The 72,089-nt window shown below is 44.1% G+C and overlaps 4 protein-coding genes across 4 annotated transcripts; 2 read left to right on the top strand and 2 right to left on the bottom strand.

The window, feature by feature from the left end:
* Window positions 1-24,572: 24,572 nt before the first annotated feature.
* Window positions 24,573-25,956, bottom strand: ppp1r3da (protein phosphatase 1, regulatory subunit 3Da; the record flags this gene model as incomplete). The annotated part of the gene is made up of 1 exon (XM_083641611.1): window positions 24,573-25,956. One exon carries the CDS (start codon window positions 25,954-25,956, stop codon window positions 25,039-25,041), a length of 918 nt encoding a protein of 305 aa, XP_083497737.1. The 3' UTR covers window positions 24,573-25,038.
* A 1,049-nt stretch (window positions 25,957-27,005) lies between these two features.
* fam217ba (family with sequence similarity 217 member Ba) lies at window positions 27,006-29,270 on the top strand (the record flags this gene model as incomplete). Its single annotated transcript, XM_083641241.1, has 4 exons — window positions 27,006-27,289; window positions 27,384-27,483; window positions 27,638-27,702; window positions 27,794-29,270. Exons 1-4 carry the CDS (start codon window positions 27,183-27,185, stop codon window positions 29,268-29,270), a joined length of 1,749 nt encoding a protein of 582 aa, XP_083497367.1. The 5' UTR covers window positions 27,006-27,182.
* Window positions 29,271-31,615: 2,345 nt separating this feature from the next.
* On the bottom strand, window positions 31,616-40,395 carry ttll9 (tubulin tyrosine ligase-like family, member 9; the record flags this gene model as incomplete). Its single annotated transcript, XM_083641240.1, has 14 exons — window positions 31,616-31,740; window positions 31,985-32,109; window positions 34,610-34,723; window positions 35,942-36,138; window positions 36,288-36,346; window positions 37,414-37,501; window positions 37,617-37,657; window positions 37,877-37,970; window positions 38,231-38,299; window positions 38,449-38,634; window positions 38,758-38,869; window positions 39,005-39,097; window positions 39,865-39,911; window positions 40,381-40,395. The coding sequence occupies 14 exons, from the start codon at window positions 40,393-40,395 to the stop codon at window positions 31,616-31,618; spliced, it is 1,365 nt and encodes a 454-aa protein (XP_083497366.1).
* A 1,556-nt stretch (window positions 40,396-41,951) lies between these two features.
* Window positions 41,952-71,321, top strand: LOC310780730 (endothelin-3-like; the record flags this gene model as incomplete). Its single annotated transcript, XM_083641239.1, has 4 exons — window positions 41,952-42,003; window positions 58,954-59,161; window positions 68,297-68,455; window positions 71,186-71,321. 4 exons carry the CDS (start codon window positions 41,952-41,954, stop codon window positions 71,232-71,234), a joined length of 468 nt encoding a protein of 155 aa, XP_083497365.1. The 3' UTR covers window positions 71,235-71,321.
* Window positions 71,322-72,089: the final 768 nt, after the last annotated feature.

Raw genomic sequence — 72,089 nt, 5'->3', positions numbered from 1 at the left:
GACATTTTCCACAATGCATTAAGAGGGACAGATGGAGAGTTGCAACGCCATTTTCTGCTCTGCCTGGTGTTAAATATGTCACTTCAATCAAGCTACTTAATCTTCCCTAACATAATGTGTAATTTCAACATCATATGCATAATTGTATAATGCATTTATCCCGGGAAAGTCAAATGAGCACACTTGTTCTTTTTGATCAATGCTCACTTCACATGCATACACTTACACACATCCACACCTGGGAGCTGCCCAGTACAAGTCTTCTACTATTACCCCTAGCTACTACTGTTAGCAGCTGAGGGTTAAGTGCCTTGCTCAAAGGCTTCCGTTATTGTTAGGGGAGGGGAGAGCATTACTTATGAACTCTCCCCAACCCAAACACACATTCTTTTCCCATTTGGCCTGGGGATTTTAACCTCTGGTCCCATGTTTGCTTCTCTAACTTCTAGGCTACTGCGCCATTATATAATGGGAAGGTGAATCAAAGAGGGCATGTTATTTAATTTTCAATATATATCTCTGACCTTTCAGGCTAAAAATGATCCCTGACCCCAAATACATACGCTAACCGAGGCCACACGACATAAATATGGTGACAGTATGGTGCTATTTTACCTCAGGCACGGGTCTCTTGACAGCCAAGGGTGCAGGGCTTTGACCTATGGGGGTCAAGATGGGAGGGAGTGGACGGAAATGGGAGGAAGTGGAGGGAAAGGGGAGCAAGTGGAGGGAAATGTTCTTGGATGCGCTGCCCTTCGTCTCTGCAATGGGCGAGAGGGTGTCCAGGCAGTGGGAGATGTGTAAGACGGGGAGAGGCGATCCCGGCGGGCTGAAGCGAGGAGAGTTTTGGGCCGACCTCTCATTATCTGTGAGGGGCCAAAATAAGCACAGATGTTCAGCCAGCTGGCCTCAGGAGGTGGAGATAGAGGTCAATATATATACATACATGCTTTTCTTCATATCAGTTTACAGTAAAGAGGGTGGAGCGTAATCAGGCCGTTTATATAACAATTTTAAAAAAGTGTTTACTGTGAGAAGGTGACTAGAGAAATCTTTCAGAAATAGGGTAAAAATGCATTTATAAAATGGATAGTTCCGGTCCTTGATTGTGATTGGCTGAGCCGAGTTCGAAGCCATTGTAAAACACTCTATAAACACACAGGTGACCACATCACAGTATCACTGCGCCATGTTTGGTTTACAGGTAGTGGGCCACTGCCTTGGTCTGGTTATGTTTTCTTTTGTTGCTTTGAGTTAATTGTTGTTGTACACTGTACTGCCACCCTATATTGCCAACCAACCTGTATTGCTATGGGGCTGAGAGCTGTTTTAATCAACAAAACTATATTTTTTTCTTGAATAATAAAGACTATTTTTAATATTAAGCTGCTTTATGGTATGGACATGTGGTCTGTGGTATCTACTAAGCCCACTGCCTGTAAGAACGTTCATCAGCCACAAAACGCCACTGAGTGACCAAAACATTAGCTTGTTAACCATTTTGAGTCACTCTTCCTATTTGGAAGGCATCAGCTTTAAAATCTGTCGACTGGGTGTTGATATCTCAGCAATAATGCAACTATCCTTGCAGCTAAGCTGAGGAGGAAATCATTTTTACGGCATAACTTGCACTGTTTTTCCAGGCGTATATATGTATATATATATATTTAGAACACGGCTCTCTTGAATACTCGATTCTGATTGGTCAATCAACAAGATTCACCGGTCATTATTTCTCGACAACCGACCGCTGCTCTGCCACACCTGGATTAATCAGTTGATAAGAGCCTTTTGTCAGCAAGACACTACTAATTAGGCCAACCAGTTGCAGCTGTGGTGTCTTGTGTGCCAATTATGAATGAAACCGCTTTGTCGTTGAAAACGCTATTAAAAAATCTATTTGAATAATTATTTTTGTCAGATTATTGAATGATTTAGTTGAAGGCCATGTTCTAAGCGGGATAATGGATAGAGAGCCGGTGATTACTGGAAATAATGACCTTCAGGTGAATGATTAAGCCCTCCGCTGTGCGTCGGGCTCAATATCACCTGTCGGTCATTATTTCGCCAGTAATCACCGGCTCACTATCCATTATCCCTTACATATAAGATGGAGGTGTCTTGATTCTTCTGTATGTTTTTTTGCTATGTCAGCATGTGCACGTCACAATGGTATGCCACATCAAATGTTTTTTTCTAATAAAACCTCATGTAGTTTACTGCAATCCAAGTGATGGAAATTCATTTTAGTGGAGGGAAACTTAGATGCCCGCTTTTTGGATACGAGTGTGACAAGGGCTATTCAGTTATATCTTTTCCTATACAACAAAGTGTGACAAGGGCTATTCAGTTATATCTTTTCCTATACAACAAAGTGTCACAAGGGCTATTCAGTTATAACCAACCACGATTTGGCGAGCAGACAGTAAACTGGACATAGCTGACATAAACGGGGTCAAATGACTATGATCTAACTCTGACGTTGGTATGTGTGTTTTTACATCTTGTCAGCTCGATGCGAGGAGAGGAGGAAACGGAACAGAAAGAGCTTATGTAGGCAGCGCGGATTTTCTTCTGTCCCAACGTCTTTCCTTCGGCATGGGTGAAGTCTTTCTTATTTGACTTAGTAGTTTCTTGACGACTGTTGCCAGGGTTTTGCTGCTTGACAACCTAAGAATAGAAATACAAACATATTCACTTCATAATAATGCTTAAAGATTAAATGTAGTATGGCAGTCTTTCCTTGGTAAGGTCAATCATTGCACAGGGTTCATACAGACATTAAAAAATTAAGAATATACAGTATGCATACCCAGTGTTTCCCCTACCATTCTACAGGCCAACGACGCCCCCGCCAGGCCAGAAAAAAAAAGATCCCCTCCCCCCCTGCTCTCCCCAAAATTTCAATAAACCTTTATGGCATATTATTACAATACAACAATACTGGTGTTGACAGTAATAGAAGATGCCAAATCATTCAAAACAATAAGCATTTTGCTTTTAGGAGCATCGTGCCAGCATGCGGCGCTGTTCCAAAATGTGTCAACGTGTGTCGTTGCCTGGGAAACGCACATCCCATAATACAACTGTTTGCATCGCATCCCATAATAGTATGATGATACTTGGGATGCCATTGCGAACATAGATGCGAACAGGTTAGCTAAAAGTTTAGCGTCGCCAGTGAGGGCCCACACCGTTGCGGTCGGGGTAAGTTTCGAAATCCCTCAAGGCCTGACATTTTTTCTAGGGGAAACACTGATACATGATAGTGTAATTGACACTATCACGTATGCATATATTCTTCCAGCTGTATCGTTGATCATGTGAACACTGAACAGCTACTTATGTAATGCTGCACATTTGCTCTTGTGCTGTAAATCTGTAAACTGCAAATGTCAGCTGTCAAGATAAGGAGAATTCTTGCCAACCCATTTGACTTCTGTATTAGTTTGATTGTTCTTCTTATGTATTCTCCTCGAGTCATTTCTCTGCAGACCCAATAGCCCACTTTTCCCACAGGAACCATTAAAGTTGATACATCATCATCAGTCTACGATCTATCTATCATCACGAGTGCTTCGTTCACACAGCCTCATCCTTTCTAAAAGGTAACATGGGATGACATGAGAGTAGGGCTAGGTGGCCCTATTCTGCTCCAATTCTGATTGGTTGTCGCTGTCCATCTCCCTATAGGTCTCAGTGAATTGCTTGGAGGAACTGTTTTTTATCTTCACCTCAGCAGCCTCCTGACAAGTGTTCTCACTCTTCCTCTGCTGGCCCACGAAACGTTTCTGTAAGGGGACAAACAAAAGAGACATTATGGGACATATGTAAAGACATTATGGGACCTTGTGTAAAGACAGTATGGGACATTATGAGCTGCAACAGTTGCCTATCAACACGTGTAAAAGCCTCCCCCCAAAAAAGCATGTGCAAAAATGACCCTTACCGTGCATTCACACTGCGAGCAACACAATCAGCTAGGCAGCAGGGGCCGGTTGCACCAACTGGTCTTAACTATGCCTGGTCGTAACTCCTACGTCGGTCTTAGTTAAGACCAGTCTTTAGAGTGGATTTACGCCTGTTGCACCAACACGGCTTACGTCTGGTCTTAACTACGCCGGTCGTAGCAATGCGCGGCCATGTGAATTGCCAGGGAATGCACCCTGATTGGATGATGTGTGCCTCGCGACCTGCTTGGAGCGCACTGTGCCACTACGCTCTCTCAGCCACTACTGTAAGTGCATCACTACACTACACTCCTCCCACCCTCCCTCGCTCCGGGCGAAAAATGCCGGCGATTGAGCCAGACAGACAGTCTGAATGAAATTGAATGTAACGTTCCCAATTCTATGTATTAAATTCTAAAAAAATTAACGACAACATTTGGGAAGGCTAAGCCACACAACTAGTTCGTTGTAATCTAACATCATGCTTCAAAAGACGGAGAACTGGCTGTGTTACGACGATGACGGTAAGGACTCAAAAAGGTCTCCGCGGAGACAGGCAGGCTCTACGCCTCCTCCTGACCAGGCGTAAGAGTTACGCCTGGTCGTAGTGAAAAGAAGGCTTAAGCCGTCTTGGTGCAACCGGCGTAGCTGTTAGGTCGTAAAGTTACGACCAACTTAGCTTAAGACCAGTGTAAGACCAGTTGGTGCAACTGGCCCCAGAGGTTTATTGACCTCCTATGGAGCTCAGTGACCAGGGAGACTTGGCACATACAGTACATGGACAGTCATCACGCTTTTCAGTGAAGAAAAGTTGACCATGGCTACATTTTTCACGGCCACCAACAGCGAGCCAGATTTCTGCAACTCGTTTCTCTACTAATGTGATTTTGTTTGATGAACAATAGTTCTTTCTGGCAAGTGCCAATTGGATGAGAAGTTGATTACAGCCATTCGAAGCTTCCCAGTTTTCTACAACTTCTATTTGAAAGATTACACGATTCTTGGAAAGCGGTTGTATCCATCGTTGGCATTGATGCTAAGTTGCTAAACAAAGTAATTATAACAACTTTTTTCTGTTTATTTTTGATGAATGCAACCTAATTAACACTGGCTGGCTTGCTATATTAACTCATTAAAAGTATGCAACATTATGATAGGCAATAACAACTGAAAGCATGATCCAAAATGTTGTCCATCGACCAAATGGCTAGTGAATGTTCACATTTTACCAACCACTCAATAGATTACCATCGTTTTTTTGGCTGGTAAGTGAAACAAATCTACCAGCCACTTGCATATTTTACCAGCATTTGGCTGCTGCTAATTGCTAATTTTGGACCCTGAAGAACTAAAGGTAACGTCAACAAAAAATACATGATTTGCCTGTTCAAAAATGTATAGCTCGACGACATCACTACATACTGTAGATGCAGTGACCCTCTCACTGCCCACAGTCAGTCACAACAGAACGACCCATAAACCAAGTCGCTCGCAATGAAAACACACGGTGACATATTTTTCTTATGTAGTCACAAATGCAGATGTATGTCAACTAATAATCACTTCATCAGGATAGTATTAGATATCAGCTCAATCTAACAGTTTAATGCTTCTCAAAAGCTTCAAGTAGATGGCATGAGGAAGGTGGAGGACTTCTACCGTGGGAGCAGGCAGCTGCTCTGTCTCTGATTGGCTGCTATGGCTGTCGCTCTCTGATTGGCTGTCACTTCCTTGCTTCCTAAAGCTTTTGGTGGGTTGCTTGTTGGGGGAAGTCTTTTTCTTCATGTGAGCAGCATCATGACAGGTTCTCTCAGTCTTCTGCAGCTGATTGATAGGGCAATACTTCTATTTGAGGAAAACGAAAATGTGTCTGTTGTAGCATTGGCATTAGCTGTCGTTACAATACTACTAACTAATCCCGCCGACAACGTCCGAACTTGAGGCTCACGTCGAAGCATGTTTCTCACTTTACGTTACAAAGCATGGTGTAACAGTAAAAAAAAAATCAACTAAACATCTGATTGGTACTCAGTACTTCATAACTCGGATCAGTATTGGAGACACACACAAAAAGATCAGGACATTCCTAATCTCAACTGCTCTGTCTCCCTTGCAAATTACCAACTGTCTAAACAAAGAACACTCAACTTTAACATGCATGCGTTTATCAACGAGTAACTATGTTATTAGGGTACTTGAGTTTTGTTTGACAAGATGGCAAGGAATTCATGTACTTTTGAAAAGATATATATGTAGGTGAAAGTTCTTGCCTTGGGAGCAGGAGGCTGGTCCGAGTCTGGGTGGCTGTCGTCAGTGTCGGGATCCCTGTAGCTTTTGATCATGCTGGCTGCAGCTCTTCGGGGCCTCCTGCCTGCTGGTCTGTTGGGGGCTGCTGCCGGCTTCACTGTCTTCTCTGGCTGCTCCACTGCCTCCTTTACACAGGGTCGCTTCTGATAAAACAATGACACCTTGTGGCTGACTAGAATAGTGCTTCTCAGGCTTGTGGGACATGATGTACACATAATGACAATAATACACAACATTACAGAACTACACTGCCTTACTTGATTGGGTTTGGTCTTCTCCTTTACTGGTTTTGGAGGAGCAGGGGCCAAATCCGGGGATTCAGCTGCAATGAATCAAAGCAAATTCTCTTTATGGAAACTGTCATTTGTCTAAATACTGATTATATCAATATTCAGTCTCAGTCTGCATAAAGCATACATGTAGTATCAGGAGCAACAGGCTGTGGTTTTGCAGGCGCCTGCTTGGGGTAGGTCGTAATTTTGGGTTTGGGCTTCCTGCTGGACTCTCTTAACCAGCTGACTTCTGTAGCATTGTCTGTCTCTGTGGTGTCACTGCTGAACAGGTGCTTGTGCACATATCGCTTCCCCTGCTGCACACAAGGGACAGAATGAGAGAAAAGCATGCAGGACGCAGTGTGAGCATCTCCACTTGTATACATGGATTTTCTATAACTAACCCCAACCTTCAACAGTATGTTTAACATACAAACTTCAAGGTAGCGACGAGTAGCGACTACGAATGACAAACCAAAGTGCAAAATGCTAACGCACATTTATCCGCTGTGGTAGAGTGTAACCAGTATGCCTCACAAGCACTGGGAGCACTGCAATGTGCAACTTGTATTTGAAAGCTGTCCAACTGCCATGTGCAACATAGTATGCTTTGGTTAGGTTTTCTATGGCAACATAGCAACAGTTGCTAAGTAGTCTACTGGCGATCACCTAAAACCTCACATTGGAAGATTTTGTACATGAGAATTACAGGAGCATAATGCACACATGGACATACTCACACACACAAACATGCACGCGCGCGCACACACGTTTTTTTTAACCTTTTCAATATATTTTAGGGCCTCACCGCCACTTTTGTGACATCAGTAATAGGGGTGTAAATCACAAGTTTCATTATGATACGATATTATATAGATGATGTGGACAATGATACAATATATTTGCTGATATCACAAAGTCTGCCACAATATGTTTTTGATTCAAATCAGGGGTCTGCGATCGATATGAGATGATATCAGATGCCCATTTAACGCAATCAGCACAATAGCTAGTGCTACAACATTTAATACCTCTCAAAAGGTGATTAAGACTTTTTAAGGGCCTGAATTTTCCCTAAATTGATTGATCAACTTTTATACTTTTCAAGACCCCACGGATATGCTACACACACACACACACACACACGCGCACACAAGACAAACATAGTCTCAGCCTTCTAATTATGAGACCACTATAGTAAAAGTATACTTTTGTCACAGGTTGTCCTTTCTTGGTCGCGCTGAAGTGTGTCCAGGAGTCATGGTTGCCACTGTTAAACAATATATAGCCAATATTAAATTAAACCGTTTTTTAATACCACACCATGGATCTGTTTCAACACTGTAAGCCCACCATGGGCCAGTCTCAACTATTAGACCTACCTGCTTGATGTCACTGAGGATTCAGTCTTTTTGCCTTTTCCCTAAAGAGCAAGAAAACAGACCTCATACTCCACTGGAATGGCATGCCAATTAATTAAGCATTATATTAGCCTTGTAAAAAAAAACAGTGACATTAGCATTATTTACCCCAATACTCAACGGTGCTTCACCGCCGGTGAATGCAAAAACATCTTCTCTGTACCGCAAAAAGAACAGAAAACTCATGAGATAAACCCTAAGATGCACTGAGCGCAACTGAAACGTCCAATTTCCTCAAATCGTTTTGCAGAATTATATTATGGTACCTCTGCTCCAAAGACACTTGTGTTGGTTTGATGTGGGATTTTGTTAGGTTTGCAGCTCCAGATAGCTTTTTCTACAACAGATAAAAACATCCTCAGTAAATCGAGCAACTTCAACTTACTGTATTCCCCAGCATGAGTCAACTTATGATCACTTACTTTATCAGATGACACCCAGTTCCAATCAAACACTGACCTATTACAAACAAGCAAGGGAAGGAATTATATTACTAGGTGTACAGTATATATATCAAGCAAGCTGATCATTCTGACCAAGAATACACACTGAGTCGTCAGTCACTTACTACAGCATCTTACTACAGTGTAACATTATGTGAGCCTTGGATCGTCAAAGTATTTACTTGTTAACAGCTGGAGGGTTCCAGAATGAAGGGAAGCTGACTGCTTTGGGTTTAGCTGTGGAGTAGGTTTTATCCTCATAATGGCTAGAGATTAACTTCACCATGCTGCCTGCAACCTCTGTATCTCTCTGGGTAAAGACAGTAGAGACAGAAGAAACACATTATAGATACTCATACAACATTAAGAACCTGCATGTCACGTGGATATTAAGCAGGTCACTTTTCTCCTAAACACTTATACGACTCATACCTTCTCTTTGCTGGAGAGGGCCCCGGTAGCTTTCATCTTGAGGTTGGGTGTTATTCCCTCCTGCAGGACTTGAGCTGGGGCAACTTTGACTGGAGCAGCATCTGCCTCCAGAGACTTCTGATCTTTGCTCTTCCCTTTGGCGCGGGCCTTTCTGCCTGCCTGCTGCTGCGGCGGCGGCGGCTCTTTGGAAGCACACCATGTGGAGTCACATGGGACCTCGTCCAGGTGCTCGGTCAGCTTTGTGTGGGGCTGCTTGCGAGTCACTGGGCCTGAACCTGGAAGTGAAGCTCTCTGGCCTGTGGAGAACGGACCCTCCTGCTGTTGCTCCAAAAACTAGAGACAAAATAGACACATTATAGATGCTCCTGCAACATTAAGAACCTGCATGTCACGTGGATATTAAGCAGGTCACTTTTCTCCTAAACACTTATACAACTCATACCTTCTCTTTGCTGGAGAGGGCCCCGGTAGCTTTCATCTTGAGGTTGGGTGTTATTCCTTCTTGCAGGACTTGAGCTGGGGCAACTTTGACCGGAGCAGCATCTGCCTCCAGAGACTTCTGATCTTTGCTCTTCCCTTTGGCGCGGACCTTTCTGCCTGCCTGCTGCTGCGGCGGCACTTTGGAAGGACGCCATGTGGAGTCACATTGGTCTGCAGAGCTTCTGCCTTCAGAATCCTCTCTGACCTCCAACATGTTTCCCTGGTGTTCGCCTGGCTCCTGCGCCCCAGGAGATTGTCTCATCTCGGGGAGGAGCTTCTGCAGGCACTGGGCCTTCTCTGTGTGGCGCTGCTTGTGAGTTATTGGGCCTGAACCTGGAACTGAAACTCTCTGGGCAGAGGAGGACGGACGCTCCTGCTGTTGCTCAAAACTTGGGCGGGGTTCTACAAATCAAATCAAATCAAATCAGGGGGAAAATATTTATTCACTATAATATAACTCCATATTAAAAAGTACCTGGCCGCTAGGACAAATAGCATTTATTGTGAATAGACCAATATAATGTTGTATGAATGTGTTATCAGTGTCAAGTCCAATATTGGAATGAGTCCTTTCCTTACCGGGTGTGGGCAGCATTAGCACGTCAGCCACTGACGTTTTTCTCAAGCGAGAATATCTAGTGTAAAGATACAAGAACATATGGACACACACAGACACACAACATCACCATTCGGAACACTGTGATACCTTTTTTAAACACAGGTCACCAGCATGTGGTAAACGCCATTGACATCTTCACATCGCCTCCCAACACATTCCACGTTCCCTTGGAGCAGGCGGATTAACTCACAGTGGCTGCAGCGGCAGCCTGCAGGCCACCTGGACACTAAACTAGTAGTTTGACATGACATTGTCTCCCATACATAAACTGTGGTAGCGCCACAATATGGTCACGGCTGGATAAACAGTCATCAATGTATGGATGGACATTTAAACTAATGTTACCTTTCTGAAACACATCATGACAGTAATCTTTGGGTTGAGTCAAGACAGCGACTGCTAGCCAGAATAACAACAGAAATACCGCAATTTACTTTCAGGATAAAGGATTTCAAATTCTCACCTTTCGAGGGAAAAAAGGTATTTCAAATAATGAAACAGAAACCTTGTATCAAAATGCTCGTAATGTTAAGATTACATATGGAGTGAAACTGTGGCTGGAAAGCATTACTCAAAGTTAATATTAAAGCTAACATTCCAATACAGATTTTATTTTGAAAACCCTAAAGAGGAAGACCTACTTTTGTCATTTTTTCTACAAATGCTAATCTATTCCTAAAAAAAAAAGTCTTAGCTGACATGTTGCACGGTTAAATGACATAATGTAATGTATATTTTGGCTGACTTGATGCCTGATGCCTGTGCACTAAATGTTGGAAACTCGTCTCACCCTAGGATTAATGATTTTTTCCCTTTTTCCTGTCATTTGTGTTTTAGACGGAAGACCGTAGCTTGTGGATATTACGGGGTTTCTGGGCCACTCTAAAAGGGGCTTAAAAGGGGTTTACTGTGATGGCAGTAGATGTGTGGGAACAGTGTGGAGCCAAAGTGCTTACAAGCTTCTCTCAGTAGGTTGGGAGTCAGGCACAATCCAATGCTCTGCAAGTAAAAAGATGGTCAGTGATTGGTTCAGAAGTCATAGCTGGGTCAATAACACCATGGCAATTTTTCTGTACTGGGTTACAGTCAAAGGCATATATATATCTTTCAAATTTCGTCGCAGTGGTGGTGCTGGGCAATTAGCGCCGGGCGTTGGGAGTCCAATTGGAGGCGTGCCCAAGTCAGCTGCTATCCTCCGTGGTTCGCAAAATGCCTTTAGCACGCCACGCAAAGGTGAAATAGGTTTATGTAGCAAGATTATTCAGAGGTGTGTTGCGGGCATAACATGAACTCAATCAATCAGAGTGTCATCTCTTATACCCTTTAAGAGCGACTGCGCTTGGAATTTGACGTATTGCTATTTTAACGGCGGATTTCAGCTTTTGTCTGGACTAATTGCCAAGCAAAGAGCAGACCACATCAATTTAATATAGGCTACGGTAGCCTATATGGGGGGGGGGGGGGGGGGGACACAGACCACCTCAAAACGTAATCTTTGGGAGGGAGGGAGGGGGAGGGAGAGAGAGAGAGGAGGGGGGGTAAAAAACTATAGCAGCATGTTTGTGGCACTTACATGTAATACAAGTTTTTCAATTAATAATAATAATTAAATGAATGGTTTTAGATCATCTAAGCGCACTTGTTTGCACCCCTGCATAAGATAGCATGATAAGATTGAAGGTGGCCATGCCTGATTGTAGCTGGCCACACCCAAATCTGCACCACGAGTGCAGTCTGGAGCACAATCCTGATTGACATCTTGCTGCATGGGCGCACAGCCTCAAATCGGCAGGTGCGTGGGTTACAAGACGGCAGATGACTGCCCGCGCAGTCGCAAACGCTGTTTTGTGCAGGTTGGCAAAGGCGTACGATAGGGCCCATAGTCAGTCTAGTGAAACAGTACCCAGAGGCTGCTGTTCTTTTCCCTGTCCAGCAACAACCATCTCCACTGCTTTTTCCACTGGGATGTTCTGTAGGACAGAAAGTGCAGAAACAACAGATAAATAAAACTGGCATTAAAATAGTCAGGCTATCCACATGAGAGGTTTATTGGGCCAATTTACACCAGATTCTCTGACAACTGGAACGCTAATCCTGGTTGAAGGCTTGGCTAGGACCAATGGTCAGCAAAGACGATCTGGGAGAATGGGTTAGGGGTACAAATTATGATCATTTTGTGATTATACCTGTTTGTATTTTTCATTCATTTTTCTGGTGGCCTGTTTGGAAGCTCCGCTCTGCAGAGAAGAATCAGTCTGAGACAGAGAAAGTGGAATGAAGATATTTAGAGGGACCAGTGATGTTAATGAATCCAACAGAGTAGAGTGCGAGCAGCCATTAAGAACCAAATAGGGTGTGGGTGTGTGCGTGTGTGTGTGTTAACATTTGTTCATGGTATGTAGTATGTGCATCGTTTGTGTGTCCTCCTACCTGCTCTATCATGCCACCCACCTTTGTGCTGCTAGGAGGACCTGTGCCATAACCAGCAGGCGTCCAAAGCGCCACCGGGAATGGACCACCTGAATGGACCATGTGCAGAGCTGGCTTCCCTTTGCTCCTGCTTGGAGTATCTGACAGGGAGAACAGAACAAAGTGATCGTATACAGTATGTACTTTTAAACCGTAGCTCTTTGCTATAAAGCTTAGATTTTGTTTAGTTGCACAAACAGATGGCAAAGAGAGAAAAAAATACGAATAGTCCAGTTGAGACAAAAATAAAAATCTCCAATCTATCTGGTATATAAAATTGAGTATGTGGGCTCTGTCCACTGTTTGTTTCAAGTTCTGTGTTCGGCCACAGCTATGCCGTTTTACGTGCGGCCGGGCTGAAACCTTCAGGGTGTGTAAAGGACGGAGCCGGATTTTTTAATTAGGTGATTGCCCTAATTACCGATGTCACGGGTGATGTCATCAGTGACACACACATGAGAGAGGGAGAGGGGGAGAGAGACTGACGTCTCGTGCACACCATGAAACGCTCGGCGGCATGCCTCCTGTGAAAGCCTCTTTGACACTGCATCTTGATAGGCTGTCTTGCTCTATTTCCGCGTCTGATTGGTCCATTTCAACCTCGCGCCCCCTGCCGCAGGAACCACCCAGCGTTTCGCTGTCGCAGACTAGAGGCGGCTCGTCTCTGAGCGGCTTAACGCTCGAAGGGCGGGACTAGGGCGGCCGCGGGACCTTTTGTTAAGCTACCCAATGACAGCTCTTCCTACACATTTCCTCTCCCCACCCTTCTGTGTACATCTACCTGAAAACGTTTCTACAGCTCCAAGCTGGAAGCTGGTTTCCACGCCCACAAAACGCTGCGACACAGCGGAAAAGCGATTTTGCCATTGTAGGTGTGCACGAGCCGTGAGGGAGAGAGAGGAGAGGGAGAGAGACTGAGGGAGAGGGAGAGAGAGACGGGGAAAGAGACTGAGGGAGAGAGAGAGGGAGACATAAAGAGGTTGACATTGCAGGAGACATTGCAGGGAAGGCGAGGCCACTCAGCAGCTGAGCTGCGGGCCCAGCTCGGCGAGCTGCAGGGCGGGCGACCCTAGGAATCGAGTGCGCGTAGCGCGCGAGATGCCTAGTCTAAGAGGGTTGGGCACCATGGAGTGCATGACACCTAAATCAATCAATCAATCATATCCATCTATATATATATATATACATATATATACATATATATACATATACTGTGTGTGTGTGTGTGTGTGTGTGTGTCTGTAAACCCATGAGGGTTGGGCACCATGGAGTGCATGACATCTAAATCAATCAATCAATCATATTTATATATATATATATATATATATTTATATATATATATATATATATATATATATATATACATATATATACACACATACACATTTTATGGACCTGCAGATATCCTGAGCATAAGACATGATGACGAGACCCGATTCTGCAGCACTCTCTCCAAGGCAGTTTAGTGTCACCTACTTGATGGCACAACAGCAGAGAAGGGTGTGGCACGACACATGCTTCTTCCTGCACTGCTGGTGACGAAGGTGGTGGACTCTGAGATCTTCTTTGCTGGAGTCACCATCTGGATGGAGAAACACAGTGTGTAAATGTATTTGTAGGGTACAAAGCTGACCAGGCGCGGCGCTGCCGCCCAGCGTGGCTGGGCTTTGTGTTTCTACAACAGGGCTTCCCTGCTTGAAGGTGTGTCTTTAACTGGTGACGCGCTTGTCTCGAGCCGCAAAGCAGCTGGAAATGTTTTCATCAGCTCAGCTAAAGCAGATATCTCAAAGTAAGAGCTGGACACACAAAGGCTTTTAAAACATCTTCCTGCTGTGTAGCACAGACGAGACAGGAAGACGTCACTGCAGGCCGGTCCCGCGCACTTTAGCCGCACTCCAGAGAAGGTCCATCTCGAGCGCAGCACGGCACAGCAAGTTCAAATTCGCATGGGAAAGAAAAGTCAGCGCGGCATGGCACGGCCAAAGGTGCCAGTGGAAAAGGCCTATTATTACTGTGATACTTTATTGATCTCCATAAGGAAATCCTCTCATTGCTTCTTGCCCCCTCCACAGAGAGGTACAGCGCAGGCTACAGAAGAGCACAGAGCCAATGCAGCCAATGCAGATTTTGTTTCTTGCACAAATACTCTTTAGCGGGACAGATATTGTTTGGCACACAGATTGAAACCCAAGATGATTTGTCTCTCTACTTCCTTTGAGAGATGATGGCAGTGACAGAGACACCATTAGTGATTTCCATCACAACAGCTGGCAAAAACATTTAACTGCATGTTTTGGTTTGACAAACGGCTGTAGCTCAGGAGGTAGAGCGGGTTGTCCACTAATCGCTTTGGATGAAAGAGGTTGGTGGTTTGATTCCCGCCTCCTCCACTCTGCATGTCGAAGTGTCCTTGGGCAAGATACTGAACCCCTGATTGCTCCTGATGGTGTGCAGGCACCCTGCTTGGTAGCCTGTGGCCATCGGTGTATGAATGGGTGAATGTACCTACTGATTGTAAAGCGCTTTGGATAAAAGAGCTTTACAATTATATAAATGCAGGCCATTTACCATTTTACCATTTACAAACACAGGGCGACAACTCAGCCAGATGTGTCTCACACTGTGTGCAACTCATAAGATTGTCTTGTCTTTATTGTCACCAAGAGATAAAAGTAAAGAGTTATTTCATTGATGTGTACTTTGCAGCAACAGTCCAGGCCACATTCCAGGTAACAATTGACCCTTCGATATAAGCCCCTCCCTCACTAGAACGGCCACTGTCCAATCCTATGTTAGCAACCGTAGCTAGGTGCAGGACGCCTGACAAGCTTTCTCAGAACAAGGGAAAAAGGAAGCGGTGTGCACATGGGAGCTGCAAGTCCGACAACAGGGGGGTGTCGTATTTTTCTAAGGTCATTGTAATACAGTATTGTGAATTCTGTTCTAGGATGAAATAACCCCCCCCCCCCCCCCCCCCCCCGCAGAACAACCACAGCGGTGACTGAAATAACACCATTCAGTTTATGCTGAATACACACAGGCAATATGCTAGAACGATTACAGCATTGTCCAATATTTGGTGTGAAATAGCAAAACTCTTCCACCTGTAAAGGTGCAGTTGGACGAGGTAAACAGTAGGGGGCGCCATTTGCCTCATTTCCATTGAGAGGCTGAGATGGCTGAGACTGGGTTTCTGGAACAACAGGCTGTATGGAGACAGTGGCATGCAGTAACATAGTTCATACAAACTACTATACTTGCAATACTGTGTTGCACTTCCAGAGCTTTTACAAATTCTAAAAGCATTTCTGATACGGTACTACAATCACAGTCAATGTTAACCTCGTTCCTAACTGAGGTTGCCTGGGTCTAGACCTTTGAATCTGCACAGGCTGTCCTAAATCGATTAAAAGTACCAATGGCTTTGAAACCTGAATAGTACAGGAAAATCTAATAACGTCTGGGGATGCAGTGAAGGCAACGTCAGACTGAAGAAGGAAATGGAGCGTAAGGAGTTGACAATTCAGTCTGATATCAGGCTATAACTGAAGCCAATTTGAGACGTTTTGTCTGTAATCTGTAATGACCACTCTTCTCTCTGGAGAATCATCGTCTTGAGAGCCATTATATACAGCAGAGGTTTTCAAAGTGGGAGGCAGGCCTCCCCAGGGGGGCTCCAAGCAGTTTCAGGGGAGGCTCAGTGAATGGATTGGACGTGAAAAAATATGACATTAGTTATTAAAGGGAGATCTCATACAATAGCCTAAATGTGTGTGATCTGGTTCAAGAGATAGACAGTTTTTCCCACTTTCAAACAACATAATCATGATCGCTATAGGCATCCAGGAACTGTGCGAGGGAGGCTCCTTTTTCCAAGCTTTGACTTGGGGGAGGCCCACAGTCTCAGACTTTGAAAACCCCTGATATACAGTAAATGGTTGCTTGGTGCCATAGTTTACCTGGGAGACGCCGTCATCGACTACGATCATGACTGTGGTCTTCACGACACTACTTTTAAAGCTCTAACAGGGAGAGAAACATGTTAAGATCATCAATCATTTTGTTTTTCACATTTAATAAGAAAAGCTGCATTGTGTCAGAAGAAAACACAACAAATATTCTTCAGCATTGTGGTCAGGTCAATTAGCATGGAGTGAGTAAGAGTGGATTACTTTGTTCTTGCTGTGTCCGTAGACACTGCGAGCGGCCCGCTGGATGTCCAGGGAGGAGTGGAAGTGGATGGTGACGTTGGACCCGTTCACCTCACCAACACTTGCCGGCTCTGAAAGCTCCAGCCTCAACACATGCCTCCTGGCCTCCTCTGTAGCAAAACAATGCTCCGTTAAAGCCTTGACATACTTCTACGTCAAACCCCTTCGCCGAATGCACCGAGGGGTGCGCCGCAGTCGGGGAGCCTGCCAGTGCAGCCTGCGTGCAGCTCCTAGAAAATGTGACGTGACGCAGCTGACGCGAATATCGCGAGTATAATATAATATAGATGGGGAGATAATAGGAGAGTGAAAGCTATTACCAAGTATATGCACTACATTCTTTCCTTGGGCTAACTTCTAGTCATTGAAATTAGGGATGCACCGATCCACATTTTTTCACTTCCGATCCGATTCCGATACCTGCATTTGGATATCTGCCGATACCGATATTATCCCGATATTTTTCTTGAATATACAGTATAGGCAAAAATTTGGCCAATTAACTTTTTTTTTTTAAATATACCTTGCAAAAAGCAGACAAAATTAAGAAAATATACAAGGATACTATTATACATGGGCAAATGGGCGAATTGCAAAAAATAATAATAATAATAATAATCCCCCCCCCCCCCCGATTCCGATCGGATTCGTGAATTAGTGCCAATATCGGCACCCAATACCGATATTGGATCGGTCCCATCCCCAATTTAAATCCTAGTGAAATCACACAATTTACTCATTTTGCTGGGGTCTCCCCTGCGACCCCTGGTCAAGCTGACCTTTCGAGTATATAATGTAGGACCAGCTGTCGCCGGCAAGGCTCCAAGTCGAGGCAGACGCAGAAGTATATTCCAGCCTTTAGACTTAGACTCGCACGGGCATGAGCAAACACACACAGGCACACAAGGACAGTCACATATGAGTCACAAAGGGACATTGTCTTGTCAAGACTAAATTGCCTGTTTTGTTTTTTATCTGTTAAAGATGAAGTCAAAAATGTGTTTTTCTTCTTGTTCCTTTAGTTGGATATTTGAGCGTCACTGTGCAGAATGATGTCTGTGCAGAGTTTGACACTATAAGGCTGTTTTCACAATCGTCTGCTGAACGTGGAAAGTTTCTCTGAGCTCACGGAAAAGGCGGTTTTCAACAAGCAGGATTCGTGACATTACGAATCCTGGAGCCAATCACTGTCCAGTATTCAACAGTTAAAGCCCCAACACATTCTCAATTGGCTAGTTAGGTTCTAGATCACCCCGATTGGTTGCGTTGGATTTTTAAATTGGGGAGAAGGAGGGGAAGTCATCTTAAGGATTTTAACAGGATAATTTAACTTTTTTTTTATGGGGAAAACCATCAGACACACTTATTCAAAGTAGAGTATTTTATATACTGTACATCTTGAAACATTACTTTAGGGGGTCTTTAAGTCGTTTTCCTCAAGGCCTTAAAAGTCACATAAAACTAGAAGTTTCATTCATACATGTACAACTTGTGGTTTAACAGTCAGGTCCTACTTTTCTATGCCTGTTGGAAAGCTATTGGAAGGTACAATATAAAATGGCATTGCCTGATTGTGAGCTAACTGCAGCAAAAGGGCAGGCTGAAAGAGAAAGTAAATACTAGTCTAGTGATCATTATGCATTGATTACCTGTAACAGTGTAACTGTGGACTTCATTCTCATTTATGCATATTGTCTCCCATTCAGCCTCCTACGTAAAAAGAAAAAACACACACAACGTTGTCTATAGAACTTTAAAGTCTTCATCAGACATGCCAGCCATTTATTATTTCAATGTGTGCTGTTGATCATGTAAATCACCTGAATATTGATTTCCTACCTGTGCACTGTCATTATCCAGACAGCAGTAGAAGGAGATGCTCTCGCTGCCGAGGTTGAAGTCGATCCAGTATTCCTCCAGCTTTTCATCAGAGGGCATCGGCAGCTGACAACAAACACACTCCTTTCAATACACCTGCTGAAACACTTTAGAGTACATTGTGAATTCCACTTGCATATTGGCAAATCCACGTTTGTGTCTTTTCCTTGACTAATCTTGGCCAGGTTAGGGTAAGTGTAACCAGATGCAATCAGATCACTCCTATGACATCTCACTCTACATGCAAGCTAGCCTTTTCCTCAGCACAGTGCCATGGACTCCTCTATACTCGGCTGCTATCAAACTTCATCACCAAGTGGTAAAACTCAACTCACTACAAATCAATTCTGTTCTATATGCAAAAACAGATACAAATCCATTCTTAATATGAATAAGCAACACCTGTTTGATACTCCCTGGAGTGGGGGGAAAAAGTGATTCATGTGAAAAGTATTAGGTGAAAATGCTTTAATTCTTTAGTTCTAATTCATTGTGTCGCGACATGTATGTAATTAATCATCACCTCAAATGGGGCTGTACAAAATGTGTACTAGTTCCTATCTAGGCTTTATCATGTCAATTTCTTTCTACACAAGAAAAAAACACCACCACATCTTTCAAATCCCATGATGTTTTTCCATTTTTGTAACTAGGGTATGTCATTCCTGCTGATACTGACCTTATGTTTGTCCAGAAAAACCTCTATGCAAGGGTAGGAATAGACTCTGAAAGCAGAAGGAACATGTTATTCACTAATGCACATCTGTCATGAGCACCAGCACAGCAAACAGGGGGTGCAGCGCTGTCGCCTGGGAATCGGAAGGTTCCCGGTTTGAGGCTGGCTCCTCCCGGTAGTGTGTCGAAGTGTCCTTGAGCAAGACACTGAACCCCTAACTGCTTCCAACGAGCACTTAGCACCTTGCATGGCTGCAGATGCCACCGGTGTGCGAATGTGAGGTATTCATGTAAAAGCGCTTTGGGGAGTCGAGAAGACTATCCATCCACCTTATTTTTGAATGCCCTGCTGTCAAATAATTATGGGTACAAGGTCCGGTCTGCACGTGACTGATTGTCACAGCTTGCCTTTTCCTCGTCAAAACTCCGACGCTGGGGGGAAAAAAGTTGCTTGTCACTCGTTTGACGACTTATTTGCGGGAATGTAATAATTGTATCTGTCACATCCGCTATTTCTGTTGCTCTTTCAACAACTCGGGATATTTATCGACGAGAGTTTTGCCAAGCTGGACGTGATTTGCTCCGTTCGCCTGCAGCTGTCGTTTACAGACGGACACTTGCTATGTTGTGTCTGTGTCAGGCTGTCAGCAACGTAACGGGGGGCGGGCACAGGAAGAAGCACCCACATAAGGCAATGGCAGCTAGAAATAAGGTGGATATAAAATGAGCTCTATACATTTTTACCAAACAAAGTGTTCTTGAGTCAGTTATGGCATGGCTTCCCAAAATGTTTCAAGGACCCCCAATAGATATTATGCATTAAATCCCGACTCCCCCCCCCTTCCCGGGAGACTCATATGAGAATAAACTGAAGCAAATTTTTACTTTAGCAAAGTTAATGTTGTTAGATATGATTTTGCATAGAACGATAGTTCTATGCATAGTATATTTTGTAGGTGGATATCAGTGGGGAGCGAGGGAAAGCTATGATCAAAAGTCATTTTTAATCAATTTTCTCATTGTGCTAGAGTCTACTGAGTGGAAAAATGCTGAAATTGAAGTATTCCTCATTTTGCTCAGAACCCTCTGGACCCCTGGAGTTCCCCAAACCCTATTTTGGGACGCACTGCATTGTGCACGATAGTAGTGGTTTTCAAAGTGGGGTCCAGGGACCCCAGGGGTCCTTGAGGGGGTGCCAAAGGATCCCCAGCAAAAAGGGGAATAATTTAATTTAAATATAATTCCATCCATAAGTAAAACAATAACAGTATGACTATTTTGGTCATGGGTTTCATACACTTTCTGTAATAAAACATCCAAGAGCAAAAATATCATCAGATGGGAGACCCTGGGACAAAAGCTAATTAGATGGGGGACCGTGGTCTAATTTGTGTCAATTTAGGGGTCCTTGATGGGAAAACTTTTGAGAACCACTGCATTATAGTATCTGTGTACCTTCTCCTCTGTCCCTGCATCTGATTCACGAAGTTCAGAAACTTGCGGGAATCCTGAAATCACACACTTTCATATTAAATTCTGTGTTATTGAACTATTGTTGGATTTTTTTGATATTTTTTTACAATGCCATTGTAGCTTAAGAAAATGCAAATGCTGGTGTTCAAAGGCAAAGGTGATGCTCTTGGCTGAACTGCATTATTATTATTTGTACCGTCTCAAACTGAGAATCAAGGATGTTGGCAAAGGCGCTGGCCACAGACTCCTGGCTGAACCAGCGGTCTGCCAGTTTCTGCCTCTGGTCAAAAGCGGCCATTCTGCACAACACCTCCGTCAGGGTTACCTGTAATTCGTAATCTGCCACAAAGAGACTGGGTTTGTATGTGTTTTTGTTTAAGTATGGTTCAGGTTACAGAGAGATAGTGTTCAGAAAAACTTACCACCACCATCCAATATCTGGCCAGCCAGCTTGAGCCTGTGGAGATATGACAAACGAGCAGGGAAATGAGGGGAATTCAGAGAATGTGTGGCTGTTGTAAAACATGACAGTGCAGTTCATCACAATCATAGAGGGAATAAAATATGTATCCTTTTAAAAAGATTGTCTCTATGATGAAGCAATTCCCACAACATACATGACACTTGAGGCCTCCTGATAGGATAGGATCTTCTTCACTTTCTTGAGCATGGCAGGGATTTTGTCCACAATGATGTTGAATTTCTTAACAACCTATGAGGAGGTGATTCGCATTTTAATCTCAGAGGAAAACCTGACCCATCGTACTTAATGCCACTGCAACAAAATGCTCATTCAATCCGCTCCACACCTCTTTTCGGATCAGGATGTAGATTCTGGGGTCCACAGCCAACTGGCCAATGGGATACAGAAGGGATTCAGTGATGTTGTAGGTTCCTGTGAAAGACATGTGTCAACACTCCACTCTGCACAGAGGTATGTCATGTTATACAGTCTGTGATGGGCTCATGCGTCAGATATAAACTGTGAAGAACACAACACCTTCTTTGGCAGTGCCCTCAAACAAAATCCAAAGGTGGCACGTAGAAGTGAAAGACATGTGAAAACATGTTGTGTCAACAGTGTGCACCAGAGGCAAAGTTCTCTGTTGAATGTTGACATTTATCATGGCAGTGATGAAAGTCAAACTTTGAGATTGTTGTAGGAAACTTGTCTTGTCTGATAAATGAAGCATTCTCACACACTGTTCCTACGATTATACAGTCTGTGAAGGGCACATCCATCACATATAAACGGTGAAGAACACAACACCCTGTTTGGCAGTGCCCTCTCCAACAGAATCCAAAGGTGGCACGTAGACTCAAGTCAAATCAGGGGTATCCGAGTCATCAATTTGGGAGAGAAGTGAGCCCTCTCCCCATCTCTCACAGCACTATCTGCAAGATTCTTGTGAGACTTTTTGGGGTTTACATAATGTTAGATAAATAATGCAAGGAAGTTTAAATTGTGAATTTATGTTTCTATAACATTCAAAAATTTAAAATGGAATGGGTGCATGTTCATTTTAGCATCCAATTAGTTCTTACAAATAGTTAGTCAACAAACCAGAAACCAGAAAGAAGTGAATAAAAAAAAAAAAATTCAAATGAGTGCAAACATACCCTCTTCGCATGCTTCATGAACAACCTATAAGGGGCAACAATACAATGTTACACATCTCAGACACTAACAAGGCTGGTGAAGCAAATTTCTACAGTGTTTCATTATAAACAAGTGCACTTTAGTGTTGTAGATTATCTCACCATTAATGACTCAAAGAAGACTTCACAAAGGTTCAGCAACATCTCATCCCTATGTGGGCCGCGCTGGAGCCACAGGTGCCTGCATTTCTCAAACCAATATACCATGTGCACACAACACGTTTCTATCAACAACTTGCCAAGTACTAAAGTGCTCATGCATTGTGTGCCTTAAAGTAATAGGTGTGTGTGTGGGGCTGTTGATTGTGTTTAAATACTTATCTTTTTGATGAGGCCCTGAGCTATGAGTCCTGGTAGCCCTTGATGGTGACCTCCAGATAGCAATAGATTTCCCCCACACTTGTAGAGGATACTGAGACTCACGCAGGCGGATTGGGTATCATTTTGATCTAGACTCTATAAATAGTAATGACACTGGTTCTTTCCATTTCCAAACAATACAATGGTGATTAGTGTGAATGGGTGTGCTTTGGCAGATCTTACCCTGTTCACAAGGTTGTCCAATTTGTTGAGGAACTGTTTGGAACATTTTAAGGTGGTCCCTTCTTCAATGTCATTTTGCAAAAATGCAGCCAATGCTTGGACATTGCTGCTTTCCAGTGCCTCATCAACAAGTTTCTCCAACTGCACGTGAAAATGGTGAATCAAAATCTGCTTCGTTCGCACCAGTAAGACCAACGTGAATTCATTTAACAACCAATGTAGTTGTGATCTCAAATACAGTGTGGCTGGATTACATTTAATCATTGAATGTTATCTGCTAGCTAGGTAAGAGTATGGTGGCGGTGTCAGTAGCCTAGCTAGCGTTACATTACAAGCGATTTTCACGTTTGTAGCGGTGCTTTAACGTTATTCTCACCTGTGGTGGGCCCGGGCGAGGTGCCATTCTTCCAACTGAGAACCGTCTCTCTTCTTACCTCCCGTCAAGCTAACATTGACGTAACTGTAAAAATAAAAGAACAAATAATGTTACCACCGGTACATTTACTGACATAGGCAACTAAACGCCATGCCAGTGGTATTCAGCTAACGTTAGCCTGTTGTCTTTTATGCCTCAAAGATGCTAGCTTACGTCTGGTGGTATCTCTATCTCCAAATATTAACATTAAAACCTGGAACAAGTACAATCACGGAGTAAAATATGTTGAAGCGTCGGAATCTAATAACAGAATTACTGTGAAATTAAATAAAGGTGTAAGGCAAGACATTAAAAAGTCGAAATAAAAAAGCTACCCGAATAGATGTCCTTCTTCTGTCAAGTGGGGGACGCGCGCGGCGCGAAATTGTCACATTAAATACGCACGCGCGCATGAACAACACTATCAAATAACTTACATTGATAAGAAGTGACGTTGCATCGTTCCATCCATTGCAATATCAGCGCACAGCAAATCCACCATTTTGGCCTAGAGGTGACTACCGGTACAAAAGCAAGAGGATTCATAGACATTTGCCCACATAGACATTTGCCCAGCTAATTTGTACGACAAATGCCACTTCCTGACTAATTTTTGTCCCCTATCTATCTAATGTAAAAGCACATTGTTGTATCTGAGCAATTGGGATGTATTAAAAATAGCCAATAAGGATGCTTTGATAAATGAGGCTCATATTTCTTATTTTACTGTCCTGTTTATAACGTTAGAAATGTATTCTTTAGTATAAGAAACACATCATTTTATGGTGATTTATTAGAATGAGATGATCATGAGAAAATTGAATTGTGCTTTAAGGGAGCTTTTGTAGATGTATGGGGCCTGGGAAAGACAGAATATACAGTATTGTTTGGAGATGTAGGTTGATGTTTTTCTTGTGGTATAATTGTGTTGAAATATTTAGACAACTGCAACACAAATTGTGTGTCTCATGTGGGTTGGGCACTTTTGGTGGATCATGAGTGACACGAAAATAAAGAATCAATCAATCAATCAACTAACCAATTAAACAATCAATCAAACTATATGATTAACACCAGTAATAATAACAATAGCCTAATAATGACAATAATAATTAAACCCGAAAGAACTTGAATCGCACCAGCAACTTCATAAAAAGCAAATCAATAAAACAAGAAGACACTGAAACACAAAGAATATTATTTTTAAATGTGATTTAATCTTAAAATACGCAGTGCATTCATTTCTCAGTTAATATACTATATTACAAGTATATCTATTGCATAGTTTGGATACTTGGCTTCATCAAGATTGCCTCAGAAATAAACTGTATTGAACTGTACAGAAATATTGGCTTGTAAGACAAAGAGTTCAGTAGGCCCATGATATGCCTAAATAGTAGGCTTATTTAAAAAAAAATAAACAGGTGGAAACAGAAAGGACTGTATTGATTTCAATACACTATATTTAACAATTTTCACTGGTGTCAGTTCCATTAGATGTCCCTACAATAAAGTGCAATTTTATCAAAAATCAGAAAAAAGTAAAAAGCATGGCACCAAAGTTACAGCACACTGGTGGTGTGGTACTTTGACTTTGGCTAACTCAGTCCACAGTTATCAATTTACCCTGACTCTACAAGAATTTGATTCAATGAAGTCATCTGTGTCAGCTCTAGCATGTAGAAATGAACAAACATAATACAGTTTATTTCAATGTAATTATAAACCATCAATAGCTGACAGCAGTCATAAAGTGCTCTAAAAATGTGTTTCTGTACTTCCTCCAGCATCCTAAATGAAGTGCACCATGCTATCCTCACATTCCCTGGGCACTGTAAGTTTGTAGTTATGGCACACTAACTTGTAGTTCTGCCCATCATTGTTGTCCCAGTATTCATCCCCACACACTTTGTATTGTATAGCAAACTCTAACACTGCCCCAGGCAACAGAAACGGTGGAACAGGCAGGTGGAAACGGAAAGTATCACAACTCAGCTGGCCTCCATTCCAGGGCTTGGTGGCTGTGCTTACCCAGGAGGCCTTTGTTTCTGTGCTGCTCTTCCACTCTGTGAAGGAATAGCGAGCTCTGACTTCTTTCTCAAAGTTCAAATTCAGGACCTGTGTGATTCCAATGATACCCAGGTCAAAACACAAGACTCTCTCCAAGCACACTTTCTGCCAGTGGAGGCGATCCAGGAACTCTGGCTGGTCGCCAGGCTGCTGGCTAAAAACGGGCTTCAGATATGGCAAGGAGATCTCCAAGTGCTTTCCATCTGCCAACTCTGCACCCATCAATAATTTAAACGTGACATGTTGTGGTACAAACGGATCATCTCCAGTTTTGAAGAGCTTGACGTCTTCCAGGTCGAGCCCCAGAGAGTCTATAAAACGCACCCCGATGTTTCTGGAGCGCTTCTTCTTCTCTGTGGCGGAGGGGAGAGAGTGTGAGCGTGTTCGGATGATGGGTTTGGGCATGGGCTCACAGGAGAGACTCCGGTGCGACTCTTGCTCCCTGGGCCGAGACACTCTGGGGCTTGGGGGCCGGATTGGAACTGGCTTCTTCTCTGTATCAGGTGTGTTGTTGGCCCTGAGCATTTCAGTCAGGTTGATACTAGTCATGCAGGGCCTGGAGACACTGCTGTAGGTGCTAGACTTCTGCTCAGATTTCCTGGGGGAAATCCTCTCCTGTCCAATATACCACCCATCCATGTTGTGGGATAGCTGGTGCCCTGCTCACCTAGGAAGAAAGTGAATTTGCAAAAATCATTAGTAACATAACACAAAAGATCACGAATGTATGTAATTAACAGCCTGTGTGTTGCTGTTTTCACACTGATTATACCATTAAGTGTCAAGTGCTGGTCAAGTTCCAACAACTGTCACTTTCAGTACTAGAGAAAGAGAGTGGGCGTGTGCAGGGCTGGTGCAGGGAAGCTATATTGCGCTACTTCCGTATACATTGATGGTACATCTGACATTACTGGCTTTATTATTGTGCAATATCAGCTAACACCGCGTCACCTCACCTAGATGATATGAAGCGATTGTCAAACCTATTTTGCAGGTTGAAGCCGAAGAGCTGGTCCTCCATTGACAGTGCTATTTCATGACAGCTGCGCATTTCCGCGCGTCATGAAGTCTCCGCCAGCAGCATCCACGCACAGCTGATTTCTAATGGGCAACATCGCTGAAACCTATCCAACACAGGCATGTTTTCAGCATGGTGTCGATGGAGATCAGCAAACGTGCGCGCAGTTCCTGTGGCAACGACTGGACCAGAATATCAATGAGGTTGCTTGGGAAATTGAGTCATAAGATGTAACGGTTGCTTTTGTTTCCATTATTCCAGTTCTTAAAAGCACGCCGGTTGCCCCTGTGCCTTTTGAATGTGTTATTTGTTGATAAACGGTTAACAATTTCATCAAAAATGTGTCTGTATTATTTCGTTTGTAATTTCGTATTGGCTTGCTTGCACTACAACTCCCATAATGCCCCCGTGATCTACTCTAGAGACGCAAGCAGGCTGAGGCACTCGAGCGAACCAGTCAGCAGCAGGTAAACAAACCTACTGTATCTGACAGTCAGGCACGACGAGCCAAACAAAGCGTATGCGCTGTTTGACCGCTGTGCCTTTTTAATGCCGACGAGGATGTCAGTCGAAACACGGGGACGTTTGCACTTAGCATTTCATTAAAAGTGTTGCATTGCGACTGAACAGAGAGAAGAGGTAGAGAAGTAGGCTACCGTTTATCCGTGGAATCGACTGTCGACATCTGCGCATGATGCACTGCAGCACTTTTGAGAAAATGGACGTATTTAGCCTCATTCTAAGAATAGAGTCTCTGATTCGAGATGTAGGCTGGGTTCTATAGCTAATACAGTGTTATTAATATTTGTACTGGACTCGAAACAACATCGCTCCTGCGATCCTCAACATGGGACCCATCATGCAGGAGCGTACAGCATCCACGACACTGAAACGCGTCGTCTCAAAAGAGAAGATACGGGTTAAAAACGCTGAAAATACTGGACCAGTAACCAGGTAGGCCTAACTCCACACAATAAGATTGTCGTTAAGATGAAGACAGGATTAGCCTTTTATTTTAACAGTTGACGAACCACTGTCCTGTTTCCAGTACAAAGAAAGGTAACAAGATGAAGAAGGCAGGGAGCCAAGTGAAACACGGCCTCCCAGTGCCAGGTCAGGATAAGGACACAGTGCCAGTAGTCCAGAAGGTGAGTGACTGCCTTTACTGGAAGGTGAATTATTATAGGAAGACGGTATTGCAGCACCAATGTCCTCTGCGTTATACATTTCATAAAATTCAGCGACAGAGATATATCACCCAATTTCCCTCATGATGATGATGTCGATTATTATTTTTTACAGAGTTCCCAGTCAAGAGGGGGCAGGGTCAAATCTGGCACCGCACGAAATACAAGCAAACTATCCAGGTATGTGTGGAGAATGGTTTGGATTTTTTTTTTTACTCTTTGCTATTGTTAAATCCCCTATCATTTTCCCCTCACTCTTCTCAACCTACAGCCCTGAGGAGGATGGAGTTTTGAGACCTCAACTCCGCAAACACTCCTCCATACAGAGGAAGGAAGAAAAGCGAGAAAGTCAACGGATTTCGCAATGCTGCAACGAGCTCGACCAGAATCGCGGGGCAAATCGGCGAGCCCTCTCCCTGCCCCTCTCCCCGATTGCAGGGCTGCGCCAGATGCCAGCGCACCTCCAAAGCCAGTCCCCAGCCCCCAGCCTGGAGCTACTACAACAGCACTACAACCAGAGGGAAGACGACACTGACAGTGCCAGTGATCTATCAGACTCTGAGAGGCTGCCTATACTGCCTTCGCCGTGCACGCCGTGCACCCCTCCTCACCTCAACCTCCGGGCCGAGGTCATCAACAGTAACGACTTCCCGCCAGACTTCCCGGGACCCCGTGGGGCCATGGGCGACGGGGACGAAAGTGAGAAACCCATCTACAGCTACCCGGACTTCCTGCCTCCTCCCTTCAACAGCTGGAGCCTGCGACAGCTGGCGGTGTTCCTCCACACCGAGGGCCGCGGCGCCCCTCGTCCCAAACCCGTCGGGCCCCTGGAGAAGTACCTGGAGAGGCTGCTGAAGCTGGAGTGGCTCCAGATCCAGACGGCGCAAGCAGAGAGCAGCCGCCCGCCTGGGAGCCGCACGAAACCACAAGGCTTCCCCTCTGCCACCACCGCCCACCCGCCCAGGCCTCACACCGCTCCCCCCACCCGACTCAACTCCCCGAAAGGGCTGCGGCCCAGCCCGCGAGTCTTCCCCTTCGCTCCGGTCAACAACCCCCCGTCCCCCGCCTCCACCCAGCAGCAGCAGCAGCAGCAGCAGCTCTCCCGCCTCCCGGTCTGTCCTCACTGTCACATCCGCTACCCGCTGTGCAACGGGAGCTGCTCGGCCTACGCCTACCAGCGCCACTCGCGGCTCAGCCCGCTGCTCGAGCGCAGGGCCAGGCCCGGAGCGCCGGCCAAGAGGAGCAGCAGCGAGAGCCGGGCCACCTCCTCAGAAGGAAGAGGCACAGGAGGAGGAGGAGGGGGGCAAGGAGGAGGTGGAGGAGGAGGAGGAGGGGGGCAAGGAGGAGGTGGAGGAGGAGGAGCCCAGACCCCAGTTAGCCCCTCGGCGGGAAAGAGTCATCTCAAACACATGCAGGCAGTGGGCAACGTCCGCAAGCACCCCCAGGAACCAGGAAGCAACCCTAATGTTAAAGGTCAGGTGAGGAAGGGCCGTGTCAGAGCGAACTCCGAGACCGATGTGAAGAAGGAGCCAGTTGCCGCTAAAGCAGCCGGCGCTGCGGAGAAACGTGCTGTCGTCTCTGCAAGTAAGCGAGAGGTCAACACCTCCAAGCAGAGGACAGAGGCAGGAGGTCAGGCCACTAAAACCACCATGAAAAGAGCCGCTAAAGAGCCACAGTCTCTCTCCAAAGCACCACTGGGTAGTAAGCAGAACGGCAAAGCGAAAAATGTGCACTTTGTTGCAAAGTAGCGCCTAATGATAAACACATAGCGCTTTACTTAGCGGTTGCTCGGCAGAGGGGCTTGAGCCTAGGCTTGCTTTCTGTCTAAGCAGTGTATTACTAACATGTTTCTAACTGTCCCACAGCAGTCTAAATCAGTCAGTTTGTTTGCAGCCTTCAAAAGGTCAAGTAGTGATTAAACAGCTATGATAGTGGTAAAACAGCTCTGATTTTAAAGTGTAATAATAACACTCTTTCATGGAACAGATACACGTACTGTATCTGATCCAGAATGTACAATACTTGTAGAACCATGAAGTTGCACTGTAACAAATCCATTTGGGAAGAGTAGTCCCATCATGGCCCTTGACACAGTACTAGTAGGATCCTCAAAGATCCTCAAAGTAGTAGGATCCTCTTGCACTGCAGTCATCCTTGTCCGTCAGTATACACGATTAATGTTGCAATAGATATATAACATAATCATCTACCGTTTCGACAGGTTTCAACTGTAGAGATCTAAGTAAGCCTTAGTGAAGTTCAACATCATCATCGTCACATTCTTGTCATTGAGTAAGACCATCGCCATTACCAGTGGATTGTTTTTGATGTTGGAATGTATTTGTTCTCAAATGCTCTTTACTTTTTTCTTGACGTTGCTTTCTGTCTCTTCTTTGGTGCTTGTTTTAAGATGTGTCTAATTCGATCATCATTTGCTGAAAAGAAAGCGGTACAATAAATGTTAGTAGATGAAGTCATGTAATTTCTTTCAGACATACCTGTGCAACGGTTTTGAAATTTCCGTTACAAGGCCTTATGTTTGAATAGGCTTGAATTGTAGTCTGACATTGACAATATATTTTGCCTAGAGCTGAGCTCTTTCTGTTGTTTGAGAGAGACAATGTAATGTTTGCTACGAATGTAAATGCATATTTTTCCAAATTTTGTAATACCATAGTTCTATTTATGAAAGGTGTTGTGTTGGACTTGTACTCGTCATTGTCATTGCCATGTACAAAAGGAAAAGTATTTCGTGAAACAGCTGAATGTATCTTTTTGCGTATGTCTGCTGTGCCGTTACCATTGGTCAATCCTGGGATTGAGTGGGATTTCAAATGCGCTCCACATCATAGCAGTTGGGCTGTAACATGGAACATGTCTTCATATCACCTTAGTATTCCACTGCATACTTGAAAAGAGGTTAGAATACCGGCGTGTTTACATTAGTGTCTTTATCAGTTTCTTGTGATTTACCATGTGCACCACTTGATTCACCGGAACAACCACATCAATGTCAATGTTGTCACTTAATATTCATGTATGAAGTTATCAAAGCCATAGATCAGGGGACAGGAGTGGCGATCTTATTATAAATGTGTACAATATGTCGACACGCACGCGGGAAAAATTTGTTGTGTGTATTTTCTCAATGTTGAATGCAAGTATTTGTAAGGCATAGAAATAAATATGTTTTGCACTCAACTGGAATTGGTCCACTTGTCATTATTTTCTTCTTTTTTTAATACACAAACAAGAAAAACATACAGAAAAGAGAAGGGAAAAAAAACATACATTACAAAATAGTGTTACCAGTCGCATATTGGGTGCTTGTGCTTGTAAAAGATATTGCGCATGGGATCCCACGCAAGGGGTCCATGAAAGACCAGACGGGCGAGCCCTCCGTCACCTCTAACCTCAGTCACTTGTCATTCTTAACCTCATCAAAGTAGGCCAAGAACGGGTCCCAGATAGTTGAGAACCTTCTAAGCGGTCCACTTGTCATTCTTAATTGGGATTTCATGAAAATGAAACAGATATTGTAAATAAAATCTATTTGGCATACAGAACTTACACACATTTGACAACTATTTGATTACTTTTCTAATGAGGCACTATGCCTAATGTCCCACCAAAATCATGATATATTAAGTATAACGCAGTAATGCTGATCAAGTCAACATATAGTACTTGTCTTCACATAACACTATTTATTCATTTGTATGTTAATAATGTAGCAAACTCTAAAATAATTAAGGAGTTCATTTCCCCCCCCCTTTTTCATCTCAATATGCAAATGTTTGCAGCAAGGTGCTCCAAAATCTAATCAGATCATATTGTAACACTGTGTGTGTGTGTGTGTGTGTGTGTGTGTGTGTGTGTGTGCGTGCGTGCGTGCGTGCGTGCGTGCGTGCGTGCGTGCGTGCGTGCGTGCGTGCGTGTGGACCCAGATGTAGAGAGGCAGGGGTACGTTTAAAGTGTCTTTACTGGTCGCTACTGACTCCGCAACGAGAGACTGAAACCCACACAGCTAATTAGTCCATCACATAGGTGCAGATAGATTGGTCCAGGTAGATTGGAGAGAGTCTCCCTAGTCCTACTGGCCGCTGTCTGGGGGTCCCCGAGTCGCACCTCGGCCAGTGACCGCGTCACATATCCTCTTCTGGCCTGGAAATGGTTTGAGCAGCTGGCGGAGCTGTTTCTCCCTGTCATTCACACACCCTGGAGCAGAGAACAATCACACATCGGCGTAGATGTAAGTATTTTCTAGTACAATAGAACCACACAGACTCTTCCACAAGTTTCCAAACGGTCACAGAACACAGTCATCGAATAATGAGTATACTTTTGCACATTTACAACCACAAGTCGAGGGCCTGACAACAGGCACTGAGTGAATGATGTTTCTCCCAAACATTTTCAAACGGGGACACTTCCTGTTTCAACGTGGCAACAGTCAGGTTACCTAAGTGTGTGTTGGCAGTGAAACATGAGCTGCCCAGTGTTTCCAGGTTGACGTCCTCTCTATAGACGGGCCCGTCGTTCCACATGAGGTCAAAGCCGCCCACTCTCTTCTCCCTGCCAGTCAGCCTATATGAGACGAACCACAGCTGATTAGGATGCAGTTCCAGCATTGGCCACAAGAGGTCAACTGACTAATCCTCTGTTTTCACCGAGGGAAATTATGTTAGCAAGTTATTTATTGTTGCTGTCACAGCCAGAGGGTCCCGGGTTCGAACCCCGGTCCGTCCCAGGTCCTCCATGTGTGGAGTTTGTATGTTCTCCCCGTGTTCGTGTGGGTTTCCTCCCACCATCAAAAGACATGTATGTTAGGGTTAATACTCTTGTCAGTGTGTGTGAGAGGCACTGGCAATTCTAACTGGAGTTCCAAAGGACATCAGTTGAAAATTAGCCATCTGGCTAACACTGGCACAGTCTCCAGCTATATCTCTTTTTGTGAAGACATGCTGATCCCCCGGAAAACTTGCACTATTTTCCCAAACAATAAACCCTGGATTAGCAAATCACTTAAACATGCCCTTAATCATAAAAAGCTGTCTCAGTATGCAGGAAACAACATTGAAAAGAGGGAGGCTCATAAACTTGTAAAGAGAGAGATCAAGTTAGCCAAAACCAAGTATAAAAGGAAAGTGGAGGATGAGCTGAATAATGGGCAATCAAGGTCGGCTTGGAAAGGCATCAAGTCCATGGTAGGGATGCAGAACAAGGACAGGAGAGTACTCTACCCTGATAAAACTGATGCAGAATTAGCTGGAGAACTAAACACATTCTACTCTAGGTTTGATATTCATGATTTTAACGATGAGCTTTCTCAATTCAGGAATGTGCCTGGAGGCTGCAAAATTACAATTGATGAGACAACTGTGTGTAAAGCCCTAGGTCGCACTAAAGTGAAGAAGAGCCCAGGTCCTGATGGCATTGGGGGGAAACTACTGAAGTGCTGTTCCCGGCAATTGAGCGGTATCTTCACATACATTTTCCAGTCCTCCCTGGAACAACATAAAGTTCCTAATATGTGGAAGGAATCTATTGTAGTGCCAGTGTCAAAGGTTAAGGCCCCTAAAGTACTAAACGATTATCGCCCTGTGGCACTCACGTCCCTTGTTATGAAATCTTTTGAACAGATTGTCAAATCCGAAATTTTGCACAATGTGCACGACCTGTTGGACCCATTACAGTTTGCCTATAGGGCTAAGAGGGGAGTGGAGGATGCCACTATTACCCTGTCAAATCTCCTTCTGAAGCACATGGAGGGAGATAAGAATCATGCACGCTTGCTTTTTATTGATTTTTCTTCTGCTTTTAACTGTATCCAGCCACATGTTCTTGCTCACAGGCTTTTATCTCATTTTAATATGGATTTTAGTCTAGTATGTTGGCTAGTTGATTTTCTAACCAACAGATCTCAGAGGGTCCGGGTTAATGGAACCCTGTCCGGTAAACTTTCATCCTCCACCGGATCTCCTCAGGGCTGCGTGCTTTCAGCACTTTTATTTATTTTGTATACTAACCTGTGCCAGAGCATTCATGCACTTAGATTTGTCCTTAAGTATGCTGACGATTCTGTGATCGTGAGCCTGCTGCATGGTGCAGAACAAGATCATGGCCCAGTCCTGGATGACTTTGTTGAATGGTGCAACCAGTCCTTCCTTGAAATAAATGTGGCTAAGACCAAGGAAATGTTCATTGATTTTCGGAGAATTGTTCCTAATCATGCTCCTGCTCCCTGTGTGATCATGGGTGAGCCAGTAGCAGCAGTGCAGCAATATAAATATTTGGGCACTGTCTTTGATGACAAACTCAATTTCGATGCAAACACAGATGCCATCTGCAAAAAGGCAAATCAACGACTGTTCTTTTTAAGGAAGTTGAGAAGTTTTAATGTGGACAGGACACTGATGAAAATGTTTTACTCTGCTTTTATTGAATCTGTCATTTCCTTTAGCATGATCTGCTGGTTTGGTAATCTCAGTCTTAAAAACAAGAACAGACTGGGAAAAATTGTCAAACTTTGCTGTAAGATTTCCGGAGCCACCCTCAATGACATTCAGTGCCTATATGAAAGGAGGGTCACATCAAAGGCACAATTTGTGGTTTCGGACCCTCAGCACCCCTTACATGCTGAGTTCCAGATGCTTCCATCTGGTCGGCGGTTTAGTCACCCAAAGACTAAGACCAACAGATTCAGGCTGTCCTTCGTTCCCTCTGCCATTAGGTTTTTAAACAACCGATAGTCGTAGATGTCATCGTGTCTCTTGCAGGTAGAGAGGCTTTTCTTTCCATGATTTATGACGACAGTGCAGGTGATTTAGATCTATTCTGTGCTGTGTTACTGTATGTATGACGTATGTATGATGTATTAATTTGTTGCCTATGTGTCGTGTCTACTGTCTGCAAAGCGAATTGCCCCTCGGGGACATTAAAGTTTTTGAACCTTGAACCTTTACTATGATTAATGTGCATTGTCCCTCAAATAAACAAATAAATAAAAAATGTATGAAAGAGTTAACATTCCTCGTTCCGTGACCTAAATACAGGCAAAGACATGACTGCAGAAAGAGGACCTTACCTTCCCTCCATATCCACAATATGTAGTGTGTCTTCCAGCAGATGGCGCTTCATCTCATAATCCTCTTGACTACTGGCTGTGAGCGATGGAGAGGCATTCACCTCAATTAACCACCTACAAAGACATACAGTATACAGTAAAGTGGAGGAGGATGACATTCACCGAACACCTAGCCTTTTGACCAAGCATTAGCCCAATCCATAAGAAATAGCAGCCATTAAATGGCTACTATTTCTGATGGATGATTGTGAGGTAGCACAAATAAGTGAAGTAATATTTTATTATTTGCATGCATAGATTGAGGTGACATGGTTAATTAATGACATGTTAGTTATTATTTACAACAGGATCATTGCGTACCTGCCAGTTTTTCCTAGCCTGATATCAGATTGAATTGTCAATTCATTACACACAATCTGCCAGTGCTGGACTCCAGAATGTACTAACTACACTACAGTATCACTAGCTAGATACATCTCTGCACAGTGCATTGGAAAAACCTTGTCTGGGTCCAGAGTCAACTCTGTGGAGTGGCTGGATTTGAAAGCTCAGACCCAGGCAAGGTTTTTCCAATTATACACTGTGCAGATTTATGTACCGTAGTTAGTGATAGTGTATGGCAGAAGGTTTCAAAGTGGGAGGTGGGCCTCGCCGGGGGGGGGCTCCAAACAGTTTCAGGGGAGGCTCTGTGAATGGAAGTGAAAAATATACTGTATATATTCGTACATTAGTTATCAAAAGGAGAATCATATAGAATAGCCTAAATGCATGTGATTTGGTTAAAGAGATAGTTCAGAGATGGTCGTTTTGGGGCATTTTACTGTTGGTGTAGTTTGAAGTATATCAAACAGCAACATTCAGGATTGAATAGCCATAGTGAGGAATCATATTCCAAACGAGGAATTTGACTTAGTGCAGTATGCAGTGCAGCCATCACGTCAATAGAAGATAAAGCAAACAGAAAAACAGAAAACAATCGCAAAATGATAAATTATAAACATCAGGCTATGTTGGCTCAATTGTTGAGCTAAGCAAGTAAACTAAGGGGGTGGGTGGCTCTTTCTGAGGGGAGGCCCACAGTCTCAGACTTTGAAAACCCCCTGGTGTATGGTAAATTCTGGAGCCCAGCACTGGCAGTTTTACTATGTTGTTTTGTTCCATCCAAGTTGGAAATTGAGGCTGATTGCGTGCGTGCGTGCATGCGCGCGTGTGTGTGTGTGTGTGTGTGTGTGTGCGTGTGTGTGCGACGTGCGTGCTTGTGTGCATGTGTGCATTTGCGTGCAGGTGACAGGCGTGTGTGTACAGCACATCTTGTTTGTTACGAGCTCTTACGGTTTAAGGTTCTGATCCAGTAGAATGTCGTAGCCATAGAGCTCAAAGCAGTGTTTGTCATTTATAATGACCTTTTGCACGCTCTGCAGGCTGCGCACAAAAATGTTATCCATTTCCTTAAACAGGGTTTCTACCGTCTCGGCGCCGTGTTTGGCAGTCAGGTATCTACGAAGCTGCTGCACCTGCCACTTACAACCCTACTTGGAGACCGATGAAGGAATGGAGAAATAAAGAGGAGACAGAATTTGTTAGAGGACAGACATTTGAAGGGGGGGGGGGGGGGGATCCCCAAACCTGGAAGAAATAGGACATGTACGTAACACTTGTGCTTTAGTGAATTACACACCTTTTCAGGGTCATAGTCAGGCGCTGTTTTCTGCACAGCTACATTGGTGAGGTGCACATCTGAACAGAGGCAGTCAGGGGAATTTGTGAACATTCACAATGCAATCATTATCATCATCATCATCATAATCATCAACTTTGATTTAATCAGGCAAGTTAATTAAGATCATTATTTTCAATAACGGCCTGGTGGGAGGCAAGCCTTCTCATCCAATCAAGCCTTCCATGGAGGATGTGGATGAACGAGACACTATTTTGCACAATGGCCTCAGTAATTGGGTCAAACCAGGCTATTAAAAAAAACTGACTTGAATATTTCATGAGATAACTCTGACTTGTTATGCGAATGAGTGGCACACTACTGCTACTTAAAACTGTATCCAAGGGCTAAAATGACACCATGAGAAGCATACATTGGTATCTTCTCTTCTGTCTCGCAACTGTGTGACACAGGTGTCAGGTGACAGAGGGCACATTATCTCATGCCTTCTGGTTTTGCCCTTCACTTATGGGATTCTGGGCCAAAATATTTGATTTGGTACTCTAAGGCCTACAAAATAACCCTCCAGCCGGAGGCAGAACTCGGCATCTGCGGCTGCTCCTCTCTTGAGTCCTCTCTGAACTTCCCTAGAGCTGTGCAACAATCTCTGACACTGGGGACAACTGTCGCCAAAAGACTCATTCTGAAGGAATGGAAGTCGTCCTCTTCACCTTCTTTTCAGGTGTGGGTGCCATGATGGACATGATCTCTGTTGTGCAGATGGAGAAACTCAGGTCCCTGAGAACTAACTCGCTTGGAAGGTTCTCAACTATCTGGGACCCGTTTCCATGGCCTACTTCAACGAGGTTAAGAATGACCAGTGACTGAGGTTAGGGGATACGGATGGCTCGCCCAGCTGGTATCTCATGGACACACCTGCATGGGATCCCGTGCATATTGTCTTTTACATACACATAAGCACCTTATGCGGCCGATAGCACCACATTGCAATGTCGAATGTTGATTTCTGTTTTTTTTTTCTTTCTGTTTTTCATTTTCTTTCTTTTCCTATGTCTGAGCCTGTTTGTCTTGTTCGTATATTGTTCTATAAAAATTGAAAATAAAACAACAACAAAAAGAAGGATACATTGGTCATCAATACTGCTGAGGGAGAATCGGGTGCTGGAGAAGCGGGCAAAGCCATCTCGATATAACCAAGCCTTCAAAGGAATATACTGAAAGGCAAAAGCGAGAGACACACACACACACACACACACACACACACAGTTAGTTTGCCAAAAGGATAACAGAACAGTCATATGATCACGATTTATAAAGTTCAATACTTACTGATGCTACGAGCACATAAACTCTCAAATCAAATTTCCTGCCTGTGGAGAGGAAAAGCACATAAAGTAACATACTGAAGGACGGGCAGCCAAATTAATAAATCCATGTCAAAACAGTGTGCTGCCATTAATTATTATGTTTTATTTAGATTAACAAAAGCAAAGAGCAGAGATGATGTCATAGGCACTGACATCATCAGGCTTGAACCCCTGGTATTGCCGCTTGCGGCTATATTTATTATCATGATTATCATTAGTTACCGCTAATGAGGTAGGGGTTCTCTATATAGCGCTGAGCCACATAGCTTTCCACTTGAGCTGCTGCATCCTTCTGTTCCTCTGTGCGGGTGCCATCCTGTGTAAGCACAGTGATTTACTATTAGTTTGAGTGTGTGTGTGTGTGTGTGTGTGTGTGCGTGTGTGTGTGTGTGTGTGTGTGTGTGTGTGTGTGTGTGTGTGTGTGTGTGTGTGTGGTGGGGGGGGGGGGGGGGGCGGTTAAGTGAGAGACAGAGACTCTCTTTCAATGTTTTTACTATTTTCTGAAGAGGAAGAAAAAACATGACATTTATGAAATCAACATCAGTGCTTTGACCAATAAGATGTAGCACACATTACCTTTTTCCAATCCATGATGTCTTTCAGTTTCCTGAACAGGAAAATACCCTTCCCTTGAGATTTGGCCACCTGAACAAACACACCTGTTAAATCTCATGATTTCAGTGGAGCTTGGTAGCTTTCCTCTAGTTTATAAAATGTGCTTGTGTGTTCCTTCCTCTTATCTCCCTGAGGTAACAGTATTATCATGTGTTAAAGACCCTGGGGTCCACGCTAACCGGTTTCATGATCCATGTGCTGCCAGAACTTCTTTTGAACTCCTCCACAAAGAGATGATACTCGCTGGGCAGTGCAAAGGTGCAGGGGAAAAAGTCACATTTGGCTGCCTCCATGCGTCCAGCTTCCCTTTCAAGGGTTTTGCGATACCTTTTAAGGTTTTTCACCATGAGGTTTTTGCGTGTCAGCTGCAGCATAAAAGACAAGAAACAAAAGGCACTCCATGACATTTTAATGTCCCTTAGTTGTGCTATACAGCACAATCTCCTGGTTAACGTTTCATAACACGTGCATGGATGACACTGCCTCACCTCGTAATGGTTGCGAAAGTGGCATATCCTTACATGTTCCTCCATGTAGGAGTGATCAAAGTTCTCCCTCAGCCAGCCCACATCACACCAGTTGAAGTCCCACTCTCCATCACTGTTAAGAAAACAAAGGATACACATGTGGATTAAAATACGTTTATGTTGTATTTTCCAGTGTAAATAAACTATTCACAACCAGCCAAGTCAAGAGAGCTGTTTTGACGAGGCACTTTTTACACACAGCACTCACTCCTTGACTTCAACCCAGCCTGGTCTCTGGCGCAGGACGTCCTGAATGGTGTTGAAAAGGCCACATCTGTAGCGCACACCGCTTCTTCCTTCCCTGGAGAGGGATTTGGACACACACCTAAGAGCCCTGTTCGAAACTGGTCCGTATTACAGGAATAGTGGACTATATAGGACGAATCAGCGTGACGTCATTTGCCACCCAAAAATGTGTAACCCCGCGGCAGTTAACTAGTATGAGTTGTGCCAAACAAGCATTAATATCTCAAAAAGTATACATCACATCGCTTATATTTTGACGTTCTGAGTGAGAGCAGAATTAGCTCAAGAGTTTGATGTATAATACTGTATATGCATGTCGTGTTAAAGTTGGGTGAACTGTCGCAGTTTTTAAATTGTAAACACGGTCAGCCGGCTAGAGTCAGATGCTCAAACTCAGGCTCCATAGGGTTCCATTGCCGTTGCCACCCAGTGACGCGATTTGTTTACCAAAATGCTGCTCGGCTGATCCCTCGTATAGTGTATTGGCCATTTTGTACTAGTGTCAGAATTCTCAACTGTTAATTTGATTCACTATATAGTCCACTATAAAATACCCACAATGCACTGCAATTTCTAGTGAACAGAGAATGTACCCTACATTTTCTCCCATATACCACAATGCAATGCTGTCATGTTTACCAAAGGAGAAGAAGAGTGTCCGAAACTTGTTTGCTCATTCCCCAAATAGTTCACTATATGATGACCACTACATAGGGAATAGTGAGTGAGTGAGTGAGTGAATGAGTGAACCATTCCGAACACGGCTCTTATTTGTAACCAACTAATGTTAAATTACATCCCAATTAAGCACACCAGACTCACCTCTCCCCTCTCTTCTGATAATCATGTGGACCTTTGTATCCAGGTGTCTGCAAAGGTGAAGAAAGCAATACAAGAACTAATTCACAATGGTCTCAACACAAATTAATAAGTGGTCTGACGGTGTTTCTTGCTTTTTTTAATGTAATGTAATGTAATGTAAAAAGTGTCAATGCTGATATTATAAATGTTATTATAGGCCATGGGGGTCTCTGCTCTGTTTCTCTATCAACCAAGGGGTCCTTGGGCTGAAAAAGGTTGAAGACCCCTGCACTACTAGACAACTCTTCTGACCCATCAAGCAGAGGCGAGTATTATAGGGCGAGTGATGCCAAGAAATGTCATGTTGCAATGGAACAATCCTAGTTCTTATCAACAATGTTCATTTCTTTTCTATTTTATTTAGGCCTACTACAAGGAGTTAGAGTGAACGCTATAACCAAATTATTTTAACTATTAGCAAGCTTGTCAACAAATATGGACCCGACAAAAAAGAACAGTGAACACCATATTATTTACCTTATTCTTTGACATAGTTGGTCACACCTTGGTTATAACAACAATGAATATATAACGTTGCATTTAGGCATGGAACATGGAACGCAACAGCAGCCTGCTGGGTTAGCGAGCGAGAGCATTAGTTTGACAACAGCTGTTGTCATGGTAACCACAGACAGAGAGAATGGCATATGTCGCTTTCCGTAGCATCTGAGCATACGACACGTGTGGTCTGTTTGAGGGTCTGAAACGTCGATAAAACCACCGAAAATGGTCGGTGTTATTTAATATTACGAGAACCTGTAACCATTAACAAAGCGGAGATGAAAAGGTAAGTAAGAAAAAGTAAAGAAAGATCCGTGAGACCCTTCTACTTTTGGCATAGCTACATGTAGGCCTAGCAATCACAATAAAACAGTAGCCTACTTGCCTTAAAACACAAGGTTGTTGTCCGTCGAATCGGGCTATTCGTGTTATTAAATAAATTGTAAATGGCATTGTGTTTAAGATGACACTCAGACCAGGATCCTCTTTGGAGATAACCTCCGTGTATTCTGGTAAGACATAGTTGTCTGTTTAGTTCTGCACAGTCAGCTCTCATCAACACAGCAATGTGTACATTGAGACCACATTTGAGACGAAGCAGACTGAAGGCACACGGGGTGGGGAGCCGAGCCATCAATGCGACGTTCAAGTACCCCCAAGAAAATGAGATCAGTTCAACTACTCTCATGAAAATAGGACTCCATGGTAATTTACAAAACAATTAAAGCAGCAAAGTAAAACAGTAAATAGCACAATATCAACACAAGCAAGTGACAAATAATAAAGTAAATTCAGTACATATTAAATTGAAACAAATATGGCTAGTAATGGCAAGTGGAATCATTAACTCCGTTACACCAGGGCAGAGCCTGTCTCGGCCTGTCTTTTCCATTAAAATAGCCGTTGTTCTTCCCAGCGGGGAACCAGCGCCCTCTCTGCTGTGGCTATGGGTGGAACCATCGGTGGAACCCATTGACTGAACAATTGAAAAAGTAGGGCCTTGTTGAACGGAGGCTACATTCAACAAGCACAGACACAGACGGATAACGTGTAGCCTAATAAAAAAGGAAGCAGAACTTAGACAAGTAGGCCTATGTGCAAATATTTTTTAACCATCCCTTTGGCCAAGGACCAATGTGCTTGCTTTATCCACCCAGACCCAGGATCGCTACACTACCTCCACCTGTGGGAAGCGCAGCCTCTCGCTTCAACGTCTCCACGCTCCCGGGGCTACGCCTCCGATGACTGCGCGGCATATCCCAACATCCCACTTCTGACACCAATGTAACGGCACAGGCGAGGCTGGTTTCGAACCCGAGGTCTCCAACTTACAAGCCCAACACGTTAATCATCCGACCAAAGGGGCAATCCCTTTGGCCAAGGACCAACGTGCTCGCTTTATCCACCCAGACGCCAGACCCAGGATCGCTACAATACCAAAGAGGTTCTATAACATGTTAGACAATTATTGATAATAGCCTATACTCAGGTGACTTACATAATACTTCATAATAATCATCATCTTTCTTTATTACAGTAGCCTTGGAATGAACCCAAACGCAGAACACAAGACACAAGAGGCGGTGGTCAAAGTCAAAGGTAACTTATTACAGAGCTGGATGATTGATTTTATTTTGTATTTATTAGGATCTCTTCTAGCTCTTTTAACTGACCGGGCAGCTGAATCTAGGAACTGGTGATGAGTGGATGGCCAACCAAGGTAGACAATGATGAGCAGCCTGTAGCCAGACTCCTGCACACCTGAGGCACACAGGGAAACTGCAGGAGAGAGATAGCCTGCTGTCTGATAGAGTTCAAAGTGGAGGGCATGACAATTTTGTTGTTTTGACTGCAGAATGTGCAGATGTGTCTCGCCCAGTGTCTAACCCTAACCCCCTTTTTTATTTTTGGCTTTTGCTCCAAGTGATATGATTTATTGTCACTCACGATTCAGTACACTGCTGGTTGGCTTCGCTCCAGCCTTAAAACGTGTTACAGTATATACGAATTTTTCTAAATGTCTATCTATGGAGAAAATGAATGGGGAATTCTCTTCCGGACCAGGAGACGTCACGGAACGTCACGTGACTCTTGAGCTCTATACATAGGGCATATTTAACTCTCAAGCTTGCCATGAGAATCACCACTTACTTGGTGGCACAAAAACGCATCTGAGTAGAATGATGGTGGCTCTTATGAATGATGCTGGTATTGGGAAACAATCTTGGCGGAGAGAGATAGAGTGTACTTGACCTGTGACATTTTGCTGTGAGCCTTAAGAGAGACTCTCTTATAATGCTTATTGAAAACAATATTTTGCTCTGCCTATAGTCTTCATCTTGACCTCTCACCACCTCACAGGTCAACCAGTGAATAATGCATTGCATCTACAGTCGACTGCATGTGTTACCAGAGACATCAGTTCCTTCCCCTTCCAACATAAGATGGATGATGGCTTTAAAACATCTCAATGACCCTTTACAATACAATCTATATTCTCTCACGATTTCTCAGACACTGCCGATCGGACTTTACGATCACCGGTGTATATATGTATATATATATTATAAATATTAATGCTTTCATGAACTGAGTGTATATTATACACTCAGTTCATGAAAGCATTAATATTTACTGTTCTAAAGGTGCTCTGGCACAAGGAAGCGACGATGGGTTTTATGTTTCTGGCAACAGCAACAGCAGTTTGTTTGGACTAAACAGAACAAGAACTAGATACTCAGCTTGAGCAGCGTCAGCCACCACGGCTGAACAGACAAAAAAAAGGCCGGTACAGTACCTAGAAACCATAGGAACTTTATCAACAGAATATTCAACGAAAAAGATGTTGCAGTAACAGACCACACTGTTTGAGTGCAAAGTGCAGTGAGAAAACCTGGTGAAATCAGAAGATATCACCAAAATAAAACAAGATATGGAATTCATAGATGACCACTTTAATAACTGGATTCCTCTCTGTGTGGCAACATATTCTGCTGACACGCCAGATCTTCTTCTCCCTCTACAGTACATTACTGTTGAATGGCATGGCTAAAGCCTTTATAGCCCTGCATGTGGTGCATTCAACATCTTGTCTTCCTACATCAACACACTCTGTAGACATTAGGGCATTATTATTGTAATTACTTTGTGAAATGCGTTAATGATGAGATAACACAGAAGTCGGATGCCTGTGCAAAGCTAAATAAATGGCTGGACTACCAGCTCCTGAGATGTTTGCTGTAGTAGCCCCCTCTCTGTCTCAGCCACCCACCACTAGTCAAACATCCAGCCATACTTTAGACTCGGACATAAATAACTGCAACAGGGAAGAGTTAAGAGGGCTTAAACCTGACTTTTGTTGTATGATTTGGCGAGCTACCAAAGAGATTGTGTGCATAGCTAACTTGCTCAGTGTTACAGGCGTGGTCTCATCTGGGGAAACAGGGGTGGTCTACTACCTTCCCGCCATGCAGATCCAGTGATACTCAACTTGCGGCCCGGGGGCCAGATGTGGCCCGCGATAGGGTGCAGAGGGGCCCTCCGACCATTTTCTAATTCACAATGAAAACTAACGTGAAATAAAGTTTGACTGAGCTCCAGCTAAATTGTCAAAAACCGCCGTCTGCTCGCCACCCTGGCCCTTACATGTACTTAACTAGTCTCGGCTCCCAGACGTTTGGTGAGCTGCGCCACCAAATGTCTGGGAAGACAGTCAGAAACTGTCTGTCAGAGCCCCGGCGAGAACGGCCGGCAGCAGACACGCCTACATTTATTATTAGAATTTTATTTGGTAGCGGCAATGCCATTTATCATAGTTCCAATATAGAGCAAGACACCGATGTGCTGCAAAGAGAGTTTATACCTGTTGTTGATTTTACAATAATTTTTCCTACCCGGAAGTGGTCCACTTGCTACTGTGAGTCATCAGCAGGCTCTGTAACGTTAGCCTCGGGAGTCGGGCTTATCGCTGGGGAAAAGACCTCTAGCCGCCGGGGCCGGATGAAACACGCCCTATTAACAGGTTATGTTTGTTTCTAAGTGATTAATATGTTTCTCCGCAAACGCGCCCACAACACTCATGATTGGTTCTCCGATGCAAGGCTTCCAACAGCGCCACCTAACGTTATGCAAAGATTTAAATAGTAATATTCTCAGTCTTACAGGAGTGAAACGGATTAAGACTGAGGGCTGAGTCTAGTACTTAACTAACTTAACCCAATTAATTTAACTTAACCTAACTAACTGAACGCAACCTAACTAACTATCCATGTGCACAAAATTGTCAGACTAAACTCCGGCTCACACCACAAAAACCTACAATCCGCTACAGATAAATGTATATTCATGTTTCTTTATTAACTGGTCCCTGGCCTCCTATCATTTTACAAAAGTGGCCCCCAGGCAAAGCAAGCTGAGTATCCTTGAGATAAGCTATAGAATCAAATATTTGCAGTTGTAAGTAATTTTCTGGAAATTAGAGCTACATACTTGTTTAAACAAATGGTTTGATAGTTTGGGTTTATTGTAGCGCGCAAGATACCTAGGCTTGATTCCTAGGCTCAAAGATATTATCAGATATAAACAGTTTTAACAGATATAAACAGTCTTGACAACCAGCTGTGGTAGCCTAAAAATGTGTTGTTTAACAAAATATGTAGGCGACAGGTGCATAATAAGTAATGAGCTTTGTATTGCACATGAATTACAGATATTGACAGAGTAGCATAGTGTTGCACATTTGGATTTGAGGAACAATGCAGTGACAAAGTGTGTGTGTGTGTGTGTGTGTGTGTGTGTGTGTGTGTGTGTGTGTGTGTGTGTGTGAGAGAGAGAGAGAGAGGGGGGGGGACTCAAGTCAGTGGGGGGCACTGGGCAGGGGGGCTTTGTTTGTGGGCTTCCCTGTGGATGTGTGGCAGAGGGGGAGGGAGAGTGGACCAGAGTCAGGGGCAGGGGGGCTTGTTTGAGAGCCTCCCACACTGTTAAGATGGTGTGAGGTTTTGGTCTTGACAGACCGGAACCTTTTCCCTGATGGAAGCCTTTGGTTGAGATGGTGGCCACAGGATGGGAGGGATCATCGATTATCTTCCCTGCTCTCTTCCTGGTCCTGAGTGCCTTTTAAACATGAACTCTGGATCATGTCCTGCTAGAGAGAGCAGGATATTTTCAGGTTTTGCCTTTCTAAACATCAGGGGTCTTTGTTAAGAAACAACTGGATATGAGCCGTTTTTTCTGCCAGTGGGCGGGGGGGGGGGGGGGGGGGGGGGGGGGGGCGGCGCGGTAGCATCTATCGAAAACAAGAAATGTGATAGGAAGCAGCTGTAGCTATGAGGCAGTCAAAATAGTGGTCGCACCGTCGTCAATCACTGTGGGTGATTTATTTTACAAGTGGCAACTAGTCATATCTGACTAGTTTTAAATGTAGGCTATTTCTCCCCACAAAAGTTTGATAGCCTATCAGTCAGTCAGCTCCTATCCTCTCCGCAGTGGAGAGGCACACAACACTGCCTGCTGATATAATTGGCTGCATCACGTTAGCGACAAATCTGGAGACTTCAAAAAGCATGCCGTTGGTTTTAACGGAGTCCATTCCAACGAGGGGTGGCAATGTGCCAAAAAATGAGCGCTTCGCCTTGCTACATAAAGCAGCCCAGTCAAAATAGTGGTCGGACTGTCGTCAATCACTGGGGGTGATTTATTTTACAAGTGGCATTTCAAGTCATATCTAACTAGTTTTCAATGTATTTCTCCCCACAAAAGTTAGGCTTTTTCTGACATGGGAGCAAGCAAGCAGCAGCAGCAGCAGACCTGATGCACTGGACCTGCCTGGCTGCAGCTGAAGCGCATTGGCCAAACAATCAATCAATCCGTTTTTGCAGCACTTGAGGAAACCGTGAGTTTGCTCGTTGATATAAGCGATTGCCCGAACGATTCATTAATTAATAAACTAGTGAACGTGAAGTGAGTCACGAAGAGCCACACCTGCCCACTACGGATATGCGGATAATAACCTGCCAGCTGTTTAACATGAGCTGCGATTGCGTGGAAGCGGATCTTATACCGGTGGTCGAGGTAGATAAGATACGGACTCGCGGGAGTGCGCGTAGGCCGGCTAATTGTTGTTTAACATGCAGGCCAACCGGCTAGGTGCAGGTTATAATACGGATTCCACTGCATGTTAAGAAGTGGCTCTGCTGGTGTGGTACAGAGGCAGGAGAGACGGCAGGTTGCAGCTGATGGTTTTCTCGGCTGACCGGATGAGTCCACTACAGTCTGGTTCTGTCCTTGGTGGTGGAGGCAGTGAACCAGACTGTGATAAATGAGGTGAGGATGGACTCCACTGTGTAGAACTGGACCAACATTTTCTGTGGCAATTTGACTTTGAGAACAGCCTCTGATTGGCCTTTTTTGTGATGGTGGTGATGTTGTCCTCCCACCTCAGGTCCTTGGAGATTATGCTTCCTAAGAATCTAAATGAGTCCTCTGTTGACTGGGGAGTCGCACCTGATGAGGGATGAGTCCTCAGTGTTGACTAGGGCTGTGAATCTTCACTGGCCTCACGATTCAATTCGATTACGATTCAGAGGGCTACGATTCGATTCGATTACGATTATCGATGCATCTCGATGCATCTCGATACATCTTAAATCGATGCATCACTTTTTTCCGCAATACACGATTTATTTTTTCTCACTTTCTTTTTTCTCACTGTGTGGCTACTTTTAAAATAAAAGTGCATTTGGAATTGCATTGTATTATGATCCATAATTAAAATAAACAACTGCATGTACTTCCATTATATTTTATTTGATTATAAAAAATAGTTATTATTATTATTGTTTTTTTTAATAATCGATTTTTGACATTTGCGAATCGATGCAGAATCGTGCACGTCCGCATCGCGATGCATCTTATAATCGATTATTTTTGACACCCCTAGTGTTGACTGGGATCCCTCACCTGATGAGGGATGAGTCCTCAGTGTTGACTTAGCCAAAGACAAAGTGCATCAAATAGGTACAAACGGAGAAATGCACAGTTTTCGACAAGCTAGCTCACACGACTTCATCATCTGTCAATAATGACCCGGTTGTGGTTACCCATGATACACGGACCAACCTCGTCATCAGGTACAGTAGGACTATGTGAACATGGATGATTATGACGAGAGTAGTAAACCATATCCAGCTGTTTGGGTGTGTAAAAACCCAGTCTGAAATAAATCAACAGAGCATCATCTTTCAGTTGTCCTAAAGAAATGTTACTTCCAGAGCAGGGGAGGATATTTAGTGATTTGTGGGCAAGTGCAGCAGACAGATCCTGTCATGCTTTATTTAGGCTATGCTTTCCCTAGCTGAATGTTGGTATTGGCAGTGGTACAGTAGGAGACCTCACGAACGCCATTCCCAAGTTCGTTAACGCGATATCTCAAGAACGGCTTTGATGGAATTTCTTCTGATTTGGCTCAAACATCGACTTGGACACATTTTGGTTATCAAAGGTCAAAGTTCAAGGTCACTGTGACCTCACACACCCAATTTCCAAGCTCTGTAACGCAACATCTCAGGAGCGCCTTGACGGAATTTCTTCCAATTTGCCTCAAATGGCGATTTTGGACTCAAGAATGAACTAATGGCTGAGGCATAAATCCGCAGTGCGGTCGTTCAAGATACAGGAATAAAATGTAGTCTCACCACAAATCCCCCCGTGTTTATCAACACAATTTAGCCAGATGCTCTATTATAGTTTCATGGCTGTACCCTTTAAGCAGCATTCTGTGCTCAGTGTTTTGTTTACTTCACTACCACACCATCACAAATCCCATTGGCAAGTATAGTAGTATGTGTGTTTCTTGGGAGATGTGCTTATTTGGTTTACCTTAAAGCCTTTCTTACACCCCTTGGCTTTCACCTACAGTAAGTACCGTACCTACTACCTCTGCAGAACTTCATTTCTTTTTTCGCTTCTTCTAACTGGTTGAGCCATACGCGCCAATAATGGATCAACCTCTCAACAAGTTTTTGTCTTAGCAAAGGCAGATGTCTTCAATTTGTGTCCCTGCAATAGCTTTTGGTTTGGCAGTCACACATCTCTTGAGAATTTATATCAGCTTCCAATAGAAGTTACCTATTATGCAGCTGCTGCTGGTTAACCGCTCATGTGTTTTTATTCTTATACAACATTAAAAAAAAAAAACGTCATGATTACCAATGTCTTGGACTGGAATTTGTTTTTGAAGATCCACTCATGTGTTTGTCTCTCTCAAATCTGCAGCCGAGATTGTCTAGGGAGCTGAAGTTGGATTCCAGTTTTATTCACCTATTCAGATTGTCAGTTTTAATTTAATCCAGAGCTTTGTCTTTGACAGAACTTCCTTGAATGGCCCAGTTTGGCCTCATCATGGTGTGGGGTTTTGCGATAATCTCAATGGCGCCACTCACTGCGAAAACATACCGCAGGTCGCGCATTAGTCCAGTTCCATTGGGAACTTCTGCTTATCCGACCTGGTATCCACAGAACACTTCACCACTCATGAACATTGTATATATTTACTCGATTTGATTGCACTTGCAACTTTGTGATTGTCTTTAGTTATCTTCCTACTTCTTATCTCTGTATATTGATGTGACCGCTACGCTGCATACAGACACTAAGACAAATTCCTCGTATATGTAACTTGCATACTGTGGCAATAAAAGTGATTCTGACGGGTAGAGAGATAACGCTCACCTTTGTTGACACGTTTCTTTTTGGCAGAGGTGCAAAATGCAAATGTGAAAGTTCCGTTCAGAGTGTGGGCGGGGCTGTTCAAGCCACACCCCCCACAGTTAGGGGAAGATGATGTAATGCGTTATAGCTTGAGGTCAGACTCGCTATCCTGACATGACAGGATCTGTCTCAGTCCTCTAATCTCACATTCAGGTCTGTGTGTCCTTAGTCTCGCTTGCCAGACTGTCTCCACACTTGGTTTTTCGCACGTGTCCTGGCTCTATAGAGCAAGCCACCGATAACTGCCAGGGTTAGGGCCTTACATCTCTGATCGTGGAGGCGGTCCTTCATGACTCCGAGGTCGCGTTGCGTTCACACACACAGGAATCCAACCACATGCGGCCCCCAGCCTCCTCCGTAGGTGGTCTGACTCCGCTCGCATTTCAATGTGCATTTCAGATCTGTACTTTACTGAGATCGAGCCGAGCTGGGACACTTAAATGCCAGGTGTGAACATCCCCTCTGATGCACACAGTCAAAAACACCATGGCACTTTAAGGCAGAGTATAAAACAGGGGTGGGCAAAAAAAAAATCCAACGTCAAGTAAGCGAAGGGCCACACATTGGAGATCATACCTGCCAACACTCCTGATTTTCGCGGGAGTCTCCCTATTTTTAACCCTCTCTCCCGCTGTGATTGGTAATTTCTTGTTCATCTCCTGATATAATAGTGATGCAAATCCAATGGCTGTAGCAGATGAGAGATTTATTAACATAATTCTGCCTTTTATTGAGTTTTTCGGGTTTGTTTTGTTTTGGATTGAGATGGTCCAGGGGCCAGGTCCAGCCCGGGGGCCGCATTTTGCCCATGTGTGCTATAAAAGCTTCCACCTGTGATGAGCACAGTCCCTCTGAGATAGAGAGTAATACACTTCTATCAACCCTTCAGGAGGGCAGGCCTTGGCTTACAGGGAGAACATTACATTACGTCATTTGGCAGACGCTTTTATCCAAAGCGACTTAATAACACATTTTTGTCAGCAATAGAGCAATCAACTATGGAGCACAGTCTATGACAACTACAACTTCTGAAGGAACAGTGGTACAAGTTTAGTTTAGGTTAGTATTTTTTTTTTTTTTTTAGAAAGAGAGAGAAAGAAGTTAGATCAAGAAGGGCCCAGATGGAGCCTTAAAAGGTGTGTCTTTAGTCTTTTCCGAAAGATCGGCAGTGATTCAGCTGTCCTGACCGAAGGTGGAAGCTCGTTCCACCATTGAGGTGCCAGGGACGAGAAGAGTCGAGATCGGGATGAGCGACTTTTGAGCCCCCGTAGCGAAGGAGGGGCGAGGCGACGAACATGTCGAGTGTACCGGCCATGGCTTTTGTTTGTAGTGAAAAAGATGGCTAGTGACTTTACATAGGTGAAACTTGAAATCCACTTTCATTTAGTGCTAGATTTGATTTTGAGATGCATACATGTAATAATAATAATAATAATAATAATACATTAGATTTATATAGCGCTTTTCTAAATACTCAAAGTCGCTTTAAACACAATAAAATCATTTAATAGATACAGAACATAAAAGAACATAACGATAGTAATAACAATAAAACAGAGTATGTGATTTAAAAATGGATGAGTTGTGATGATGGAGGGGAGGACGATTAGCAGGTGAAGGCGAGGTTGAAGAGGTGGGTCTTGAGGGCCTGTTTGAAGGATGGTAGAGTGGTTGCCTGACGGATGTGGACGGGGAGGGCGTTCCAGAGGGAGGGTGCAGCAACTGAAAAGGCCCCGTCGCCCCAGGTCCGGAGCTCGGTCCATCAAGCTGTTAGTGTCAGCGGACCTGAGGCGACGGGTAGGGGTGTGGCGGAGGAGGAGGTCGGAGAGGTAGGGAGGGGCCAGGTTGTCGAGGGCTTTGTAGGTGGTGAGCAGTATTTTGAAGTCTATCCGGTGTTTGACTGGGAGCCAGTGGAGTTTGTGAAGGACAGGGGTGATGTGATCTCGGCGACGGGTGGAGGTGAGCAGGCGAGCAGCGGAGTTCTGGACATATTGCAGTTTATTGAGAATTGTGTTTGGTGAGCCGTAGAGGATGCAGTTACAGTAGTCGAGTAGATCCATAATACATCATGATGCACGTGTCTGTGTGGCTCAGTGGTTAGCACTGCTGCCTCACAGCAAGAAGGTCCCGCGTTCGAACCCCGGTCCATCCCAGGTCCTTTCTGTGTGGAGTTTGCATGTTCTCCCCGTGTTCGTGTGGGTTTTCCCCGGGGTGCTCCGGTTTCCTCCCACCACCAAAAGACATGTAACTATTTTAGGGTTAATACTCCTGTCAGTGCCCCTGACCAAGGCACTGGCAAAAGAACTGGAGTTGGTCCCTGGGCGCTGCACTGCGGCTGCCTACTGCTCCTAGTTCCTAGTAGAGGATGGGTCAAATGCAGAGGATGAATTTCCCCATGGGGATAAATAAAGGATAACTTAACTTAACTAAAGCCAAAGATTCCACCACTGGAACAAGCTATCCATTTCGGAGGTGCTAATGAATCCTGTCTGGTGTTCCCACCCTGGTGGCTCCACAGCGCTCCGCCTCCAGGAGTGAGCTTGCAAATTTCCTGGCTTTTCACCCCCCAATGTTGTGTGATAAAACACATGTGGAGGCCAAGACAAACAGGACAAAGTGACAGCTGAAATCCTATTGAAATAAATGACATTCCCACATGATTCACGGTTACGTGTAGAATCCATTTCAGTGAGTTTCTTTCAGATCAAGGGCCGCTTCACAAACACTTCGCAGGACAGTATAGATTTATTTGGCCGGCACTAATTTAAGCTGTGTCAACTTTCACGTGTAAATCAAAATCAACGAGTAAAAATATCAGACGTTAATTAAAAGCGAATAAATTCACGTTTGTTTTCACGCTTTACTCCCATAAACCTGATGTTTTTGTCATCCATGCCAGAACAATTAAGTATCCAAGGAGATTTACTGTATATTTTTGACTGCCTATAATGCACATGATTGTCTTGTCATCAATATACATTCACAGTCCTCTAACCTCAGACTCACCAAAAGGTCCCTCTCAGAACCCCCACAAAAACGATAGCCAGCGAGCATGCACGTGTCATGTGACCACTTAACCACATGCGGTCAACTTTCAGACAGCATTCTGTCTCAACAACTATGGTCAGGGGAGTGCAGGCAGAATATGGTCTTCATTTGTGTGGAATTCTCTTCTGTTTCCCAGCCTGGGGAATGCGCTGGAGATTGGGGGTATGGCACAAAACCCTGGCCCTGGGGAATTTGGGAAGGAAGAGAGTGGGGGTCAAGATGAGTCAATATTCAAAGGAAAAAAAGCCTTCGCTGGATACCTCAGAGGGAACGTACATGGACACTTATATAACCTGCAGAGAGATGAAAAGCTGTATAAGAGACTTGGGATCATCACGCAAGAGACAGGCGTAAGAGGGTAAGCTTACTGTATGTAAGCTTACCCTCTAGCAGTCTATGCTTTGCATGTGGGTGGGTGGGTGCGTACTTTGTGTGTGTACCAGTATACCTCAGTCATACACACACAATAGACCCTTTTCACGGCGGCCATTTTGTGTCGAAAAGGCAGGGTAAACAAACACAGGTGCAAGCAAAACAGTAATGAGGGTTTCCAACATCCAATCACGGATCAAAGTAAATGATACGGCTTCAAAAGCACGTCGTTATGACAGCGTGTTGTTTGACAGGGAGGGAACAGACGTGAGAGGAAATTGGGGTTACAGGCTCAGTGATGCAGGTCTGTTTTCATAATAGTGATTTAAGGGGAGCTTTAGCTAAAAAGCCTCAGAAACCCACTGCCGGCCTTATTGCCACTACTTGAGTCTTTCTGTCCACAGGCTGTCTCAAACCAGAGGAAGCTTCCTAAAGTTTGCATTTCTAGGTTGGAAGCCACAATTTGTCAAGTTGTAGTAGGCCTATTGTCGCAATGTAGGACACGGATGCATCTTTTTAAGGTTCCCTTTTGCTGATTTGGAAGGAAGCATACAGAGATTGCTCAAGAGTAAGACATCCAACACCTTGAAACAGCAAAGAAGAATGAAACTTCCCAATAAGCCCACTTTGACTGGAAAAAATACACAAAAGTGCACTAAGTTAAGCGAACCAACATTTATTTACTTTACCAATATTCATACCGCATTTATAATTTCTTTTAAAGTGTTTTGAAAAAGCAGTTTGATCATAGGCTACTGGCTGTTGGCGGAGTGTAACGTTAATTGCAGTCACATGACGTTGCCTGGGAAGGTTGCCTGAAACGATTTATTTCTCAGCTACCTGTGGTCAAAGAAGTATTCCCATATAATGTCCAAACAATCACAATTTATTTACTGTGACCACCCACCCACACATCCCACAGTGACATCGTTTTCATAACTATGCAGTAAATAAACATCATGAACTAATTGAATTGAAATCACAGCAAGAAGGTCCCGGAATACATATTTTTCCTGTCACATGTGGTGCTGTTTATCCATCTCGATGGATTTGTATTCGTTGCCTGGGTTTTGGAGATATCAGCCCTAGAGATTCCTGCCTTCTTTCCAATGGAACTGGATTGCACTTGACTTGTGTTGCTCAAAGTGCCAAAAAAATAAATTTGAAAAACTCAACAGCAATGTCTCTTTCCAGAAATCAGGACCCAGTAAGTAAGGGATAATGGATAGTGAGCCGGTGATTACTGGCGAAATAATGACCGACAGGTGATATTGAGCCCGACGCGCAGCGGAGGGCTTAATCATTCACCTGAAGGTCATTATTTCCAGTAATCACCGGCTCACTATCCATTCCCGCTTAGAACACGGCCTACAACTAAATCATTCAATAATCTGACAAAAATAATTATTCAAATAGATTTCTTAATAGCGTTTTCAACGACAAAGCGGTTTCATTCATATTTGGCACACAAGACACCACAGCTGCAACTGGTTGGCCTAATTAGTAGTGTCTTGCTGACAAAAGGCTCTTATCAACTGATTAATCCAGGTGTGGCAGAGCAGCGGTCGGTTGTCGAGAAATAATGACCGGTGAATCTTGTTGATTGACCAATCAGAATCGAGTATTCAAGAGAGCCGTGTTCTAACTCAAAATAATCCACAGACCTTGTTGTGAGCAGTTTCATGTAGGAACTATTTTCTTTCGACCAAACCACTCCCTCCAGCTGCTAGCTAGTTGCCAGTTTTGTCAACTCTTTCCCAACAAAAGCAGCTATTGGCTGCTCAGAAAGTCGCTAGATGATGTCACACGCTAATTTGCATATCCAATTTTGCACGCCGCGACATAGCCGTTGTGATATAAAGGGCTGACTCCGCCCGCCCAGGCCAGATTCGGCATACGCCGTTATACATGATAAGCAAACCTTATGCACTGTGTGTGTATACGTGTGCAGCACTGACAGGGAGAGAAACCCTAAACGCACCAGTTGACTTTTTTCACAGCAGCCATTTTGTGTCTAAAAGGCAGGGTAAACACAGGTGCAACCAAAACATTAATGAGGGTTTCCAACTTCCAGTCCATTTAGGTGTTCCAGTGCTGTGTTAATGTTTTGGTTGCACCTGTGTTTACCTGCCTTTTAGACACAAAATGTCTGCTGTGAAAAAGGCCCATTTATTTGCAAATGCACTGGATTCAACACATTACTTCCCATGGTCACAAAAAAAAAAACAGATTTGTCGCTAGTCGCTTTTACGATCTAGAAGATGGATAAATAGCACTACAGGTGAGAGAAAATATGCATCTTGGATTTTAGGGTGAGCTGTCCCTTTAAGCTTAAACCCATACCCACTGAGAATGCTGAGAATCCGTGTATCCGCTCAAAAGTGATATACTGAGAAACTAAGCCGCGAAAGGTCAGATTGTGGCTCCAGTCATTCCCACATGGGGCCCCTGTGGATAGATATGTGAGTCAACAATTAAATGACTCCATTTGAACGAGCCCAGCCAGCATTTATAAAGTCTGCTCTCCCTTCCACACACAGCTGTCCCTGGTTTGGCCCATGGGTTTGTTGCTGACTATGAAGCTCAAAAGTGTCTCTTCACGGCACCACGTTGTGTCAAACAGCAGTCATGTTTGGGGTTAAACTTTAGGCAAAGTTCAAATATGCATACGCACATCAGGCAAATCATTTTATTTCTCTTTGCCTTCCACTATTTGGCCTTTCGCTTTATACTATATTATATGATCCTATGAAAATGTGCCCTGTTCACTTATATAAAAATATACTTAAATATACTTGGGGGCAGCAGGGGAAACTACTCCTCTCTGTGCGTGTCGCTGCATTTTCAAATCAACATCTGTACAACACACGCACACACACACATACCCCGATTCCAGTGTAGTCTAATGGTTGTCATCAGTCACTGAGAAGCATTTTAGGCAATCGCACTAAAAATAAACAATCATTTACTATCAAAATAAAATCACCATCCCAGATGATAAGTATTTAATGATTTGTACACATTTCTGCCATATCAACTCTTGTTTGTTTACTTGTTGTACATTTTAATAGGCTGGAAATGCGCCTAATGTTCAACCTTTAAAACATGAGCTAATAACTTAGGAATGAAAGGAACTTTATGGTATGTCATCATCACTAATGTAAACAATGAGAACGATTACTCTGCTGTCAGTGTGTCGAACGAAAAATCATTAACTGTAATTGCTTGCAATTTGTCCGACCCAGAAAAATGAAAACGTTGAATTGAAACAGTTGCGTGGGCGTTGCAACACTGATGTATAGGTTAAGATGCAAGAAAAGTCATAGATGGAGTACAGAGAAGTCGCCTCACAATAATTTTTGAAGAAGAAAATAAGAAGTGATTCTAAGTACTTTGTGTTTGCTGGTTGCTGGGTGCCATTTGGAGTTGGTATAATAGCATAATTAGCAGGCTGGTCTGGTTCATTTAAAATGAAGCAAGGCTTTGAGGTGAGTTTATCCAGATTGACAGGATTACAAGTGTCACAGCAGTTCGCCCCGACACCATGGAGTTACAGTATAAGGTGGCTGATTACCGCCACCCCGCAGGGAACAGATGCATGAACTGTGACTGCAGCAGTTTTTATAGGCCGTGCATGGCTGCTGATTATTGATCCTGTAGCATTCAAATATACAGAAAAGGTTTATGAGCATTTCATGGTGCTACTGATCTGGGCACACTCAATCTCCTTCTGACAGGATGATGTTATTAAAACTTAGACAGGGCCTTAATCTCTGCCTTCTGGCTGGCAGTGATGATTCCAGACCGCTTAATTCCTTCTTCTCTCACTTTCGAGGTGTGTGGAATGCATGGTGGGTGTGTGTGTGTGTGTGTGTGTGTGTGTGTGTGTGTGTGTGTGTGTGTGTGTGTGTGTGTGTGTGTGTGTGTGTGTGTGTGTGTGTGTGTGTGTGTGTGTGTCTTGTATTCTTGTGAGGATAACATGTCCTCCCAAAAGATCAAAAGATTATGAGATCCTCCAAGATGAGGACATTTTGACACTCCTCACTTTTTCAATGGGCTAGTTTAGTGTGTGTGCACTGCACTTGTATTTCTATCCTTGTAAGGATCAGTCCTCCTGAGGACGGAAAGATTATGAAAATCCTAAAAGGATTATGAAAAACATCAAAAGTGAGGAAATTGCTGATCCTCACCTTTCAAGGGTGTGTGTGTGCGCGTGCGTGCGTGCGTGCGCGTGCGTGCGTGCGTGAGTGTGTGACTCAGTTCTGTCAGTTGATCTTTGTGTTAAACTCTAAAATAAATACAGCAAAAGAAAGAGAAAAAAAATTCTTGAAATTATCCAATGATCATAAATTAAAGCAGCAAAAAAGGTTGTGGTTCCTGCAGGGACAGACCCACTGATGCACGCCGGTCTGGACCATCCAGTGCGCGAGGGCTCAATTCACTGTTGCTGGTGTGGTGAGAGAGGCAGCAAGTAGGTCTGTTCTCTCGTTCCTCTGATGTCCGCTTGACACCATCGAGGTGTGTGCGTCAGCCGCGTCCCCTTCTTGCTGTGTGGGCTGTGTGTGAGGTCGGTCTTCGGGTAATCTTCTCCTAGGAGGTCCTCGTTAGGGGCCATTCGAAACCCATTGGCCAGATGTCTCTTAGGGCTTGTCAGTCAGGTGGCGATGCTGCTTGATCTGACCTCGCCTGCAGGAGATTGAGTGTGTGCGTGCCTCGGGCCACTCCAGCCTGTTGCTGAGTCGTTGGGACGCACGGGATGGGTGAGGCGCACGCTGTGCTTTGCGCTCGGTGTTAATGATACCTTGTTTGTCACTCTGCTCCCGGGTCTCTTCGGCCAGCTGCCTTAGAGACCCGGCCCTGCAGTTGGCTGACATTGGAACCTGCCTCCTTGTCGGTGGACAGGAGGAGGGTTAGCGTCATGGTCTGCACTCCGCCTCAGTAGTAGGCAAATGAATTGCCAGAAGTTGCAGCCTGTGAGAAATCGAATGATGGTTACGTATTGTAACCCTCATATGATCACAGGTGAAGCCTTCAAGCTGGAGTCCTGTCCTAGCTGCCGCTCCAACTGGCGCTGTCTGTGACCGGATTTGAGTTGGGCCGGCTCCGCCCTCACCCATTGGCTGACGTGTCTCTCAAAAATTCAGTGTGCTGTCCTCTCATCTCATCCCCCTGAAGTGTGAAGGCAAACTGATTGCCAGAAGGCTCCACTTGATCATATAACTAAGGTTACAATCAGGGCCGTAGCCAGGGATTTCGGGCCCCATGAAAGGATATCACATCGGGCCTTCGGACGGCGGTGGAAAAGTTTGGCCATTTGGGGCCCCTGTCAGTCAAGGGCCCTTGGAATCGTCCACACTCCCCCCCCCCCCTGGCTACGGCCCTGGTTACAATACATAACCACCGGTTATGTAGCCTGGGTAAACCCAGCCCCCAGTGACCTGCTCTCAGGCTTACCCTGCTTACAGTCACAAGGTAGTGACTGAGAACTCTGAGAGCAGGTCACGTGGCGGCTGGGTTCACCCAGGCTACCGGTTATGGTCCCATCCCGAAGACATAGGCCTTCATAATCAAAATTGCAAATGGACACATTTGAATAGTTGGATCATATTTGTCCACTGCTCTATAATACAGTAGCATACTCTTTCAGTAGGCTATATCTCCCTGCTTCTGTAAACGTGTTTGTTTTGTAGCCTACATCTTTGTTGAGCTTTTGGATGAGCTCATTCTATTACATTGTAGCCTACTTCGTGCTGATCTGAAAGAGGAGGAGGAGGGGTGTGTGGGCGTGTATTGTAAGCTATAGCCTGTGCAAAGCATATTTCATTGTAGGCGGAGTGACTTTGAGGAGCATCACTCGTCGCTCCACACTCAGCGCAGCTTTAAAACACACTGAGCTAATTGGCTCGGGGGTTTAGGAGGCGGAAGCGTACATTCCTCCTCACACTGCAGGTTACACGCATGGTTACACGCAGGATTTATGACAGGACGTCAAATATGAAAGGAATTGTGCGAAAGCTATCCGCTGATCGAGGGGTTATTTCACGTCTGGATCATACGAGATGAGCGGCGCAAGAACATCTCGAGAGAAGTTTATGGACGTTGTTTCCTCGACGTTGATTGGAGATTCGTTTATGTGTGCTACATCTTCATAATGCTTGATTTCGGGAATATCTGATATGGCAAGGATATCCATCGACCCGAGACTCGTGCTTTTCACAACACTGGCATTAATTGTTTTACAAGGTAGGCTACGTAGCTCCCCAGCAAACTTTCGCATCTTTCTGCATAGTTTTTTTTTTTGTGATCTAAAGAACGTTTTTTTCCCCCCCTCCTCTTCTTGTTTGTACATATTTCTCATACAAGGTGTGTTGGCGTCGGGTGCCTTGGTCAGACGCGAAGTCAAACCTGTCGGATCTCGCAGTGCGTTTGGCTCCCGGGGATCCCAGGTTTTACCGCAGTCTGAGGGAACGGAGGCGAAGGCACGCTTCAAGCGCTGCACCTGTTATTCCTACAAGGATAAAGAGTGCGTCTACTACTGTCACTTGGATATCATCTGGGTCAACACTCCCGAGTAAGACAGAGCCATTTATTTCATTTCATTTCATGTCATTTCATTTCATGTTTTAACCCATGAGCTGGGATTAGGATTATCCAGCTGTTTTATCAAATAACTCAAACCAATATCTAGCACAATCGCTGCAATATTATATTGGGTCTGCAACATTGTCCACAGCCTAAAGATGAAGAGCTTTTAGTGCTGCTTTTAGTATAGCTATTTGCCTGTGACATGTAGCCTAGTCAGCACATTTATAACAAAGTAGCCTAGGTGGGAGGCTGGTTTGTGCAACTCATGCACAAAAGCCAAAACATTATTATAATAAACTATGTCCAGTAATCGCTCCCCTAAAGGCCCCAAACAGTACAGTTCAAGTCATAGCAAGTCCAACAGCAGTAATTATTACCCTTCAAGTCCAAAACTCTCTCTCTCACACTCTCTCTCTCTCTCTCTCTCTCTCTCTCTCTCTCTCTCTCTCTCTCTCTCTCTCCTATCCCTGCCTCTTCACTCCATATAGCCTACTTCATCCTTTCTTCATGCCTCCATAGGGGATTTTGATGACTGTAGGCTATGATCTAACTATGATCTTTAGGGGTATTTTCAGTCATATTATTTAGTTACTGCTTTCTATGCTGGTCACTGTCCATGGTGCTGATACTGCAGAACAGAAAATGGTATTTTCGAGTTCAAGTTCTTTTTCTTTCTTTCTTTTAATGCATATAAAAAAAAAGATACATTTCAATGCAATGAAAGCTTGTGTCCTGCATGGCTCTTACAAAATCACACATGAATAGCACATAAAATAGCACCGAGCACTTAATTTCTAACAGAAGAAGAAATAAAGTGCTGGATGCATTACACCCACAAAAAGGAGTATTGGAGGAGGTTGTGATCACCTATTTCTTAAACTTGTCAGTATTCGGGAATACACAATGCCTCCTCACACTCTGGACTGCCATAAACGGCTACAGCAGATTGCTCTGCTAGAAACGTGCAGATTTCTTGCACTGGAAAATGAGCTCACTTCAAATGTCTTCAGTCGGTGAGTTAAAACAGCCTAGAACTCAAGTTGAGTGCTAATAAAGTTGCCAGCATTTAATGATTCCATATAACCAGCCAGCACTCAGGCTCCAGCACCCCCAAAGCCTCGCTCTTCAATTCTCCCCCCTCGTCCCCCTCGCCCATGTCCCCCCTCTTCAACTCCCAGACGTCCTCTCCGCCTCCCTGCTTTCCTCAACCTTCACCCAACCTGGAGGTGTTTCATTTTCAGTTGTATTCATTTGTACACTGTAAAAACGGAAACAGATAGAAAATGCAAACAAGAAAATAATGTGCAGGTGCCAAGCGCACTGTGTCACACCAGCGCTGCTGATGTCAACACTTGAGTAGCAAACAACTGTTAATAATAATAATAATAAGAATTTATTTATTTTATATAGCGATTTTCAATGACCCAAAGCTGTTTACAGTAAGAGTCGACAGAAAACGAGAAAAATAGAAACAAGCAACAGGCAACAGATACAAAACAACAATTAAGATGTCTAGTCAGGGATAATATGGAAAAACAGAGGGCCTTGGGGTCCCTGCTACAATGTAGCTGGGACTCCCATATCAAGCTGGGACCCAATAGCATGTTTTCAGGTGACGTCACGTCAAGGAGCGAGACCATTTTGGCTTGTTTGCAAACCAGGTGATCATGCTTGGGGGCAACAATCAGGTGAAGCTGCTTTTAATTATGCTTGCCTTCCGCTAAATCATCTGTCTGCAGATGTAACAGGTTTAGTTTATTTATTTATTTTGTGTATCTTAAATATTTGATCTCTATCTCTTTCTTTCTTTTTTAATGTCATTTTAAAATAGTTGTAGTCTTGTGACGTTTCATACCAAATTTCAATCAGAAGGCTGCCATATCCGCATAACCTGATCAGCCCGTGACGCCAGTCAAGTTTAAGTATGACATCAGTTATGACGTCAGTTCATCCTAGTATACAGTATATAGCGAGGGATTCTCTATCCTAGCCTATTCAGATGCCCTCCTCTCACCTCAAGAGGAGCGCCACCTGGCAAGGGAGTCATACGCCAAAGTAGTTGCCATGCTTGCCATTTGCTAAATAAATCCGCTTGTTAAATCTTACCGACTGGCCTCTCATGATTGAACTTTTTTTTATGTGAAGCACAATGTATTTGCCTTGTGTATGAAATGTGCCATACAAATAGTTTGCCTTGCCTAGTATTTATTGATACCGGGCTTGAATCTTCTCCTCTGCGCTCCACATGTTAACTCTACTTAAATCTTGTGAAACTTGAAGACCTGCCAAAATACATGACATCTGCATGACAGATACAGATACATTAAAACTGTTCCAGTACCACTATAGGTAGGAGGGGGGCGATGTTCTAATGAAGTTGTGCACACATTCATTTCGATAACATCTCATGTGTGCAATAGGTATCAGTGAAGTATGATATCTGAATACATTGTTAAACCAAAAATAATGTAATAAATGCTCATGCTAAGCAGTCACCACTTTGTGGCAAGCCATACATTTATTCATGTGTAAGAGAGAATGTGGTATGGACTTGTTCAATGAACATATGAAAGTAACTAAAGAGAGGCCGTGAAGCTGAATGGACAGAGATCAGAGAGAACTTCTGATCTATCATGCAGAGCTGGATAATGGTCGACAGAAGGTGAAAGATATGCGTCTTAGTCTTCATAGTATATTAGATTATAGCTACACTGACCAGCCAATACGTTAAAACTCGGTTTTACACTCCCCTGGAGGCTACAATGAATGAACCAGAGCTACCCACCCTCGAGGAACCGCCAGGGCCTCTCTTCTCCACTTTCATGCATGCTTTGGAGCGCCACAGGCCAGCATCATTTGATCCACCAATGGAGCTCCCTTTACCCCACAATCAACCACCAAATTCAGACTGATTATCACCGAGAACCAGGCTGCCTCTGGAGCTCACCAGGCTGGAAGCCCCTATAGCTGGGTTTAGTTAAGGGGGCTCCAGACCCCTGCTTTGGCCGAATTTGAGGCATCAAACTGGGGGGGTTTAATGTTTTAGCTCGCTGGGATTTCGGTTTATTGGAAATCCCTCCTTGAGGTTTTCCAGGTAATAAAGTTTTACTGCTACTTTTATATCTTTAGTCTGACTCACTGGAAGCAGGCTGCAGGAGCACGCTCTGCCGCTCAGTCAGAGCGGAAGGGAAATCCCTTTCTGCTCCCTGCAAGCCCTGCCATTGGCTCCTTCTGCTCCCTGCAAGCCCTGCCATTGGCTCCTTATGCTCCCTGCAAGCCCTGCCATTGGCTCCGACCATTTCTGTTGGAGCGAAAGGAAACCCCTTTCCGCTCCCCGCGTGTCGCTCAAATGCCTCCACCGCTGTCAAACAACAACAACGCTAGCTAGCAAGCTAGCAACCTACACACTGAAAATGGCCTGTTTTTAACGAAGATTTGTATCGTGCAATAACGCAGGCCTGCTTGGTACTTTTGGTGGATGGTTGTAAAGATAACGGAGTCCCCCCCCCCCCCCCCCCCCCCCCACTATGCCAGAGTGAGAGTAAGAGGAGCCAGACTCTCTCCTGTGCTGGTGCAGATAGCCTGGCAAGAGATAGCCTGGCAAGCAAGACTACTATGTCTTTGTATGTTTGCAGCTTTTTGTCAGTATGTAAAATTAATTACTGGAACTGAATTGTTAGAAATTACTATAAGTGAGTGAGAATTTTTAGATTCACATAAAACTTTAATTTGCCGGAGAGGCACACTGACTCTTCATGCAAAATGTTTTATGTTGCATCTACAGGTGTGTTGAACCAGGAAACAACCTACTGTAATACATAGCTTCCTACTGGCATAAAGTTGCCGTTGTTCACATTGCCTGATTGTATGGTGACAGACAGACATACCACAGATTACTACCTTAACACATCATTCTCTAGGGAACGCTTCTCTGCGGCTTGGCAAGACACTAGGAAAGCATTCTTGCTTCTCTTCTTTCTGTTTGTGCCAGGACTGCCGTTGGCTGTTTCAGGTACACACGGCCCCACTTTATTCCCGTCTTCGCAAGTTGGGACAAATGTTGTGGTGGTATAGTGGCACGTTGTTTAACGTGCATATCGTTGTTTTTTTCTTCTTCTTCTTCTCTCTTTTTTTCAAACGTGTGTAGACAAGTGTGTGTTATGCTGTTTATGAAATGATATCAGGGAAATCTTGAGTGTGCAAAGTGAACGAGGAGGGTGCAACCTCCCAGAATGTTGAAGCGCCTGGGGCAAAACTATCATCCCCAACTGCTCACTGGCTAACAGTGAAAGGCTGTGGTAATTAGGTGTAAGTGAGGATGTAAGTCACTCACGTTCTCTTCTGTTGTGACTCATATAAATACAAATGCTTTTACCCAGCTTTGCCTGGTTGTGTAACAGAGAGTTACGTCAGTGTTCCTTTTCCCACCCTTCTCACACTGTGTGTGTCTGTACCTGTCAGAAGCATTTTGACGACCACATACAGTAACTTTTTGACGATTGTAAAGTCGTTCATTGAAACTTTTAATACAATCAATAAATGTAAATTGGAGCACCGGAGGAGCTGTAAATTCAGAGCGCTGCAAGTGTCCCCCTGTCACTGCTCATGGCCAGAGAAGCTGAAGCCCACCTTGTTTTTTAAGGTCAATTTTATTCTGACCCCCCCCCCCCCCCCCCCCCCCATTTTCTACCCAATTGTACAGTACTTGGCCAAAAAGAGTTTTCTCAGGACCTGTGTAGACATGTGATTAGGACTGAAAGCTGTCCACAGTTACATAAAGCCTATGCAGTCACATTTGTGTTACTTTGACTTTTTGGCCATCGGTCACCTTATTGGTACCAAGATCATCTCCCAAGATCATCTCTATGTCTCCAGTCGCCAGTTCTGTCCGGTGCGCATGCGCATGCTAAGGCTTGTTACTCGTGTTATCAGAAAAGTAAGACAATTGTTGTGGCTCTCTAATGCTGGATCATTAGTGACTAGCTGGAATGATGATTTTACTAATGATGATGCTTACTAACCAGCTCTAATGCTGGATGCTACAAACCTGACAGGTTCAGACACATGTCTAAACCGGACAGACCTGTTGAGGAGATTGGTCAAATAGAGAGAAAATTGGACCAAAAAACCCCCTGTTTGAATGGAAAAGGGTGTCTCATCTCACGAGACTTTGCCTAACTTGTCAGCTAAATCTGACATGTAGGCTAATGTTAAAATGGGAGAGAATCTCTGTACTTGTAGAGAGCGAAAGTTTTTTGTGCTGTTGTCATTCATTCGTAAGGCACTGTGCTTAAAGGATGGCTTTACCGGTAATCAACCCACTTTATATCATTAATAATCTCGGTAATATAAGCACATGGGCAGTGTTTACCTCTCTGTGTTTTCCTCATGGAGATCTCCCATTTCCTCCTCTGCCAAAGCGCTCCGTTCTGACGCGTTGTACGTCACAACGCGTCAGAACGGAGCTGCGGAAGTTCTGCTGGAGAGGCAGAATCTGCTCCAAGGGTGACTGTTATTGTCTATTTTTTATTTTTAAGTATGCGTGCATCTGAATTTGCATTGAGAGCCTTAACGAGCCTTAATGACTTGCAGCTGGTGGGGGCGGAGTTTCTTCAGACAGCAGCAGTGAGCATTTTCTCCTTGAGGTAAACCGAGAGAGAAGGCAAAACACTGCCCATGTGCATATTACCAAGATTATATATGATACAAAGTGGGTTGATTACCGGTAAAGCCATCCTTTAAACTGAGGATTGAGATTGAAGCATAGCTATCTACTGGAGATGCAGAGGTGATTTTGGTACTAATTCTCTCCTTTATAAGTGTAACTAGAAATATTGTGCACTTCACGCTCATTTCTAGCTCCGCACGCTTCACACGTGCGCAATCCCAATTTGTCTAAAGCTGCGTTCACACCGACCTATTAAAGTTTTTCGCTGGCATCGAGTTTACATACAAAGTCAATGCAAACGAGCGATTGAGCGTATATTCGCCTGGGAGAAAAATTGCTGGGCGTCCGAGCGACAGAGACAGAGCGATAGGGAGAAAATACGCTCGTCGCCCCAGATGAAATATCCCAACTCGAGCGAAATTACGCTGGCATCAGTCGCTCGCTGTTCAACGCTGATTGGCTGCCGTGTGAGAGTGAGTCAAGGATCACACTGGCTTGGAACAAACCGCTGGTTTATTGTGTGGCACCAAACCGCATTGACAGCTGATTGACAGGCTGACGGCTGACAGGAAGTGAAGTCTGTACTACCGGTATAGAGCTCGCATTAGGAGCACGCTGATAGGCTTAGCTTGGAAAACAACTACGGTGGCTCGTAGTGGACAAATATCATGACATTGCGTAACGTTATAGCCCCCAGATGTCCGTCAATTATTGTGCCTGTTGACGAGCGATTTAAACACAGCGACAGAGCGATTCCAAAGGGTTGAATTGAGCGACAGAGAGAAAAATAAATATCTTGGTGTGAACACAGCTTTAGTGCAGTATGCAGCGCAGCGATCACATCAACAGCAGAAGATGAATCAAGACAGAAAACAATCTCAAATTCTAAAGTGCAAAGTGACATATAATGGGGGGAGGGTAGGATAGTGTCCATGGGGGAACCCCAGCTGTTTGCCGAGTCGGTTGTGCTCAGGGGGGCAGGGAGGGGCCAAGTCCTGATTTGTGGGGGCTTTTAAGTCTCATTGAATAGGCAGATGGCAGTTGGGTAGAAGCTGTCCCTGTGTCGAGAGGTTCTGGTACTGCGGACCCCAGGAAGGTTAGCGGCTGCTTTGCAGCAGCTAATGGGGATCCTAATAAAACTCTAAAACTCTAAAACTGCCAGACATCTGTCTTCTGGCATGGGGGAGGACCCTGAAGAGTTTGTGTCCTGGGTGGGTGGGGTCGGCCAAGATTTTCTGAGACCGTTTGAGCATTCTGGCAGTGTGTAGGTCCTGAAGGGATCATGGCAGGCTGCGCCCGACCACCTTTTCAGCACGGTGGATGATGCACTGCAGTCTGGAGATATCCTTGCGGCGGGCCAGCAGCAGCATACCAGACGTTGATGAGGAGGTGAGGATGGACTCGACGGTGGTGGTGTAGAAAAATGCCAACGCTGCCTTTGGCACCTTGAACTTCGTCAGCCGCCGCAGAAAGTCCATCCTCTGTTGTGCCTTCTTGGTGACAGCTTTGATGTTCAGCTCCCATTTCATGTTCTGGCTGATGATTGAGCCCAGGAAGCGACCCAGGGTGATGGGGGGGAAAGATAACCGAACCAAAACTATAATCCTGGTGGTTGGCAGAGAACTTTAAAACAATGAAGTCAATGAATGAAGTCTGGCCTAAGGTCAGTAACATACTGCAGCTGTCCTAGGTACCGCAAAAATGTACAAACATCATCATTTAACAAATTAATTGTCAAAGTTTCAATATAAAATATACTATAAACTATAAAGATAGGCTCAAGCTCTGGCCCCTGCGCATTTTTGCGCATGTGAGGAGTGAAGTCTGAATTGATTATCCATTACTCGTGTACGTCTGTGAAGGGAATTAAAAGTGTCAAAGTGTTGAAAATAAAGGAAGACAGAATGTTTTACTTAAGCAAAACAAAGATGGCCACATTTGTTTTTCATCTAAGCCTGAAACTCCTAAGGCCACAAACATCTTCTCTGAGATGACAGGAATTCCAAAGTGAAGTCCCTGAGGGAGTGTCAGAGTGATGTGAAGAAGAGGGAGGGAATGCCAGCCTGACACTCAGGAATCAAGGGTGCCATCCAGATGGCATGGCTGTATGTGTAGAGCGATGTCATAAAATTGATCTCTTGAAGTTACATTTCAAGCTTGTCATTCAATCTTACCAAACCTGCTGCCTGTCTTGTTTTTGTTTTACTCCAGTACCATTTTCCATTACCATGGTCACTTAAAGCAAACGTATAGGACATTTCACAGAACTGTTTTACTGTCTCTGAACGATCATAGGCCTAGAAAGCCACTGAATTAACATGACCTTTGTAAAACCTTTGTTCAAATGTATGACTTTCTGAATCTTAAATGTAAGCTCATGTTGGAGTGGGAGAGAGTCCCTCTACAATGGTGCAATGTATCATTTTGCCTTCATTCATGTGTTTCAGTGATGGTGTGTATGTGTATGTATCTGTGGTTTAGATCTCCTTTGAAATCTGAACCACAGACGATGTGGTTTAGATTGAATTCTTCATACTGTGCAAAGTGAGGACAGAGGACTGGCAACCTGTTGAGGGTCACTGGAAAACATTTCCAGGCTTCAGGATTCTCTGAAGCTGCCATACATTACTTTCCACTTGGGTTGGTCCAGTATGGTGCCTTTGAAGGCCAAGACCCGTACCAATGACCATATTCAATATCTGACAAATAAAATCAAATGAAAAACATATTATAGGTTTGTTTTTGTTTATATGTAGCTGTCAGGGCGGAACCTTAATCAAATCAATTACATCACTGGCAAAAATGCCATATCTCACAAAAGGACAATATTACCCCAATAGGCCTATATCAGCAAAAGAATATTGATCTAACCCTAGTTTACACTCATGCACTAGTACTGACCAAAGTCAGTTGTTTAGATAAGACCCTATCCTTTCAAGCCTTGGATAATTACAGCAATATACTATGAATATGTTTACCAAGGTGTTTAGGCTTTTCATGGCCTCATTCAAATGAATGGGAAGTAAAAATCTGAACACTACAACTCATCCCAGCTGTATCGGATCTTGGGGAGTAACGGTAATTTATAGTCTGGCTTTCATCGCGGTCAAGTGCCAAATTCCCCCATGTTAAAACGAAGTGGAATATTGCTTTCTAGAATTCAGTTGCTTCCTTTGAGATGTGTGTTGTGAAGATAAACACAACATGTCTATCATTATGTGAACCTGTATGTGGTTTCGTATTGTTGCCAGTGACTCAATTAAGGAACAATTTTGCCTCATTATTTTAGATTGCTTTATAGAATTCAGTTGCTGAATTGTTTAGAGATGTGTTGTGAAGATAAACACAATTATGTGAACCTGTAGTGTGGTAAAGTTGCCAGTGACTCAATAAAGGACCAATTATTTTTGCATTATTCAAATATGGCTTCTGCTTCATGTTTCTGCCTCTTAGACGCATGGTGCCCTATGGAATGTCGAGCTACCGCGGACCTCAGAGACTCCGACGTGCTGCTGCCGGACTGTCCCTTGAACATGAGTCGATGAGCAGCCAGCGCTGCGTTTGTGCCAGCCTTGAGGCAGATCCTGGGTGCCATGACTTCTGTCAGTCAAGGTAAGTCTGTCTCATCCAGGACTCCATGAAATTTTGTGGAAAGGTTGGTCATGGGGCAAGGACGAACTGAGTAACCATCCATGCCCACAGAGACCTTTAATATATTTATATATATATAGAGAGAGACACTCCACTGCCGGCTTCGCCAATAATAAGAAATGGTACTCTTCCGGTCTCCTAAATGGGCGTGGTCATCAGCTTGTGATTGGCTGCCTGTCAATGGTATGAAACTTCATTGGCTGACCAGTCTCCTAAGTGGGCGTGGCAGTGGCGATACCTCCGTGGCACAGATGCAAGAAGTGACTGGAAGTTGGGGTGTCTTGCTTTGATATCCCATCGTCTTTGATGCCAATGGGCGTGTCCAATCACTAAAAGGCGGCAAACTTCCAAATGGATTCACGTAACACCACGAAACTTTGTAGAAAGGTTGGTCATGGGCCAACTTAGAACCATTTAACTTTCCACGCCCACTGGCCAAAAGGGGGTGTGGCAATGGGCGTTGCAATCACAAAAAGCTGCCTAACTTGCAAACAGATTCACATAACACCACAAAACTTTGTAGAAAGTTTGGTCAGGGGCCAAGGATGAACTGCTTAACTTTCCACGCTCACGAGCCAAAAGGAGGCATGGCAAGTTCCAAACGCCTTTACGTAACAGCAGCACGCCATGGCGGAGGTATGCACTCTACCAAGTGCCCTCTAGTCAATTATGTTTCCATCCAACTGTCAAGCCAATTTAAGCAACCTTTTGAAATGTCAATAATAGTATGCCAAAGTTTCTATCAACTGGATTGAAGTGAATAAATAGTCTTCCTAACCGTACATGTAGACAAAATCCAATCACTTGGCTTGTGGGTGTTTCACTGGTCATGTTCTGGCTCAAACACTCAGACGAATTCTCAGTTTGTCTAACATCATTAGACCTCTTTGGTTGTTTATCAGTTTATTTACAGTAATCTTGCCCAAATATAATCCATAGTCATATGTCTTGAAAAGGCAATCTTGAAGTTTTGCTTTACCCTAATGGGTACAACTATATCTACATTTTAAACAAAATTAACATTGAATGGGGCGTCTTCCTGCACAAATTACTTTTGGAGAGACAATAGAATTAAGGCATACAAATCAACATGGTGCTGTCCAATCAGAGAAATGTTGACATTTTCTGGAAAACGGAAGGTCATATCGCGATGCCTCTATAGGCCTATATATGTATTTTTTCACCCCGAATCCAACGCCGCCATCTTTGAGTCTCTACGAGTTACGGTTGCGGAGATATGTCCGGCATGCATAGGACTACAGGAGAGAGATAGAGGACAGCGGGGGGTTGGGGGCTCCAAGTTACTGACCAAACACTTTATTTCAGTGATTGCTGTCAGAATATAGAGCCATTTAACACTTATTTTAACACAAAAACATTGCTGAATGCAGCTTTATAATAATTATAATATTAATTATCTCTTTCCTTCTTCATTCAAAGACAAATTCCAACTAACAACACAAATTTATAGACAGGGAAGAACGGAAGAACCCAATACTTTTTTGCACAAATGTGACTGGTTTCACACCGTGACTCTGTATACAACCTACTCATTTGCATAATATTAAACTTTTTCAAGTGTTGCTTGTTGCATTGTGGGCCTGGTTCATGTTGCCACCTAGCCTGGCGTTCCTGATTGGCCAACTTGCGCTGTCAATCACAGGGCACTGAGCGCAGTCGCTGATTGGCTCTTCCACTTCCACTTTGCAGTTTCTGCTTAAAGAACATGGTGCAGGTTTAAAAAAAATCTGAATTGACATTTTTGGCTCATGATTACAGTGAAAACTCTCCAAAAAGACAAAGATCCCCCCCCCCCACACACACAGGCCCCCAGGGTATAAATATGGAGGAAAATGTGGCATTTTATAAATGGGCGTGTGACATAACAACAGGAGTGACATCACAAGAGGAAAATGTTCTGCTGGGGCTGACACAGGGATGCAAAGTCATGGAGAGTGAAAAAAGGTGACAGATACCAGGGCAGACATAAAACCACTCAGAAATCCTCATATTTTGGGCTGATGTGAAAATGTGACTGTCACCTAAAGGTGACTATTTTGCATCCCTGTGACATCACAAAAGGTAGTTCCATGAAATGGACCAGTGCCCCCTGCTGGTTACAAAAACTAGTCTAAACGCAGCTATGTGTGATTGAAAAAAACGTTTTTTTATTCCCAAATTCCATTGCTATATACCCCTTCCACATATTAATGCAATGTGGTCTCCAACCTGCACCATGCCCTTAGCCCTCCCAGGGCTTGAGGCCAGATGGTCCCGCAGAAGAACCAAATGAAATGTGAGTTCACGTGAGCGGCTGGTTAACCAGGCTACAGTACCTGCCACCTATGTCATCACTCACTTCGCACAGACCATCAATGAAGGCCTTGTGAAACGGCACCTGGTGTGCAGCTGGCCTGAACATGTAGCTGCATCATCAGGGAGGGGGGGCGGGGGACACACATCCAGAGAGTCTTTATACATAATTATTTCTTCCACAAATATATTTTCACGCAATGTATGCCATAATCTTTTTAATTACCAAAAGAAAATTCCACCTAATAATTAACAATTTAAGTATTGTTTTATGTGTGTGCAAAATCATAATTTGCATAGCAATAGTCAGATGGAAACCCAGCTATTGGTGGACCAGTGTGCAGTAATTATTTTTGATTGTTCTAATCCCAAATGTAGCGCCCTGCAAAGTGCACCACACAGGACCGTCTCCAGGGTCCCCGGATGACGATTCGGCGGGCTCTCCATCCTCAGGTCTTCTCCTCAGGGGACTGGACCCTCCCTCTCCTCTTTGCCCCCAGCTCCCCATTTGGCACAAGCGACTCCACAGGTATACTCACGTTGAAGGGGAGAACTTTGGAGCGCAGCACTGCCGACATTCCATGGCACCATGAATCTCGGTGCAAGTTCCTTCAGGCCGAGCGGCTTCCCGTGAACTCCGGAGCAAATTCGATACCGATCCCCGGAGGCTATCCCCTGTTTTGCTCTCTCATGAGACTAGTATCAGGATGACTTTTATCGCAATACAATAGTCAAAGACATGACATCCATCGGGCACGATCAAGCACACCGTGGAGTCAAGAAACGACATAGGAAGTGGGAGTAAGGCCAATTATTTTGAACAGAACTGATGCCTTTCAGCTCTTCCTGCATCAACATCCCCAAACAATCGAGAAGCTCCTGGCAATCTGTATCATGGAACACGTTTGGTGAGGTTATTTACAGTCACTCTGGAAAGCATTCACCCCCTTACTTTTGCCTATTGTTTTGTGCTAGATTCCAAAAAAGGTTGACGTAATACCCAAGATTTTGGCCTGGAATCGTACTTTCATATCTTCTTCTTCTTCTTTTTTTTATAAATATTTAATTTTTCAGTTCTTTTAGAACACAAAGAACACATTTGAGCAAGCTCAGACACAGGAAAGAAAAACAAAAACAAAAAAAGGCATATATATTATATTACAACGTGGTGCTACCAACCGCATGAGGTGCTTATGTGCTTGTAATAGATGTGCATGGGATCCCCCGCAAGGGTCACCTGTAGCCCTTAAAGGGACAGCTCACCCTAAAATCCAAAATTACA

This window comes from Poromitra crassiceps (assembly GCF_964638095.1).
Source record: "Poromitra crassiceps genome assembly, chromosome: 8".
In the NCBI taxonomy this organism is placed as follows: domain Eukaryota; kingdom Metazoa; phylum Chordata; class Actinopteri; order Beryciformes; family Melamphaidae; genus Poromitra; species Poromitra crassiceps.
This window is presented reverse-complemented; position numbering and strand designations above follow the sequence as displayed.